The sequence below is a fragment of the Quercus robur genome, chromosome 2 (genome assembly GCF_932294415.1).
Source record: "Quercus robur chromosome 2, dhQueRobu3.1, whole genome shotgun sequence".
Taxonomy (NCBI): domain Eukaryota; kingdom Viridiplantae; phylum Streptophyta; class Magnoliopsida; order Fagales; family Fagaceae; genus Quercus; species Quercus robur.
This window is the reverse complement of record NC_065535.1, coordinates 32,438,112-32,510,200: the sequence shown is the minus strand read 5'-3', so window position 1 is coordinate 32,510,200 and position 72,089 is coordinate 32,438,112. Positions and strand designations below refer to the sequence as shown.

Sequence of the window (72,089 nt, the reverse complement as noted above, 5' to 3'; positions counted from 1 at the left end):
AAAAAAAAATAGTAAAATCAAAAAGTTTGATTGACATTGTTGAGCTTTTGTCTCAAAACCTGTTTTGCCTTGTACCTTTGTGCTAATGGCTTTGTGCATTTTCGAGCATTGCTAGTTTCTTTGCACTCATATCTCTGTGGGAGAAATCTTGAAATCTATGTGATTGTTGTAAATAGATCTTCAAGCTTGTCATGAATGATTAGTGAATGGTTATGTTGATCTTGAGACATGCATAGACTTGTGTCTATATATCTTCCCACTCTTTATTTTTGTTTTTGCTAAAAAGAGCTCACCAAATGTAAATCTCCAAATGAAAAGAGATTTTGAGCTGCAAAAACCTGTCGCACATTCTCGTATTCGACTAGGAAAAAGGGTAAGCGATCTCATATTAAAGAAAATGTTTATTCAAAAAGCCAAAGGCTTGTTCATTAAAGTGAAATATCAAATATCACTCTCACAATGAGTGGTGATTGCCTCAAAAGATCAAAAAGATCAAATGTTATGATTAAAAGTGGAGTCAAATGTAAAGCTCCAAGTTATGTTATCAAGTTTTGTGGGAGGTCATATATACATTTTTCTATAATTGAGATGGGTCACATGATCTAGTGTTAATTGTGTATGCCTTGGTTGAATTGATCATTGAAACTTCACATTAGACTAAGGACTATCTCATTGTTGATATCCACACACAACACACAAGTTTATGTTCAATAAATGCCATATTCATTTGTGTGATTGTACTTGATGAAATGTGTTTTCACATGCTCAATCTTTGTTAATTCAAGCACAAAAAGATTTTTGAGTGTTTTAAGTGTTTTTGGAAAGTATTTTGTTTGAAAAATCTGAAAATTTCAAAAATCCAGTTTTGCCCTGTTTTGGCGGCTCAGTCGCGGGTATGTCAAGTCGCGAGTCTCAGTCGCGTCTTCGCGGGTCATTTTTGGCGACTTGTTTGCGAGTGGAAGGTCCAGTTGCGAGGGTTACTCAGAGATTTTCGCGGCTCAGCTCGCGACTCACTCGCGGGTAGACCTTCTAGTCGCGAAAAACACTTAGAAAAATTTTTCAAACTTTTGTCCTTGAGTGTTTTGGCGGCTTGATCTGGCGACTTTTTGGCGACTCACTCAAGTCGCAAAAACGCGTGTTTGGCAAAAATAGAGGCAGTTTTTAAATCTTTTTTTAGTTTTCCCTCGAACTTTTGTGACTGTTCATCTTCTCTCTAAACTATCTCCTTCCCAAACACTCCGTGCTCCCATTTCCAATCTCCATTGTTGCGTATTTTCTGCTCAAATTCTTCAAGTAATAGGTATGGGTTTTCAGTCTTGAACTCATTTCTACTTGATTTTGTGTTTTTCCCCTTGATTTTTCGCATTTGTTTATGTTTTTGAGATGGGTTTGTGTTTCGGCTATTGCTCTATGTTCATGCTTAGCTTGCGGATGCTGTTGCTAGAGTTTGATATGATCTTAGTTGTTTCTTTTTTGGTCTTCATCCTGTGCTTAGCTAAGTGTTTCTTTTATTTTATCTGATCTTGAGCTGTTGAGTTGTTTCAAAATGTTCCGTTTGAGGATGTGAGTTTTACTGTGTTGAATGTGCATGTTCTATTGTGGAAATCTATTGGGAGCATCTATTAGTTTCACAATGCTGATTATGAGTCATATCATTTTCTTTCCATTATATGTCTCATTGACATATATCTGCCTTTAGGATAATTTCTATATCTGCTGATTTAATTCTCCCCTGCATTCTCCCTGTTGTTCTTGTGTTTCCTATTTTAGGCTTGTTTATCCATGTGGTTGATCTAAGTAGCTTATTGTTTAAGTGTTCAAGTTCATCTGTGTGGCTGAAATTTCTTTGTTAATTACATGGTACTGACTAGTTCTACACATATATTGTTCTATGCTGTTGTGGCCTCTTCTGATTGTTCACAGATGGCTCCCTCACCTCCAAAGAAGAAAACTCCTGCAAAGAAGGCTGACAAAAGATTGAAAATGGATTCTAAACTGTTTAGGTCAGTTTAACACTTTGAGAGATACAATGATATCTTCTTGAAAGCAGGAATTATTCAAGAAAGATTTGTAGATTTGGAGGATTTAAGAAAATCCTTTATCCCCAGCTGTTTTGAAGGAAGAGGATGGGAAAAGCTTCTGAGTGATCTCCCTGTAGTGTGTGAACCCCTGATTAGGGAGTTTTATTCAAATGCTGTGATAAGGGAGAATGAGTTAAGTTGCTGGGTTAGAGGTAAAGAATTCATTTTGGATGCACATGTCATTGATGATGTGCTAGGGCTTGAAGGATTAGAAGATCAGGAATTTATCAATTACAAGGATAGGAGTGTTTCTATTGAAACAGTTCAACAAAGGATATGTGGGCAGAGAGAAGGGAAATGTCTGAATACCACAGCTTTTCCAGTAGACATGAGGTGTCTAACAATAATCATGATGTTTAACCTCTATCCCATAAAGAAGTTGACTACAATCAACTGTGCAAGAGCAATTTTTCTGATGGATCTCAAAGAAAAGAATTTCATTGACATAAGTTCCCACATATATGACACCATTGTGGATGAAACAAGAACAACCTCTAGGCCAAAATTGATCTTTCCTAGTTTGCTAATGAGGATCTTTAGAAAGAAGGGTGTTTCAATCCCTCAAGACATCAGTCCCATGTCCACACCCTCTGCAATTAACAAGCTTACCTGCAAAAGGATAAGTGTTAGGCTTCCAGGAGAAGAAGATGAAGGTGATGAAGGAGAGGGTGTCCCAATGGAGACTGAGGCAGAGGCAGCAGGGCATGCATCAACCTCAACACCCAGGAGGAGTGGCAAAAGGACTAGAGCATCAACTTCTTCAGATACACCTCCAGATGCTTTCCAAATCATTCTGGAAAGACTTGATGGGATCAGAGGAGTCCAGACTGAGCACTCTGAGAGGATGAGAGCCATGTAGGACCAGATTGATATTTTGTCTGCAAAACTTGACAGCTTCACCACCCAGCATGGACAGTGACCCTTTGGCCATTCCAGTCAAAAAGGGGGAGATGCTTCTTTCTGTTGTTGATGACATTGTTGATGAGAAGAAGAAAAGCAGCTCTTAAAGGGGAGTAATGTGTTGAGGGGGAGTTGTCAAAATCAGAGACTTTGTTTTTTATATGTTTATGTTTTGGGTATTTGATGTTTATGTGGTTTTGGTGTATATTTGTTTCTAACTCATAACTTATACTCTTGGTTTAATCTTTTATATATTTTGATGATGTTATTCAGGATATTTGGTTTTTGTACCCATGTGCTTTTGTAAGCTTTTAGGGTTAATGTTTTATGCATAGTTTGTAGGCTTTATGGTATGTACCTTGCTTAATGCAGCCTTTATGCTATGTTGAAATCAGTACTTTAATCTAAATGTCTTGCATTTTGATTTATGTACTGTCACTCTTGTGCCCTTGTAGGATTGTTCCTAGATGCATATACCTTGTGTATTATGCATTGGTTGAGTGTTGAACATACAAGTATCTTGCCTTGTGCTTGTTAACTTGTATGTCCTTGTGTTCATTCCAAGTGTGAATGAGCACTGTGATCACTACCTTGTGGTGTTCACTTGGTTGATCAAGCCATGGTTTGTTTCTTAACTCCATCTTTGCTTGATCACATATTGCCTATGTCATATGCATTTTATGATTTTCTGCTTACAATGATCATGGTGTATTGTTGTGTTTCAGGAGTATTATGTTCATATGATTCAAGTGCTTCACAGCTTCTAGAGTTAGGTGTGAGTGAGTTTTGTTCAACTGTTCCCAACTCACATGTTAAGTCTAGAGTCTGTTTTAGGGTTTTGTCACGGAATAGACAAAGGGGGAGATTGTAAGATTGAATTTATTCAACCATCTAATTGGTTTTATTCCCTGCCAAATTTGCTTGTAATTCAGCATTTAGTAACTCTATATTTAGGTGGGTTTGATGTAAGGGTAGTGAGTGAGATAGAGTGAAGTTTGCTCAAGAGTGTGCAAGAAAACAGAGACTCGCGGCTTGGCCTCGCGGGTGACTCGTGGCTGCAAGCCGCCAAACGCAGCACACGTACCAAGCATGCTAGAAGGTGAACAGTCATGCTAGCTGGAGCACTACAGGACAAAACAGGACAACTGGTCATACGGTTATCTCGCGACTGGATCTCGCGACTTAGTCAAGCCGCGAGGTCAAGCCGCGAGCCACCCCTGTTTTGTAAAACCTGACGTTTCACATTCCTCTCCCACTCCAGTATAAATACTCCTTTTACCCACGATTGTAAGAGAGCTTCCAGAGAGAATTTTGAGAGAGAAACCCTAAAGGAAAACAAGATTGATTCACCCACAATCTATACATTAGAGTCTCTTCAAATTCCTCAACTCTCTTCCTCTCCATTGTCAAATCCTTGAGAGGCATTATACCAAACCTGGTTCTCACCATTATCATTACTATGAGAGAGCTGTTTGGATTTCTGGGAAGCAGTTAGGAAGGAACCAATCTTCATTGGTTGATGCTACGGTCTAGTAGCGGAATCCGGGAAGCTAGAAAAGAAAAAGGTTCGGCGCAATCTCGTTGGAGCAAGAAGCTTGGAGGGCTTAGGTGCACTGGGTAGATTAGGCTTGGAGGGTCTATTGCTGTCCATATATCCCAACTGTATTTTCTAGTGGATTGTTTACCGCTTGGAGGGCGGCGGAGAGGTTTTACGCCGAGGGCTTCGGTTTCCTCTTCGATAACACATCGCGTGTTGTCTTTGTGTTTGCAGCTTCCTTTCTCTCTATCTTTGCCTTTTTATTATCTGCTGTGGATTGTGTTTTAATTTGGCTTAGATAATTTTTTACCAATTTCATATTATAGCTTATGTTAAGTTTCCGCACACTAGTTGTTTGACATAATGCTTGAATTGGTTAAGTTGTAATTTGGAGGTCTAAACGTTCAAGGGTGTTTATACACAAAATTGAACTTTCATCAAGGAACTTTAATCTTGGATGGCCACAATAAGATTATACACAATATAATGTATCAAATTTAACAAAGAGTAACTTGTGTAGTGTGTGCAACTAGCAAAAGCTTGAGATACATGTGAGGTGATATGTGAATAGAAATCAAACACAAAGTCTATAAAATTCATCAAATAGGATTTGAAAGAGACTATCACCTAAAGAGTTACATCATATAACTCCCACATCTCCTAGAAAACAAGTTTGCAATCATGTAAGTTTCTTGATTTGCCTCATATTGTACACACAAATTTTATTTGTTTGATTTAACATTAAGTCAAATAATGTACACACCAATTTTAACATTTAAACCGAGGCTACACCTTATGTTTTATTTTGTGCATGTGCTACACTTTCTCGAGCACAAAATCTTATGATATGCACTAAGGTGTTCATGATTGGCTAGTAAACAGTAGTGAGATGATTATTTATGCCTTTCTCTGAAGGTTCAAGTCCAACAGTCAAAGACATGTGACTTCAAGATCAAGACGAAGTGATTAAAACTATAAACATCTTTCTCACACAACATGCACTACAAAGTTTCAACTAGTAAAGTGCAATAATTAAGCTCATTAAAGCTAAACAAGGTACATAAACTTGTTATGTAAAAATAAAATGGCCAATCCTTGATTATAAATCCAAGATGTGAAACACAAAACACAAAAATCTTTTTGGTTTAAAAAAATTTTTATGATCAAAAACAAAAGGCACACATTATGCTAAATGAACAATGCAAATTCAATGCATGATAGTGCTTAACTAAGCTATAGAGGGTACACAAATAAGAAATATCAATTTCTTAATTAACTCATGAGTATATGTACAAACTAGTACATACTCATACAAAATCAAAAATAGCTTAGCACTTATTTAACACATACTATTCAAGTTTCTTCACAATGTCAAGCATGTTCTAAATTAAGAGAGAGATATCATAACTCATGTAATCCTCAAGAAAAATAAAACTAGACATAAAATAAAATATTTTTGTTTTTTTGAAATTTTTTCAATGTTTTTGTATTTTTTTTTTTAATAAAAAAAAACTAAAAAACAAAACAACAAAAACAAAACATGTCCACAAAGAATTGAAAGAATTAAATCAGTGACAAGTCAGCAACACTCAACTTAGAGAATCTTTTCTCACCTATATAGCACGAGTCTTCGGCTTTGTAGGTGAAAATCCATGAGAAGCAGAGTGTATTTGAGAGATTACACCAATCTTCTGAGAAAGACTGAAATCTTGCAAATTCCTTTCACAAGCCAACAAGCTCAAATTTTTCAAAAGAATATGAAACAATTTATATGAACTTATGGCAGGAGAAATATCATCACATATCCTAGATTGAAACACAAAATGCTTAAATTTCAGTTTATGACAATTAGGACGAATGTGACCACAGGCACCACAAAAGTGGCAAATAGGAACAAATTTAGGAACATCAATATTCCTAACAGCAAATCTAGTCTCAGATTTTGGTTTTTGCCTTAACAAAGAACAATTTGGTCTAATATGACCAACAATACCACAAAGGTGACAGGTAGGCACAAAAACAGATTTATTATGCTCTCTAACAGTAGGTTTAGACTTAGGTTTAGAAACTCTAGCGTCTACATCAGAACTTTTACCTTTGTCTAACCTAGCAAAATAAGCATTTTCTTTATTATTCCTCTTAAAAGGAGGGATATAAACTTTTTCAGTTTTAGGCTTAAGAGAAACAGAAACACTTCTGTTATCAACAACAGGCTTGGTATTAGTCAAATTTTCAATTTTAGTTTTAGATTCATCTAACTCTTGTTCTAAGCTTTTCATCTTCTCATCTTGAGAGGAAATTTGATTTCTCAAAAATTCATTCTTTTTATTAGATTCATCTAATCTAACAATCAATTCCTCTTTTTCAAGATTAGCCATTTTAACTCTTCCTTGAATTTCTTAACAATTTTCATAGATTTCAATAATTCCTTACGAAGAGTTTCACAGGCATCAATAAAATCAATAGAAGCATGAGCAAAAACATGATCAGAAAGACACTTCAAATTATCCATGACAACAGGGGTCAAGGATCAGCCCTTAGATCAAAAGATCTAAAATAAAAGAGAAACCCGCTCTGATACCACTTGTTAGTTTTTAGACCCCTTAAAAAACAATTGGATTAACCTAGTTAATTAGCCATGTTGTTACTTAGTCCAAATTCCAAGTCTAGGTTATCACAATCAAACAATAATATCATGCATAGCAGTGGAAAAATAAATAACACAATGATATGATAACCCAGGAAAATCAAACCGGTAAAAAACCTGGGGAGGATTTAACCTAACTATCTTCAAGGTAAAAAGCAAATCCACTAGAAAGAATCGAAGTTCATACAATAAGACTTACAAGCCCCCACGCTCGACTTCTTATTGCTACCCACCAATAGAACTTACTGACACGACCACGTGCAAGCTCCGAATCCACAGACTCCTTCTTTCTTTGGCCTTTGCAAAACACAAACACCCCCGTTTGTGACTTTGAGATCTCACTTAAAGGTTTAGCAACAAAAAATCTCCTGTTTGTGACTCCAAGACCACCCTTAAAGGTTTAGATCATCAACACCTTTGATGACAAGAGAAGGCAACAACTTCTACAGTACCGGATCTTAAGATTCTTCAAGGAATAGCACCGGTAGAAGACAGAAGAGAGTTTTTTAGGAACAAAACCCTAAATATAAAAGAGGCACACTCTTTTCTCTCTGAAAAGTCACACAAAAACGTGCTTAGGGTTTCCTTTATATACTGGGAGAAGTAGATTAGAAACCCTAATCCTTAATGGGCTTGAACTGCTGTTTGGGTTTAATTAAAATTTTGCAGATACGACTTTCGATCGATCGAGCCTGTCTTTCGATTGATCGAACCAAACAGATTATGAAATCTTCTTCCTGCAGCTTGTATGTTCTTGAATCTTGACTTGAATCACATTGAGCATTGTCTAATAAAACCTATAGACTTTAAGATCTATATCTAGACAAGTTTGTGTTCACGATTTGCCAATTGTTCTAAACATTTAGAACCTAACAAGATCTAAAATTTTTGATTTTGTAAGTCTTGACAGAAACAACTTGTGTCGAGCTTCTGTTGAGCTTTGACTTTAAATCTTGATAGAAGTCTTTCTGTCAAGATTGCTGTCAAGTTTTAATGAATAAGTTTGTGTTCATGATTTGCTAATTATTCTAAACATTTAGAACCTAACAAGATTTAAAATTTTTGATTTTGTAAGTCTTGACAGAAACAACTTGTGTCGAGCTTCTGTTGAGCTTTGACTTTAAATCTCGATAGAAGTCTTTCTGTCAAGATTGTTGTCAAGCTTTAATGAATATCTTTTTTTCACTTGTTTCTTGGTTAGATCTTCATGGCTTTAACACTTGAGTTGAACAACATGTTTCTTGAAATCTTAAACCCATCCTAGATTTACTTAATTACAAGTAAAGTGCATTTTGTCAAAGAATTAGCTAATTACATAAAATATGTTCCTAACAGTTTCTATCTAAATAGATTAATAGAGAAAATGTTTTATATTATTAATGCTCAACTATAATGTATGGGGCTAAGAGCTTTGTACTTAACTTGGTAACATTACTTGTCTTCTTTATGAAGATAACCAATATGTTCGAATCCATCGTGCCCTTTTTATTTTTTATAAACTTCCCACATATTGTAATAATTGATTATTTTTTAAGTGCTAAAATATTACTTTCGTCTCTAAAATTTGCATTAATATCATTTTTTGTCCCTAAAATTTAAAAAGTTTGTTTTTCATCTTTAGACTATTACATATTTCACTTTCTATCTTTAAACTTTAAAATAGATTTTTTTTTTTTCACCCCTAAGTTATTGAAGATTTTTTTTTTTTATTTGGTCCCTATTTTTGTCCTTAAATTATTGAAAATAGATTTTTACAAAGTTTTGGGGAAAAAAAAAAAACTTATTTCAAATTTTAAAAGGGATGAAAACAATATTGTAACCAAAAAAAAAAAAAAAAAAAATCCCTTTTATGTCTTTTTGTTTTGAAGTTAATATTTATATGGGAAAAATTAATGGATGTCACAAGAGTATTGGTTTATAATTTTTTTATATTTTTCATGAAATTGGTATTAAAACTTTTCTAAAATTGTTAAGTAACAAACACCCTAAAAGTATCTATCAATCGGATCCTATTTATATTAATGACATCTATATGATAATTTTGATGGAGATGAAACTGTAGGTTTTTATACATAACAGAACCAAATTATAGAAGGGAAATTTTATAACTTTTCAAATAAAATTTTCAATAAATAATATTATACACTTACCCCACGGTCGCAATTTTAAGACTAATGGTTGTGGTAATTACTGTTGGTATTTGTAGATTAAAAAAAGGATTTGCTTCAAAGAATCAAAGTTAAATCTTAAATACCCAGCTTATGTTTTGCTTAGTTTTATCTCATGCAGATGCTGAATTGACCATAACGAAGTTACAACTATGTAGGGTTTGTTAATACTTAATATGCTAAACAAAATGTCTAGTTATTCCTTGTCCTCATAGTTCCGGTAAAGCTAGAGTAGTATTTACAGATGCTATTCTAAGTGTTTCTTGATATGACTATACTTTCCCACAATCTTTGTTTCAATACTAACTAAAATATCATCCTTGGAATTAATTAGTTACCGGTTGTTTAGAGATGCCCGTGTTGCTTACATTACACAAATACGTTTAACTTTTAGCATAGCGCATCGTTTCAATTCCTCATGTCTGAGCCTGGTAACATAAAAGAATGTCAAAACATAAACAAGTTTATAATGATTCCGGTTGGTTCTTTCTCATTGTTTAAGAATTAAAGGAGACAAGAATTTAGCTTTGTGCTGTTCAATCAATGATAATTATAATTAATATCTGAAAATGAATAAACAAGTTACTATGCTTTAATAAATGAGAGATTCACATAAAAAGTGTTGGCTTTTTTTTTTTTTTATAAGAAAAAGTGTTGGCTATTACCATCATTTAGCAATATCTAAGATTGTTATTGAATAAGAAACTTGTACTTTGTAGGGAAGAAGTATCGCGAACATAGTCTTTTCTTTCTTTTTCTTTCCTTAGATGTCAAATCAGAATCAAGATTTTAATAATTGGATGAATTATTCCCACTGTCTGCTTAGTAATTAGATTGGCTATTTGAGAAGTGAATGTTTCTCCCTAGATGATTTAATAGATTATTTAGAAGGTAAAAAAGAGATGCTTTGGAAAATGATTCTTGAATACGCATGGATCATGTTCCACAAAAAGAGGGCACAAGATTGGGTGTGACCTAAAGTTACCATGTCAAAATGAGGAATAATTATTGGGTATTTTCGGAATACTATAAATGTGTACTTCCTCCTCTCACATAACTATGGGTCCCATTAATTAAATTTATGGTGGGACTCACAAATTATGTGAGAGGGGAGAGTACGTATTTATGGTATTTCTGGAGTATTCAATAATTTTCCCAAAATGAAAATTGATTTGTAGACTGTAGAGTGGAATATGGGAACGACTGTTTTTTTTTTTTTTTTTGTTATATTGCTGTAAAATTTGGCTTATTTTATAATTCTTTCCTTTTAGATTTATCCTACATGTAACAAACAAATGGAAAAAGAGGCTTATTGTAGAATTTAGATTCCCACATGCACCATTTTATTTGTGTGAATAATTTGATAATTGGGTCGAGGGATTTTGAACAATGGATGTCTCTGTTAGAAATACCAAGCAGTGTCAAGTGTCAACTAGTTGAGATACAACGCTCTTGGCCACGTGCACCCAAAATCGACATATTTGATTCTTAAACGTCTCTATAAAGCCAATTTATATAAGTGATAATGAAAGAAAAGGCTATTGTATTTGATTTCGAGAGTCTTGTAGAGATTTATTTTGTGTTATTTTACAAGTGTAAACATTTGTAACTCTCTTTAATATATAGAGAATTCATCTCTTTGTTATCCGTGAACGTAGGGTAAGAAGTTCTTTCACAATTCATTCTAGATTTTGCTATAAATCTTGTATGAGTACACAAGAGAAGTATGGGTCTAGTTATTTGGTTCGAGTTTAACAACCAGGTTCGACTCAAAAATCTGTTGGCCTAAAATACATTGTTATTCTTATGATCCTTACTTGAAGTTTGACCGGTCAACTTAGAATGACCTATAATTTTTTGGGATAATTACACATAACCCACCTGTGGTTTGGGCGAAAATCACTTTACCCACCCGTGGTTTGAAAAGTATCACTTAACCCACCTGAGGTGTGTTTCCGTCACTCTCCGTAACCCACTTCCGTAACCCACCTCAGTCTCTGCCGTTACAAAAACACCTTTTAACCCCAAAACAGAATATAACGCAAATCAAAACCCCCAAAACTCAAACACTTTTCGAGAGAGAGACCCAAGGTGCAATCAAGCTTGTTCTTCGTGGTTTGGAGCGTCTGGAGAGGGAGAAAACACTTGTTTTGCATCATCGAACCTAGGCAAGGTATGTGTGATTGTTTTTCATCTGCATTTGGGTTCTTGATGTCATTTCTTTATCGTGACCCATCCACGTAGTTAGGTTTTGCTGTTCATCTGCATAGTAAAAAATTTTTTGTATGTTAAATGTGCATTTTGCTATTTATGTGTAGAATCGCTTAGGATATGCATTTTGCTATGGTTGTTTCTATAATGCATATACTTGAAAGAATCAAGTTTATTTGTCAATGATTGCACTTGTTTGTGAACTGTGGGTAGTGTGGTCCCTATGAATTTGTTGGGAATCTGGTTTTGCATGTGCTTTATGTGGTCCTTTGTCCGTGTGTTGTTGTCTCTTTTGGCTTCTTGTCATTTTCTGCATGTCAGTGTGTAAACAAACTATTTATTTTAATTGCAGATGGTTGACTTCACATTTGACATTGAAATTCATGTTGGGAGATGTTTTGTGGAGGAGCCAACCATACAATATGTGGGTGGGTCTGTACGTTTACTGACAGAGATTGACCCTTACAAGTTGAGTTATTTTGAAATTCGGGATTTATGCCATCTAGTTGGTGCTCCTAAAGAACACAGTAGATATAAGTATTTACTTCCTGAAGGTGATCTACAACATGATTTAAGAGACATAGAAACAGATACAGATGTCGTAAACATGACTAACCTTCATAGGGCATGGCGTACTGAAAAAATCATAATCTATACTGACATAGATGTGGAGCCATTGGTAGTTGAGTATCTTGATGCAGGGGGAGTGGCAAATGGTGGTGTAGCTGGTGATGGAGGGGGAGTGGCAGATGGTATAGGTGGTCATGCAAGTGGTGATGTAAGTGGTGATGCAACAAGGGTTGAAATAGATTTGGATAGTGATTATGATGAAGATGATGAGAATGATGATGAGAGTGATGATGAAGAAGATGTTGAGGATGTTGAGATTGATGCAAGAGATGAAGAACAGAATGTTGAAGGAGATGATGATGATGATGATGATGATGATTGGCTAAATGAAGGCCTAGAGGGGGATGACTTTGGTGATGATATATTTACTGCTCAAAACTCAGCTCCACAAGGTTCTGCTCCTAATACAAACCCAGAATCAAGCAATGCACCCTACACAGCCCTAGAATCAAGCAATGCATTCCATGCAGACCCTGAGTGGGCTGAGCTAGCCCTTGAGGATGACCTGGTAAGCATGGATGGGTCTGATGATAAGCAGGTACCTGAGCAAGTAGAGTTTAATGCTAAGAGTGACATGAGAAATGTTGTACTGAAGAAGGAGATGAAGTTCCCTAATGCAAAGGTGTTCAGAGCTGCTTTGAGGGAGTATGCAATCAAAAAACCTATTGACATCAAATTCAAACTTAATGAGAGGACCAAGATATCAGTTCACTGCAAGAATGGGTGTGGTTGGAGATATTATGCATCTCAAATAAGTGAAGAGCTAACATTTCAAATTAAGACCTTGACTGATGATTGTACTTGCCCTAAGTCTTTTAAAAACAGCCAAGCAACATCAGCTTATATTGCTAAAAGGTTCATTGAGGATTTTAGCAAAAATCCAAATTGGGAGGTGAGTGGTGTACACAACCATGTGATGCAAAATTTATCTGTTGGCCTAAGTGTAAACCAAGTGTATAGGTCAAAGAGAAAGGCAAAGGATTTGATAAATGGAGATGAGCAACTACAATATGGTGTCCTTAGGGACTATGCACAAATGATAACCACTGTAGACAAGGGGAGTAGGGTTATACTGTAGACAGAAATGGCTGAGGAGACTTCCCAGCCAAAATTTAAGAGGATGTATGTTAGGTTCAATGCTCAGAAGGTAGGATTTTTAGGTGGATGCAGGCCATTTATAGGTTTAGATGGTTGTCACATAAAGCACAGATTTGGTGGGCAAATCTTATCTGCCACTGCCAAGGATACAAATGACAACATTTTTCCAATAGTCATGGCTGTTGTGGAACAAGAAACCAGGGAGTCTTGGATATGGTTTTTGGAAATTTTTGCTGATGATATAGGGAGGCCAGAGGAGCTTCAGTTGGTCTTCATTTCTGATAGGCAAAAGGTATGCAAGTTTTGTTTTGTTTAGTTACACTTGAATAGTTGACTTTGTTTGCTGAACTAATTTGTTTTGTTTTGTTTGTTTGTTTGCTTATTTACAGGGGCTTATACCTGCAATAGAGACACTATTCCCTATCGTGGAGCATAGATATTGTGTGAAACACATTTACAACAATTTCAAAGTTGATCACAAGGGATTGGAGCTGAATGATGCATTGTGGAGGTGTGCTACTGCCACAACAGTAAGGGAGTTTGAGACATGCATGCAGTACATAAGGGATTTGGATGAAAAGGCATATGAGTATCTTGCAAACATTGCACTTGCACAGTGGACAAGGTCACACTTCACTCCTAGGGCCTTAACAAATTGTTTGGTAAATAATTTGAGTGAGTCTTTTAATGCAATGATATTGAAGTCTAGGAACAAGCCTATCTTGGTAATGTTGGAGTGGATTAGGGTTAGACTTATGACTAGGCTTTACACAAAAAGGGAAGGGATACAGAAGTATGCTTGAAAGTTGTGTCCAAGCATATAAGATAGGTTGGAGAAATTGAAAGTTGAAAGTAAGCCATTTAGTGCTACCCCAGCTGGTAGCTTCCTTTATGAGGTAGGCAGTCAGTATGAGAGGCATGTAGTTGATTTGGTGAAGAAGACATGTAGTTGTAGGTCTTGGGATTTAAATGGCATTCCTTGCAAACATGCCATAATAGCCATTTATACAAACATTGAGACACCAGAAGACTATACCCACCCATGCTACTTCAAAGAAACTTACATGGAGATATACAAGGAGGTACTTCCTCCCATGCCTGGCCAGTCAGAATGGGCTGAGACTGGACAGCCTGCTCCCCTGGCACCTCACATATACAAACCACCAGGCAGACCACCCAAGCAAAGAAAGAGGGCTTCTGATGAGTCTAGGAACTCTTACAAAGCAAGTAGACTGAACAGACCTGTAAGATGTGGGAAATGCAAAAAGGAAGAGCATAATTCAAGAGGGTGCAAGGCTGGCAACACTGGGGAGACACCATGGCAGAGGAGATAGAGACTTCAAAGAAAAACTGTAAGTAATTAGGATTTAAATGGCAAAAAAAAAAAAAAACTTGTTTTTAAACTTACAATAAACACTGTATTGAAACTAGGTTTTGTTGCAGGCAAAGGGAGGGGTGCCTGCACCTAGATCTGCACCTCAGCCTACACCTCAGCCACCATCCCAGCAGCCTACCCAGACCTACAACATGATGTCTGCCACTCAGCCTTCATTCTCACAGTAAGGAAATCAACCTAGGCCATCTCACAAGAGAGCAGGATGGTTCTCTTCCTCACAACCAGAGTTTCACACACCTAGGGAGACCTGGGATACCTTACCAAGTTCTTCACAGGTAACTTAGTCCTGGATGGTTGTGTAGACTGGGATATTTTTTAACAAGTGGATCTATTTTTTATTTTGTAGCCTTCACATGCAAATGGGAGCACTGGTGGTGTGAGGACTAGAGGACAGCTTGCTGCACAAAGGCCACCAAAAATGAATCCAGTGGGTGGAAAGAGGAAAGAGTAAAGGCAAGAAATGAATGAAGCTAGTGGGTACGTATGCCAGCATTGGGAGTAAAGCTAGTGGGAACATGTGGGCCTTTTTGTTTTTTTTTTTTTTTTTTTTTTTTTTGTGAAGACCACTGTTGGCCTTTTGTAATTATCAATTAGTGTAAAAAACAATCACCATGTTTTGAGCAATTATATGTATGTGTATAGATGTGTGTATGTATATATATATATGTAGCTGGCCTTGGAATGTGCTTTTTTGTAATTAAGGTACAATACACTCCAGGTTGTTATATGAAAGTTGTGATATTACAGTTTGTATGGAACAATATTTGTCCAAACTAGATTATATGAAAGTTTATTTATTGCTACTACAAATTGTGTCCAAGTATATTTTTCTAATATAGTGTATGGAAGTTTTTATTGTGGAATGGTTGTTATGGTATGCACAGCCAAATTATATGGAAGTTTATTTATTGCTACTACAGATTGTGTCCAAGTATATTTTTCCAATATAGTGTATGGAAGTTTTTATTGTGGAATGGTTGTTATGGTATGCATAGGTCATTGATAATTGACTAATACTTCTTTCATTAAATGCCCACAGACTAGTGGCATGACCAATAATTCTTCCATTGAATGGTTGTTATGATATGCACAAAATACTCAATAATTGACCAATTCTTCATTCATTGACACATCAAAACATTACATCAGTAGGCTAGTGCTATTACAATGCAAATTCATTAACACCATTGCCATAACTATCTCTACTAACCAATTAACTACTTTAGGGGCAACAATCTAGGTCTCTTCACTCCAGAGAACTCAATTGAGCCAAAACACAACAACATAACAATAACAAAAAAGATCTATGACAAAATGCATGCAGACTTCCACATTCTTTGCTTCTCTTCAGCAAACATGGCTTTTTCCTTAGCTTTTGCAGAGACAGCTCGAGCCTTTCTCTCCCTCTCCTTGGCTTTGGCTTCCTCTTCAAGAGCCTAATCTGCCATTTGCTTAGCTTTTTCTGCCGTTTCCAGAGCTGTCATTTCCCTCTCATTTGCAAGTTGGAGAGCACTCTTAAGCCTAGACATCTTCTCTAAAGCCAAAGGTGCAGTTTCATTCCCACGAGGACAGGTTAGGTTATCAATTCAAACAAAGAAAGGACACTTAGGACCAACCTTATAACGGCTACAACCCAAGAACCTCCTCCCAAAATTGTACAAACTCAAACTTGTTCTCAAAACACAAGTCTGCTCATTGCACATATGTCCACATGAACCCGAGAAATTACCACTTGATGAAGACATATCAACATAACACGATTCCTGGGAAGTACAAATTTAGACTTTCACACAGTAAGTTCACACTTGAACAAAATCTGAAGCCCTAAATCAAGAACAGACCCAAATGCAGATGAACAGCAGTCACACATACCTTGCCTAGGTTCGATGATGCAAAACAAGTGTTTTCTCCCTCTCCAGATGCTCCAAACCACGAAGAACAAGCTGATCGCACCTTGGGTCTCTCTCTCGAAAAGTGTTTGAGTTTTGGGGGTTTTGATTCGCGTTATGTTCTGTTTTGGGGTTAAAAGGTGTTTTTGTAACGGTAGAGACCAAGGTGGGTTACAGAGAGTGACGGAAACACACCTCAGGTGGGTTAAGTGATACTTTTCAAACCACGGGTGGACAAAGTGATTTTCGCCCAAACCACAGGTGAATTATGTGTAATTATCCCTAATTTTTTTTTACACATCCCCCCCCCCCCCCCAAAAAAAAATCAAAGATAAAATATGCATAACACAAATCCTTAAGTTTATAATCCAAGAAATTAAATATAATAATCTACTAGTCTAATAAGTAATTACAAAAAAGAAGAAAATAAAACACAGAGACACGTGCATTTGGATTAACCTTTTGTTACAAACTTATTTATCTAGTTGTTAAAAGTTGGCAAAATTATAGTTGTAAGTGTACTTGTACCTTAATAAAATGGAGGCTTTTATAATGTTGTACATGAACAAAGAAACTAAAAAGTTAAAAAGGAAAAAACTAGGCCTAACTCATACAATACAAACAGTTTTAAGAATATCACATGTTAAGTAAAGAAAAAAAAAGTAAACTAGGAATACAATCTATAAAGAACTTACAAAAAATCTACTCAATGTTAATAGTAGATTCGACACTGAAAACATTTATATTTGAGAATTGTCTGTCAAGTTAATAAGTAATATCATCAATATTTTCATCTACAATATAGAAAATTTAATACAAACATTGTACAATTATCAAAAGTTAATCCCGGAAGTCAATTTGGTAGATATGAAAACCTCAAGAAATTATAATGAAGAATTGAAATCCCACAGGTGCTTTTGCACCTGACTCATACACTAGGACTATGAGTGTCTTTGCATTTCGGCTTAAAAAAGAATAGGTTAAAATTTTACGACCAAGGCTTGATGAAAGGGTTGGGTATTGGGTTGACCCAATCGAGTTTGGATCATAGACTCAATGGATTAAGATGAGTTGCTATTCCTATTACTCATAACCTATTTTCTCATGCGAGCTGAGGTCGGTTATTGGGTTTGGGTTATTTTGCTAGATCTGGGTTTCGGCTTTGAGATCAAGATTCTCAGAGCAAATGGAATTGAATAAGATCTTCGCCACAACTGCCTGGATATTGTGGGGCAACATGACTTTATATTGAGCAAAAGACATTGAACCAAGGGTGCTATCATCCAACTGATCTTGAGTGCGAGTCACCTCACAAGTCCTTCGCAGTCTTCGGGGGCACCTAATACAAGAAGCCAAGGCTCGGGCAACGCAGCTCAACTCAACGAGACAATATGCAGTTTTGTATCAAAAGACTTCAACAAAGCTATGCGAGAACTGGCTAAAAGATGCAACAATAGTAGAGAGAGTAGGAACTTGGATACCCTCACTCACTCTATCACCAAATATATACTCATTGATGTACAACCATCTCTTTTACAGTTTTGATACAATTCTGCCATTTTGAAAGGTGATGTTTCATGAGAGAAATGCAAATGAAAAAATGTAATTACATATACATTAACAGCACCTTCCTTTTAAAGGGGCGGGAAACATTACATTCAAGATTATACATTTTTCACCCATCATACTACAAATCCCCACTTTTATCCTTCTACCTCCAAAAAGCAACTGTGGCAGCATCAATAATACAACTATTACACAGCCTCTTAAGAAAAAAAAAATGTAACAAGGCTCCGAGGGGCATATGTTAAACTAGAGAAAGAGTTGCCAGAGGATTGAAAACATACAAAAGCTCCACAAAACAAGACCCAAAAAGAGCTCATTGCCTGATGGTGAGCTCAGCCCTAAGATGGACAACACCATCGATGAAATAGAGGCTGTCATCGGCCATGAATGCCGTCCAGGGTATACTAAAAAGATTTCTATACCCGACAGCCTTCCCTCCTGTGAAAGTATAATTACCTTTATACTTGCTCACATACTCCTCAGTTGGCTTTGACCTTGCTGCAAACTCATAGTCAACAGCAAAAGTGACTGATCCCTTTTCTTGCATCCCTAAAAATAGCCCAAAGCAATGGAATGAGCTTTGTTGGTCCATGTTGCAGTGCGCTGACAAGAAAAAACCCTGCCCACCTAGGTGAAAAGCCTGCGAGTAAACCCGACCAGTTGGAAACAGAAGTGAACACTCCTCCCGCTTCAGGTCCAGGTACACAACACATTGCTGACGGGGTAGTTCAAATTCAACCACCTTGACTGGGCGATACTTGTATGCTCGCTCAACAAAGCGATGATATCTGGTACTGGCCTCATCTGCAGCGAGGGAGCGCTGCCGATACGGAGGCTCAGCCTTGAAAAAGAGAGCCTCAAGCACAACCTTTGATGTCAGCTCAGGATCAAAGTCATTGCAAGTTAAAACCTTCCTTAATTTTCGACAGGTCATGTATGGAAATCGGATGAGGCGACCAAGGCGTAAGCCAAGGACCTCTCTTCGGTCCTCAAGTTTTGGATAATGGGTCCGAGCCCATTTCAGCACAAAGTCATAAACAGCATCTTCTGAAGGCACCTGGAGATCATCACTTGATAATACTGCCTCAACACCAGCCAGGGGCAGGTTCAGCACCTCATCCTGAAACCTGTAGGATGAAACCCCAAAAAAAAAAAAAAAAAAACTCATCTGTGATTTTGAACCTTAAAAGTCACTATTACCACTGAAATTTAAATATTATGATCTGGTTTAATCTTGCATCATCTGAACATAACAAAAATTTGCATCATCTGAACATAACATAAATTTTACGATTTGAACATTTATGTCTACAGAATAATGGGCTCAAACAAAATTTTACAATTTGAACATAAACCGAAGAGAAGAGATCCAAGAATTAAGCATCATTCAGATAGACAAAGGAAATCTGGAAGAGAAAAACTCACTTAGTTATGTCTTTGTAGCGTCCAGCAAGAAACTGTTTTGCCGCATCAGTCAATGGCTGGACTGCATCAGCCATTAACACACTAGAAGGAAGATCTAAATAGAGCAATGCAGACTCACAAGACATTGGCATGCTTCGTAATAACCTGCTACAATATCTCATGCATGATGCAACCTCAAATTTGTCAGCAGCCATCAGCACATCCAACAAAGCTGGCGACGTTGTTGCTGACAAAGTATTACTGTACATAAAATTAAGAAGATCCATGAGGGCTGCTTCCTCTGCTCCAGTGACATAACACAAGGTAAAAGAGTAATTAATTAATATTTGTCTTGTAAAATACACACACACACACACACATGCACACAAAAGGATTAGAACTGGGAATGGGTTCTAGTGGTAAACTAAATCAGAAGACAGTGACAAGCAGAACAAAACCTAGAAAATTCAATCACTTTCTTCTTTTCCTTTTTTGTTTTTTGGAATCTTATGCGTGGAAATTCAGCCATTTTCATTGGAAACTAAAAATTTCACAACTTTGATATGAGAATAGATCAACATTCTGAACCAGTACCACTAACAAACTAATAGAGGTTGTGTAAAGTCCTAGATTCATGACCCACCAAGTGCGTGGGTAACTTACCATTAAAAAAGCAACCAAAACAAACTAATGAAGAGATGCGTAATTACCAGATGCATGGATCCTTAAAGTTACTTGTCGCTGCTCTGACTCTCTCATTCCATTTGAAAACAACTGCAGGAGGCATGAAACAAATTAGCGAAAAAAGGTATCCAAGGACCAAAAACAGCATACAGCACAGTAAGACCATAACCTTATAGAAAAAGGGACTCTTCGCTGCTAAAATTGGAGAACTTATGTGTATGGTTTTGACTCTAAGAACTGCTGAGCAGTCCATGCTCCACAATCCGTCATTGCCAGGTGCAGCTTCATCACCTACAAAAGTTTCAAACAGAGTGAAAGCCATACCACTGTCAATTAATATTTAATAAAATTCCATACTACTGCAACTAATGCTTTATATACCATCATTCATACAGGCAAATATGGGCAAAAATGTAAAGTTGCATGCTAAACATCTGTGCAGCTTACTGGTTGTTTGAAAAAGCACCACTTTATATTCTTCTTACATATGGGGCAAAACATTATTTCTAGATAGAGATAATACCACCCGAAAAAATCAGTATAACTAATACATAATAATCATAATCAGTTTTCCAAATTGAATAGATAGGAGGACTTCAACATCAGATAGAGATGGATCATAACAGAGGAATAATATGTACCATGTTTATTCAAATGATTTCCAACACCTGAAGGTGATTCTTCAATCATCGCTACAGCTTCCTCATCTTGATTAACATAACCCTCACCATCCTCTGTATCTGGCATGCTGCAGGTCAATATCTGCTCCTCACAGTGAACAAGGATATCCACAGCTAAGGGAATAATAGCAATGATATTTCAAATCAGTATAATTGATATTCAATAAAAAAGAAAAAAGAAAAAAAAAAGGGATTAAAACCAACATTATGTCTGTGGCAGTATGAAAAGTAGACAGAAAGACAAGCAAGGCATAAGTAGTCTTTGAAGTCAAAATCTTGAGAGAAATATGATTAAATGTTTTTTTTTTTGGGGTACACCTAGTAGATTTTTGTTATGATCCTAATGTCCCACATGGATTAAGTGTCCATGTGTTTATAAACTCTTGGGCAACCTCTCCTTGTAAGTCAATTTTCAAGGGTGAGTTCTACATATAGGTTTGTAAAATTTGGTATCAGAGCCAACCACCAACCCAACTAATCGGGTGTAGCTCATTGAGTATGGGATCAAATGAGTTGTAGTTTTGTGGTCGGATCCGAAGGGGGCGACCTAGAGGCTAGATAAAAATAACTGATAAGTGAGTGGAGCCGCCAAAAGAGAAAGGGATACCATTGGGTTAGTGTCGCTAGAATGAGTTGTTGTGGACGTCGGCTACAGAGCGTGGTGGAATGTTATGATCCTAATGTCTCACATGGATTAAGTGTAAGCTTAACTATGTGGTTTGTAAGCTCTTTGGCACCCTCCCCTTACAAGCCAATTTTTAAGGGTGAGTTCTATCCATAGGTTTATAACAATTTTTAATTTATGACCTCACCCTCTTCCACCCATACTTTTGAGAGGAGGAAGTGCCATTTGAGCCAAGGGTCATTAGTAGAAATATAATTAATTGTGACAAACAGAAAAACAAATATTCTTCTACTACTTTTGCTACTCAACTAGCGGTCAAGTCTTAGTGTGACGGCAAGCAATAGTTTATGGGTTTGATTTCGGGAATCAGCCTCTTCAAAAAATAACTGGGATAACGCTGCCTACTAAGACCTCTTCCGGACCCACAAAAGTGAGAGTTTTGTTCATTGGGTATAACCTGTTTTTGTTTTTTTTGGCTACCCTGACTCATAAAGTTAGCAATGAGTCTTTTCTTTTTTATGGAAGTTGCCCACCCAGTAGTTTTTGAACCCACAATCTTTCTCCATCCATTTTTGGGTAGGAATATGTACCAATTAAAATCAGAACTCATTGGTATTTTTTTAGTTTTATTATTATTATTATTATTATTATTTTGATAGGTAAGAAAGAAATATTATTAAAAAAGAATGAGAAAAAAGAATACAGAGTGTTCACGATAATGAACAAAAACCAACACAAAAATGAAGAAAAATTGGAATCAAGAAACTTTGCTAAGAGACAAAAGAAATTCGTTAAAAGAAGAAAAATCCAAGAGACCCCAACACCAAGACCAATCTAAGAGAGTCTGCTGGCACAAATCTAACAACTGAACTAGAGATTTCTCAATATCCTCAAAAGTACGCCAATTACGTTCTGTCCATATAATCCACATCAAATAGCCTGGAATCAAATTCCAAATATCGGAATTATGTTTCCCAAGCCATTACTGCCAGCAAAATAATAAGTCAACAACAAAACCTGGCATGACCCAATGAATCCCAAACAACCAAAGCATATGCACCCACAGAGAATGAGCTAATGAGCAAAATACAAGGAGGAGATCCACATATTCCTCATTAAAACAACACATACAACACTGATTTGCCAAGGGGCAACCTCAAAGCATAAGATTATCCAATGTAAGAATTTGGCCGTAAGCTGCTATCCACATAAAAAAAGGCCACCCTTTTAGGAACCTTTACCTTCCAAATGCCCTTCCAAGGGAAAATGGAAGTAGGAGCCTCCTAAATCTTATGGTAGAAGGACCGAGTATCAAACTTCCCACTACCATTAAAGCCCCAACAAAGACGGTTGTTGCTACCAACACTCCTATGAATCCGAGATTGAATCAAGTGAAGAAAGGAGAAAGAAGCCGCTAACTCCCAGTCATTAAAAGCCCTAAAAAATCGTAAGTTCCACACTCTGTCATTTCCACCCACTAGAAGACACAAAACATCAGAAATACAAGCTTCCTTATTGGTTGAACAGTCAAATAACTCAGGGTAAAGAGTTTTGATAGAATTATCCCCAATCCACTTATCATGCCAAAAAAGAATACGAGAACCATCACCCACCACAAAAGACAAGTGCTTAGAATAGGTCACCCACCCTTCAATAATACTTTGCCATAAACCACACCCATGGGCCCTCCTACAAAATTTAGTACTCTACCCCCCTTTCCCCTTCCCATAATTCATGGTAATAACCCTCCGCCAAAGATAAGTAGCTTCATGACCATACCTCCATAGCCATTTCCCTAATAAAGTTTTTATTTTATTAGTAAGTTGTACATATATCCAATGGGTTTTGAATCCATGACCTTACCCTCCACCCACACCGGTTAGAGTGGGAAGTGTAATTTGAGCCAGAGCTCATTGGCACCAGCACTAAACTTTACAATTAAACACTTAAATGCCTCCAGTTTTTTATTTATTATTTATTTTTTAAGTACTTAAATATCTCCGGTTACAGTAACAGGAAGCATCTAATTGAAATTACTAACACAAAAGAGAAGTATGGTCCACCCACTGCCTATGTTCCAACCAAAAAGTGCATCAACCTATTAATGTGCATCAATGCATATGAAACTAAAGCTACCACTAATCAGAAGTTGGAAACAGCTTAACATGTACCTGAGTGTTATTTTAACCACTCTATTGCTAATGGCAGGAACATCAGAAAAGTAGGAAACATGTATACAACAGATCATTAAACTTTTTTGAAAAGAAATAAAAATCCATTAAAGAAAAAGTGTGAAAGGAGCACAAACCTAGCACATGGAAAGTATACAAAGGAAAAGCCCAAGCAAAAATAAAAAATAAAGTACATAAAGATTAATGAACTCATGGTGTCCAGGAACTCTAGAAAGTCCACAGTCGAAATGTATGAGAATAGCCCATTCATCTAATGTCTTGAAAAATAAGAACATCAACTTCATCGTGTGCAGCCCTTTCCCCTAACAGCAATGAGCATTTCTTTCTCTCCAAAGGCAAAATATTAACAACTTTTGAAATCCCCCCATGGCTTCTCTTGCCAAGATGTCCCTCCCAAAATCCAACTTGGAATAAAGCAGTACCCAAGAAACACCAACCAAGCAAAAAAGTGAAGACCACAATTCCTGAGCCTTGATTTTACACATAAAACACCTATTCATGATAATTACCCCTTCTTTATTAGGTACTCCATAGTCAAACTCTTTCCTCATAACACAAACCACGAGAAGGGTGTACTTTTCCAAATGCTCTTCCAATGAAGAGATTCCCTCCCCCTCTCAATGTCTTGTAGTAGTTCTTCACTTGGAAACCTTGATTTTTCAAAAAGAACCATTCTAATTTATCCACCCCCCCCCCCCCCCCCCCCAAACGAAGGAATCATTGTAGTATATATGTCAACCACTAATTGAGTCATAGATTCTAATTCTCTCTCATGCACCTCTCAAATGAATGAAGGATTCCAACAAAAGCAACAATTTCTGCACTTTAGAGAAGCCACCACCTTAGCATCTCTATCCCTAGCAATTAGGAATGGATTAGGATATCTCTCCGTAATAGTAGTCTCACCATTCCACAGATCATGCCTAAACTGAATTTTAGAACCATCACCAACAGCTTATATGTAAAAATGCGAGAAGTTGTCCCATCTTCTAATATTCTTCCACAGACTCGCACTGTTTGGCTTCCAAACCTCGACAGAGCACCAATTCTCCCAAGTGGTGCCATACTTTAAATTTACCACCCTCCTCCACAAAGCATTCTGTTCTTCTCCATAGCACCACAAACCATTAAACTCCAAGAAAAGCATCTTTTGGCATTGGGAAGAAGGGCGATCATAAGTTAAATGGCCAAGCAATACGGCGAAATCCAAGATCATCACAATTTTGCTTTTCAAATTCAAAATCCAATTGAAAAAGATGTTTTTCGACACCTCTCATATGTGGATTTGGAAGAGGGAGGTACTTGTTATTGGAGTTCTACTTTTAGGCATGCTATTTAGAATTGGAAAGTGGAGTATGTTGCCTCTTTCTTTGAATTTGCTGAAAATAATCAAACTGTAATGTTTCAATAGACAACCATGGATTTCAAGGGCCATAAAAACCATCAAATCAAAATGAGGAAATTCAGACCACATTAGGCACTGCTCCTGGTTCAACCGCTTCACCATGATGGTCCAGAATTTTCTACAACATGCTCTTGGGTACCCTTGGAAATGTTGCACATTTACAACGGAAATCAGTTGAGCTAATGAGTTATGGCTCAAAAGGCACCTCCTCCTCCTCCTCCTCCTCTTCTTCATAGAGTCTGTTCGGTTGTTGAGAATTTCAAATCCCGAAAGTTATAAATTCTTGAGACAAGAATTAAAATTCCTGAGAGTGAACATTACAGTTGTTTGGATGTACTTAGAGTTACAATTTATATCATATTATAGGAAAAAATATATTTAAATTTACCACTTAAGCTAACTATAACCCACATAATTCTCAAGAATTTTGTCAAATGAACAATCAAATTTTCATGAATTCTCAGGAATTAACAATTCCCATCCCTAAAATGGAAAACAATATATTTAAATTTACCGGTTGAGCTAATTGCAATAATTCTCAAGAATTTTGTCAAACAAACAATCAAAATTTTCACAAATTCTCAGGAATTAACAATTCCCATCCCTAAAAGAGTAAAAGGTAAAACAATATATTTAAATTTACCAATTGAACTAGTTGGAATAATTCAAAAGATTTTTGTCAAACAGACATTCAATATTTCACAAATTTTCAGGAATTAACAATTCCCGTCCCTAAAAAGGAAAAACAATACCTAATTGGAATAATTATCAACAATTTTCTCAAACAAACAATCAAATTTTCACAAATTCCCATCCCTAAAAAGTAAAACAATATAATTAAATTTTACGAGTGGAGCTAATTGGAATAATTCTCACATCAAAAATTTCACAAAGTCTAAGGCCCCAAATCCCTAAAAAGCAAGAATTCTCTTACCAGAGTCTTTCTTAATGTCCTCCCTCCGTCTCTTCCGATTTCGGGCCCAATCGGCGATGCTGGTGCAACCCTCGCCGTTCGATTTGGTCTCGGGCAAATCGGGAATTATTTCAATTCTAAGAACTCGATCGGAGAAATTGCTGTCGTTGAAGGCGAACGCGAAGTCCGAATCGGAAACGGGCCCGGGTCCGAGACTGCCGGTAGCGCAGTCCGAGTCCATGATCGTTCGGGGATCGAAGAGGTCCGCGTTCGAATCCCTCATGCCCAAAACCCTAGAAATTCCTTCGATCAGATAAAAAACCACTCTTTTTTTGTGTTTTATATTTTGCAAGTCAGAAATAGCGGTTACACGGAGAGAAAATCGCAACGGTAGTCTCCAACGTTTCCAATTATGGAGATTTAAAAAAAAAAAAAAATTAATAGGTACTCTCTTTTTTTTTTTTTTTTTTTTTGAAAAACAATTTAAATGCAAAATTTTGGTCAGTCAACCTTAAAAATCACCGACATTATTCGCGGAGAGTAATATATTTATGGTCTATTTTTCATTTTAGCGTAGCGGTGTAAATTTTCTCGATTACGGTAAAGTAGGGAGTGCACCGTATTTGTGATATGTGAATAGAGAAATAAAATTTTTTTTAAAATTGATATTTTAATTAAATAGATAATTTGATAAAAGGGTTTTTGAAAAGTAGATTAGTAAAATGCATAAAGTAAATTCTAAAATAGACATAAATTTTTGTATGTGAATACTCAATATAAGCAAAACATTTTAACAATAATTTTACAATAAAATTTGGGTGGCAAGTTAAACTGGTATCATTTGGTTCACCATTGATATTATATATATATATATATATATTTACCTATTATTAGTAGCTCTCTATCCAAGCTTTGTTGTGAAATTTTCTATAAAAAAGAAAAAAGAAAAAAAGAAGAAGCTTTGTTGTGAAAGTAATGTAAATTTAGAAAGGACATTATCCATCAATAACTATTACAAGCTTACAATCATTTAAAAAAAAAGGATAACCACTGTGCACCCTTAATCAGATGGTTACTCCGTAAGTATTAAATGCTTATGGGATGTAGGGGGGCGGGGGGGAGGGGAAGGGTCGGAGTTCAAGTCTCTATGAGGGAGCTTCACACACACACACACACACACACACATATATATATATATATATAGTTGTCAAAACGTGAATCATATCGTGAATCGATTTTTAATTTTTCCGTATCGTGTATCGTATTGTATTGTGTATCATAAGATACATAAACACTAAATAAAATTTATAAAAAAATATAAATATACATATATATATATATATATATATATAAAGGGTATATTCATTATAAATTTTGAATATATTCAACTAATAACTAATTTATTCATCACTTATGTGATAATAATATTTAACAAGCTAACTAAATAAATCAAACTAGCATGTGTTAATAACATACACATTCAAATTACTTAAATTCAAAAGTGATAATATATTACAAATGACCCAAAAATAATAATTCATTTTCATCATATTCATTAAATTGCCTAATCAACTCCATCTAAGTCAACGCTATCATCATATTTATAATTTTGCAAATTTATTTCTTCATTAAAATTTTCTTCATCATTATTCGTTATTAACATTCACTATCTCTTCTTGTTCTTTTTATTTTAATAATTTTTTTATAAACTTTTTTTTGGCATTCTAGTTTCTTGGACTTATAACAATAATGATAAAAATAAAAAAAAATTTAAAATAAATTTTAAAATATTAAAGTGAAAGGTAAGTATGTACTGTGTAGTCTAATTGTAGGAGAGAAGGGAAAAAAACTTATGAATATGTTATTTTAGTAGGCTAAATTAAGTAAACTAATAATTTTTTGCTAAAAACATGTCTAACAACTTGTTAAATTCAAATAAAAGTACAAATTTTAACAAAAAATCTCATTTTAAAGTATTTGTCTATGTATCGTACGATACGTATGATTTTATGATACGACACGATTCATACGATACGCACACTGTATCGTACGATTCATGAGCTCGTACGATACGCTGATACAATACGGAACTTTTTCCACACGATACGATATGTATTGTACGATACTGACAACTATGCATAAATACACTTAGATTAGGACCATTAGGTTAGAGTAAAATTTCTATTTTGTAAAAAAAAAAAAAAAAAAAAGAAGCTATTTCAATTTAATGAATAGCTATTCCTTGTAATGAAGATTGTAGGACGCAAACAATTAATTAAGATAATTATAAAATGCTACATCAAAATTTAGTGATATATTCTAAATTTATGGGTCATTAAATTAATTAAATCAAATCATGATATGACATGAGATGTGTTATCCAAGATGATATCACATTGGCAAATTAAAATTTTCCACGTGTCATTTTGATCAACAAAATAAAGATAAATATTCAATTCATAATTGATGGATACTTATCTTTATTAAAATAAATAAATAAAATAGAGATAATTATCTACAAGTAACAAATTATAGTAGGACTCTCTTTGTTGATTATTATCTTTATCAAAATAGACAAATAGAGATAATTATCTATAAGCAAAATTTGGGCCAATTAAAATTTACTACTTATCTCGAAGGAGATCAATTCGAAGTGGGACTTATCCTCTGAAACCACTATAAATAGCGGAAATCCCTCTTACTCCAAGACGTCAAAGTTTTGGAGAAATTCTACCTCAAGACTATCCAAAGAATATTCAAAGAAATCCATTTGAATCATTCTTTCAAGACTTGGAGTTCTATTGGAATCAAGCTCAAAAGCCTCCATAACATTTGTAAAGCCCTAAATCATTGAAGCTTTCAAGACTTGGAGTTCTATTGGAATCAAGCTTAAAAGCCTCCATAACCTTTGTAAAGCCCTAAATCATTGAAGTTCATCGAATCAGGCCTCTAAAGTTCTGAAGAACTTTAAAAATCCTTCAAATTCAAAGAATCTCCAAAGAACTTGAAGAACATTTAAAGGACTTGAAGAACAACAAATCTCTAACAAGCTCAAAGCCAGAGATTCATTGTGAAGATTGTTTAATCCATCTTCCAACCAAAGTGAGGAAGATTTTGTGTTCGAGTCAAGATTACAAAGAAGATAGAATCAGAGGATTACTTTTTTTTTTTTTTGGGTAAAAGGATCAAAAACATAGAATTTTATTCACTATCCAATCAATACAAATTATATTTGTGAAGCACTTTCAATTGTTTGATTTCCAAACTTGAGAAAATTTCCAAACTTGAGAAATTTTGTGTTTACAAAGATACAATCAAATAATTGAATAGTTGATTCTCAAAAAAAAAAAAAAAAAAAAAAAAAATAGAATAGCTATTCCACGTAAATAACTATATCATTACATATTCTATTACAATATACCAAACATACTATGAAGTTTTAAAAACCAAATTAGATAGCCAATGAGACTAGTTTTTTTATCTTTTAATTCAACCAAATAATAGAAGTAATAACATTAAAAATAATTTAATTAATAATATAATTGTATTGTAGGCAATGGATTTTGATTAATCATGTGGTTTTATTGGTTTAAAACTCACATGGTTGAATTTAATTGGGTAAAACTTAGGTATAATACATTAAGTTCTCCAATTAAATTCAAACATCTACTATTGCATGGGTCAATAAAACATTACAATGACAATAAAATTCAATACAATTATGTATTTGAATTTAATTAGAGAGTCTAATACAATGCAAATAAGGTACTTTATCATAGTTTTATTTTCCTAATTTAATTATCCTTAGGGTTCACTTGGTTGGGGTGAAATGGGGAGAGAAAATAAAGGGAGAGAAAATAGGGGTGAAAATGGGAGAGAGTGGGTATTTGGTTAGGGGGGGGGGGGGAATTATTGTATACTCCCGGAGTATCATAAATGCGTACTCCCTCCTCTCACATAAATGGTGGGACCCACTAATTAAATTCATGGTGGGACCCACCATTCATGTGAGATGGGAGAGTACACATTTATGATACTCCGGGAGTACTTAATAATTTTCCTGAAAGGGAGGAGGGAGAGAAAATGGGGGTGGGGGAGTTTTCTCCTTGGGCTAAATTTAAGAGGAATTAGTTTTCTCCCCAAATTGGGGAGAAAACTGGAGATAAAAGTGGGGAGGGAGTGCGTATGATATTATGATGGGAAATTACCCATTTACTCTCCCCTTATTTAATGTTGCTTTTTTTTTTTTTTTTTTTTTTTTATAAATTTTTTTGTTACTTCCTCTATCTTCTTCTTTTTGTTTTGCCTAGTATGTTATTGTGCCACATTGGTTGGCTGGTGTTGTTTTGCTTCCTCTCTCTTTCTCTTCTTTTTTATTATTATTATTTTTTATCATATCAAATGGCAACTTTTTTTAATTTATTATTTTTTCATTTGCTAGATGTTTTATTAGTTGTGTGAGTTTGTGCGTTTGTAGTAATTAAAATTTCTAATTTTATAAACTATTAAAAAAATTTATGTACTAGGGGGCATGCGAGTAAATTTATTCAAACTACATTTTCTTTCCTCTCATTATTTTACTCAACCAAACAAAAGAGTTTTCCATATCTCCACTTTTCTACTCCCTCAACCAAACACATGGAGGGAAAACTATTTTTTTTTCCTATCCACCCACTTTTTCACCCTCTCCCCATTTTCTGTCCTCCAATTTTTTCATCCTCCCAACCAAACAGACCCTTAAGGAAGGATAATAGCCCTTGTGATTTATGGCCAATGCTTGGCAAAAGCATGGTTGAATTTTAATTGGAGAACAATGTGATATTTCAAATTGTGTGTATTCATATGGATAGATTGTTTGAGTGTGTGTTGAATTGCACATCAGCCATTTACATAATTCATTTTATTGTTTAGTCTAGTGTTGGTTGTGACGTAGTGTTGCCTTTGTTTGGTGTCTTCAGCTTATGTGCTGCTTGAATAATTTAATTATAATTCTAACATTTCTCTTTATGTGTGGGCATAATCTTTCCCTTAAAAAGTGTAGTCAAACACTTAAAATTTTTAACATTTTAAATGGGAGGTAGAGTGGAGACTGAGTTGAACTTAGGATCTCTGTTATGGTACCATGTTAAATTATTAATTGTTTCAAAAGCTTAAGAGGTTAAAAAATAGTAAATTGAATCATTTAATCATAATTCTTATGATTATGTTGTTCAGTGTTATTGTTATGTTTGTTTGTGTTATCTTTTAGTTTGAATAAAAATTCTTATTCATAATAAGATAATAAGAAAGAGAGGAAAAAAAAAACCTCACTATCACAATTATCATAGAATTCAACTCTTCTGCTTATCTGCGAGTACCTCTCTCTCTCTCTCTCTCAGTTTTGTTTTTGTTTTTTTGAGACCTTCTTAGTTTCTTTTTCTTTCCGATACATTTTGATATCTACATTTTCTTTTAAAAAACATTAGAAACGATTATTCTTGATTTGTGCCATGTATCTTAGAAACAAAATGATAGTCATAACTACGGATTGCTGTCACTTACTTTTTGTCTTGATAGAATTTACACCTCTCCATAATTTTAATGGCTTTACCAAGATGCCTGATTGCGAGAATGTTGAAAACACCTAAGCAGTGTCGCGAAGAACAAAGGAGTCAATTAAATAATATAATGGTGTCCAATGCAATGATTGTAAGTTAATAAATTGCTGTACAAAAAGTTCTATGGTTCGCCAGTATTATTTGAAGAATTATGTGAAACATCTGGGTTCAAATCCCATCCCCAGTGTTTTGAACTTTGTATTTAGGAAACAAACTTATAGTCAACTCCATAATTTGACTACTTTACAAACAAATCAAGAGAAAAAGTTTATTGTTAGATGTTAAAATAATGGAATTTTCAGTTAATTTAATTAATAAAATTTTTAATAAATATATAAATAACTTTTATTTGAATCTTGCTTATACTCAAAGGAAATTTATTAACGTCTTAACCGGATGACAAAGAGCAATTAAAGTCTAAAGATGCTAAGTAATTTAAAGTTCAAATATGAATGAAATTATTAAAAAAGAAAAAAAGTTTCCTTTTTTCTGAGAAAAAAAAAAAAAAAAAGTAAAAAGAACCCACTGGTGCGAAAAGTAAAAAGTGAAGGGAGTCAAGTCAATTAAATGATATAATAATCTGAAAATATTTCTCTTAAAACCCCAAAAAATTGAGGGCCCAACTCTTTTAAATTTCTGAGAATTTTTAGGCATCATTATGTTCCATCAATTACATGGGACACTTCCTCCATATGCTAAATTTCCTATGACTATGTTGAGCAATCACTGCATGTTATTAGCTCTGCTAACACGTTCGCTGCCCGTAATTCATGGACCAAGATTGTCCCTTTCTTAATTTCTTTCTCATCATGAGCCATCAATTGCTTAACAAGCAAAATTTGAAGGACTTAAAATGGTATCTGGTTGTGACGTTTTGTCTAAATGTCCACAATTCCGAATTGGATCACGCTGTCAAAAGTCAGTGCTACCTTGACAGACCAACTTCTTCAGTCCTCTAATAATGGGACCCATTTCTAAGCATGCTATTTCTTTTTCTCCAAAAGTATCATCAAAGAAGAATAACAAAATATTTTCAATATTAAAGTACCAATCCCTCTTCATCATCCCTTATAATGGAAGACTTAAAAGTTCTAAAGTGTTGAATGTATATGAACCTACTAAAAGAAGGTGGAAAAGTCGATGGAAATTGTTGTAAACTTTTGAGCTAGTCTAATTGGGATCCAACATGGGTTGGAACTTAATCTTGTTGATTCTCACCTTGTATTCCTGCTCATTTGTCAATGGCTCAGACAGCTTTGGTAATGATTCCTTGGATGCTTCTCTTCAAGAATTTGCTTTCAAAACACTGGTTCGACACCGGCCTCTGACGGGTGCTCTATACAAAGCTGTCCTTCCTACTAATCTTTCAAGCACTGAAGTTTCAATTGTCCGGGTCAGAAGCAACACATTGTGGAACAAGGGAGCTAATTTTAGCATCATTCACATTCCATCGAGAACTATGTCCGTGCCTCATGTAAAGAGACTTGCTATAGTCTATCAAAACCTAGGCAATTTGTCTTCTCACTACTATGGCATGCCAGGTTACTCACTGATCACTCCTGTTGTTGGCTTCATGGTTTTTGATGCGTCAAATGTTAGTGATAAAAGCGTCAGAAAGCTCAATCTCAGCACAATGGGCAAGCCGATATTGATTAATTTTTCCAGTTTGACACCCTCCGGCGACATGATCTCTAAGAGAAGATGCATAGCTTTTAACGGTAATGGGACAGTTAATCTTAGTGAAATGAAATTGTCAGGTTTTTGTCACTTTAGAGATCAAGGTCATTTTTCAGTTGGTGTCCCATTAGAGAGTAAGCAGAGTAGGTGGTATCTCTGGGTGGTTGGTTTTGTGCTTGGAATTCCTGGGATTGTATTGATGGGTTATGCCGGGATGGTTTCTGCGAGGATTTTGAAGACGAAGAAGATTCAAGTAATGGAAAGACAAGCTGATGAAGATCTGATTCTTGAAAGCAGATGGGTTGGTAGTAGTAAGATGCCTTCAGCAGCTGTAACTAGAACTCAGCCAGTCCTTGAGAATGAAGGTTTTCTATAGTTGTTTCATATTTCTTTTTCCCTTTTTTATTTTCTGCTTTTGTAGAAATATTTATTTATTTTCCCTTTTGTTCCTTCGTTACCAGTTACTTGTTATAAATTGCGTTAATTTTAGCCCAAAAATTGAATAAGATTTATATGTGAATGCTGCATTTGCAGTTTATGGCAGTAGTCATAGACTCATAATGTCATTGTCATATTTTCAATTTCAAACCGCTGGAAGGGTCTGTCTGCTTAGATGTTATTAACTCATAGTGAAATTCATATTACACTCGATCATATTTTGTGCCTCACACTATATGTGGAAAGCAAACAATGATAATTTTCTTCGCATATGATTGAGAGTAAAAAATACTACAAGCATAAATTGTACACAGAGACTGTGTTGCTGGAAGACTCAGAGCAGGGACAAATTCATATGATGGGGGAGTTCAAAAGCTGGACTTAACAAACTAGTTATTTTACTTACATGGTCACAAACAAAGAGTAACAATCCAAATCTTCTACAGCATTCAACATCAAAAGGAAATAAAATTTGGAAAAAAGCTCTATATAGATTAGTGTCAAGAATTCTAGTGAACTGCATTCAATGTTTATTCATTTAAGGAGTCTACTTTTCTATTAACCTTACCTTTTATATGCAATACATACAATAGGGGCAGGGAAGTGTAGGACAACCGTCTTCATTCTACAAACTCTATAGCCATGAACACCAAGAGTAAGCATTTGAAAAGGCCTGTAAATTCTACAGGAAACAACGTGATAATATACACATTCAAGTCAAAATCTACAGAGTAGAGTAAGAAGTCTGGTTTTCCACTAGCTGTACATTTTGCAACATTAAAAGCTCTCAAATATAATAATGTTATATGCTACCCATACCATGGGCAGGGAATTGTATAGCAATCATCTTTTCTCATTCTACAATCTCTATAGTTGTGAATACCGTCAAGAGTTGTGCATTTGAAAAGGCCTAAAAATTCTATAAGAAACACCTCACATGTCACTAAAATGCAGATCAAGTCCCAACCTAGGCAAAGAGTTGTAAATTCAACATAGGGAAAAAACAACCGACCACCAAAATCACAAACATTCAATCATGATCAGAAAAGATGTGCAAATCCAAAATTGAGCTTTTGCAAGGGCCCAACATTCAATCATGATGAATTCCTTAAGTGTGTGTTTGGCTGGAGTGATTTGTGGGAGAATAAAAAATTGAGACGAGAAAATAAGGGAGGATTTTGAATGGTGGGGTTGTTTGGTTGGGAGGAGGAGTCGGAGGGGGAGGGGGAGGGGGAGGGGGGTGATTTTGGTGGAGCCAAGGTGTTTTTTCCCTAGGCCCACTATTTTGGGGTGTTTTCTTTTCTCCTCGAGAATAAATAATAAATAGGAGTGGAAGTGGAGCTTAGATGGGAATTTACCCATTTGCCCCCGTCCATCATCCACATTAGGTTTTTTTTTTTTTTTTATTAATTTTTTTTTAAATTTTAATTTTTTTTATGTGAGAGTAAATTTATAAAAACATCATTTTCTATCGTCTATTATTTTTTTTCTCAACTAAATAAAAGAGTTTTTTGTTCATCCACTTTTCCACCTCCCAACTAAACAAAGTCTATTTTTTTATATGGTCAAATAAATTCCTTAAATTACAATATATAAATATATGGAGTCAATATTCAAATAAATATATACATGAACAGGATAAATCATTAAAAAAGAGAGTTTAACTTATTAAAGAAATAATCAAAATATTCAATTATGAAAGAAAAAGTAATATTAAGAAGTTCAGAGCAAATGGAAGTAAAAATCATTTATTTAAAGAAAAATATTTCTAAAATGTCAAAAAAATTGAAATGAAAATAGTTTAAAACATTTTCAAATTTTATAGTTTTCTTTGTAATAACTTCATAAAAATTATATTAGTTTGGAAATAATTGTAAATACATCATGTAAGATATTGTATTCATAGATTTCATTATAACATTTTCCTCTTTTTTCAAAAGACTAAAATGCCAAACTATTTAATCGCAGTACACAAAAATTCCCATATGGTTTTGAAGAATCCATTCAGATTGAAAAACCTACTAGGTTTGATTGGATTTGGTTGGATCATATGCTAAAATGGTCTAATTAAAATTTGAATCGGTTTAGATATTAGATCACTTGCTTATTGGTCAGGTTGGCTCATGTTTAATAATTTCAATTATGTATTAGTACATTTAATTGGGTCTCAATTAACTCTGAAAATCAAGGTTGCTCAAGTATTAGTTGGATTAATTTTGTCTATCAACTTTTAAAATTATGTTCCCCCTAAACAAAACAAAAATTAAAATTATGTTAATTAAGTTGGCTTGGTTTTTAAAGCAAATTATAAAATTGACACACTTTATATTTGAAAATTGAGTAATGTTAGAGATATAAACTTTTTTACAAAATTTTTTACAAACAGCTGATATTGTAAGTTGTTATTGGTAAATGAAAAAAAATGATGTTAATAGAATAATAGTAGGGCTAAATGACAACTAGTAAGAAGTTGGCCATATCAATAATTTGTAAAAATTTTATAAAGTGATTTGTGCCTATAGTAGTCCATTTTGAAAATTTTCTTTAAGAAAAAGAAATTTGAAGCATAAAATTAACATAATTAAATGCTTTGAAACAAAATTGAAATGTGATGTGCATAAATTAAAACCATCGAAAAGGGCACCACTCCTTATATAAAAAAAATGAAAGTCTGTTTGTTTGGTGCCAAGCCAAATAGTTCCAACTTCCAAGCACCGACAGTTATGAGAGTGTTTCCTGGGTCTAATGACACACCTTCTCCTTCTGGGTGGTTTTATTTGCATTTACTGCTAAAAATCAACACTCAGCAGGTAACTTCTTGTTAGTTTATCTGCTAATTGGTTTTTCGATTGAAAGATTTGTTTATGCTCAAAGATAACCTTTTTTCGTCTACTAGTTACAATCCATTTTGCTAAGAATCTTGTAGTTCAATTTGCAACTATCAAATTAATTACAAAAAAAATTTCCAACCCGACTTTATATGTATCAATTATTTCCCCATTTTTTTGGGGGGGGGGGGGTCTTGTATTGGTTTATTGAGTACTGACCTGCCTGGAAAAAAAGTACATAGGAACTAGTCACAATATTTACAGAGTTTTTTTTTTTTTTTGAGAAAGAAACTGATGGATTTTATTAATAAAATTCAACTACATCTAATTGTAAAATCGAACCAATATGAGATGAGACATCTTCCATCCATATTTGAAAATCTGGTATGCATAATGCATTTTTAACCAGACTATGAGCAACCCCATTGTCATTTCTCTTAATGTGAGAATACAACAATCCTTCTCTACGAACATGTGAAAACCTAATACAATGAAATAAACTTGCAAAACATTTAACATCATGACTAAGTAAACCAAAGGATTCCAAAGACTGCGAATCTGCATTCAAAGCGTTCATTGCAATCTCTGAAACTCTCGCTGGGGTGACATCTTCCAAACTCAGATCAGCATCAAACTGTAAAGCCTTCGATATAGCCAAAGTTTCAATCTCTATGACAGTTAGGGGGAAAGGGATGATTCCGACCATGTGTGCCAAGCCTTTTCCTTGGCATTCTCGGATGATCACTCCAATCCCTGCCCTATCTTCTTCTTGAAACATTGTATCAATATAATTTGTGCCCGAACCCTCCACAATTACATCAATAGTCGATCTCCAACACAACACTAATCCACCTCCCATATCCAAAACAACATCCACAAAATTTTGTTCCCGAAAAATCGCATCATCAGAGTTCACCTTCAAGATCGGCCATGGAGGAGGTTTCCAAATGGCACAGTGTGGAGGTTGATTGGACTGATCTGGTTCATTACCCTTCATTGTTGTTGTTGCGCTTTTTTCCTTGCCTGGAATATTGACCATATTAAACACTTGCTGTTGGGATTGCTGGGAATTAGAGTTAATAGGGGCAATAATTGGTGAGCTGTCATCATTCCCCGCATTTAACTCCGTATCAATGCCCTTAGGACAACTTAACATCCCATTAATTGTGGGAGATAATGGCAGCGAAAATTCCGGGCTACCATGATTAGTGAGATTCGTATCACTCCAACCGTTACTCATTGAATTACTTCCCAAGTTGGACACGTTATTACTCCCCTTATTGACCACGGCATTAACTTCCATATTGAGCCCACTATTACTTCCATTCGTGAAGTTAGGACCCAAGTTATGGATGTTAATACCTAACCTGGCATTACAATCAGACCTGTGAGTGGCTGTCTTAGCATTAACTTCTTCAGTGCAGCCATTACGTTCACCTTCAACCTTTGTAAGTCCAACAGTCACCATGGGATGGCCTGAGATATCGCCGTCAGGGAGGGTAAGGCCATTGTTATCAGACTTTTTTCTTGCTGCATAGAATCCTGGGCCACAACTTGCGTTACACCTTGATTGTGGAAAAACTCCTTGATTGTATTGTTCACCATTTGCTTCTTTCTTCGGCCCGGTGGACGACTCTGTGTGGTAAGCCGTGATGCAGCATTCTGGCCCTTCTCTTATTGACAAAGAGAGGCGCTTCCATGACTGTGTTGGTCCCTCCATAGAGTTCAATTGAATTTCCTAACACACAACCTGTAAAAACAGTTTCCTAAAACCCTTGAACAAAAACCCCATAAGCCAAGGAATACACGTGGTACTCCTAGGAACCTAATAACACCTTCACAAGAAGGAACGAACCTAACAACACCTTCACAAGAAGGGACAAAACAAATCTACAGTGCTGGAGAAGTTAGAGTTTAGACCTTAGAACTCTCGAGCAGCAGAGACAAACTCTCCTTCAGAAAGAAGGGACAAACAATTCTACTGCCCAAGAATATATTGCATTTCCTAAATAACAATGATAATAAGTCATAAAGTCCTATGTTAACATACAATGGAACACAGTAAGCTAGATATAATTCTAGCTTAACGAAAAACCTGGAATCCACATGAAATTTTGGAAATTCTTAGAGAATTATTTTTATTTCAGTTTGTTGAAACCAATCTTAAAAAATACATTGTGTAGGGGCAAAGGCCCGAGATCACACAATGGCCTTGGGCCCCGTATGAGAAGATTGACCCCGTCCGAGGAGAAGACGTGGGTGCCAAAAGGGCTCCCGGCCTAGCTCTTGTGGGCCTGAGGACGTTTAGGAGGCGGTCCTAGGAGAAATGTCTCCTTGGACGTAACAAATATGTCTTAAACTTGCACTCTACCTGCTAGAAGGGCCCACCCCAACGAGCATTAGTAACAAGGATAAGTCCCACAGGCCCGTAGGAAGGGAGGAAGCGTAGGGCATCCAAGGAAAGGCTGTAGCTGCCACATTAAATGCATTGCAGCTACTTTTTTGGCCGCATTAATGTGGAGAAGACCTGTTAACAGTGTTACCTTGGCTACCACAACTCACAGAAAGATGGGGGGGGATGTCCGATGGGACAAGCACTCAAGTGAAGGTCCAGATGATCAATAAGTGTAAGGCCCTGATGACTTCGAGAAGGCTATATAAGAAAGGGAAGTCCCCATGAAAAGGGGACAGAAAAAAAAGGAAACTAGAACAGAAGAATAGTGCAAGAACCATAATCTTTGAATAGGGGACTGATTTCATACCAGGGACGGAACCAGGATTCATACCTGAGGGGGGCAAAGCTTAAAACCAAAAAAAAATTTATGAAAATAAAAACTAGCATCTATTTTATATTCAACAAAATACTACATACAAAATAAGTATTTCTTAAACATTTCATATTATAAAACACATCAACAAAGTATAACATACAAAATGAGTATTTCTTATTTTGTGTGTGATTTTTGTTTAGTCCATATTTATTTTTTTATTTTGTTTTTGTAGTTAAAGGGGCATGAATTTTTTTTATTTATTTATTTTCTTGTAGGTCAATATCTAAATATTTTAGAGGAGGAGAGACATATATATATATACATATATATAAGGGCAAATCTTTATTTTTTTATACTAGTTTTTTTTTTTTTTTTTTTTTTTTTTTTTTTTAATGTGGGGGGGGCAATGGCCCCCCTCTGCCCCAACGTAGATCCGTCCCTGGTTCATACCATGTGTCTCCTCGGACTAAGAATCTATAGATGTGAAGGGGATTTTCTTACTTTCAATCGTTTTACGGCCCAACTATAGCTAGAATACACTTCGTTTAGACCTAGTTCTATAGCCTACTTTCTACAAATTCATTGTCCCGGGGCTCTTTAGACCAGAACCTCATACTTATTGGGCCTGGGCTCCAAATTGTGACCCTACACATAGTTATTAGGGTTTTTGACAGGCTTCTCTAAAAATAAAAATTACAAAAAATTTTCTTCAATTCCTATAACTTCGCTAAAAGACTAAATTACCCGAATAAAATACGCTAAAATAATATAAAACTAAATTTAGGTATGAAAATAAGCAATAATGGGCAAAAATTATTTAACTACATTGCCCCGCGCCTTGACTTCTGAATGTCCAACTTCTCAAGAAAGTCCAGGGACACTTGTTCTACATCATATGTGGCCTTGGTTGATGCACTTGTGGGACATCCACTTAACTAGTAATGTTTTTTTTTTCAAGGCATAGCCACATAGCCTTTGTATTAAACAACACCCTTCTGATATCTTGTAGGATTAGTTTCCCCACCAGTTGCTACATCTAGCTTCACTACCAATCCCCTGAGTACATGCTGGCATTTGCAGAATGAGACCAGTATTCCTTGACTAGCTGCCCAAACAGTGATTCCTCCTTATTCATCAGCTTCATTGGTTCATCATACTCCACTATTTTACCTGGTTAATGTCAATAATATATCACTTTCACTAGTTGTATCATAGATAAGATGTAATAGTTCCTGGTACAAGAGCTTGGGGGTATATTAACTCACCATCTCTAATAGCAAGCACCTTATTGCAGTCCATCACAGTTGGTATTCTATGAGCCACAATTATTACAGTGCAATATGCAAATTCTTTCCGTATGGTTTTCTGGAGAAGAGAGTCGGTTGCATTGTCAATTGATGCAGTGGCTTCATCTAGAACCAGTATCCGGCTTCTCTTCAGCAGGGCTCGTCCCAAACAAAATAGTTGTCTCTGTCCCATGCTCCAGTTTGATCCATCTTGTGTAACTGCAATGCAATCCAGGTTGTTAGTTGTGATTTTATAAGACCTTTAAACAACTTGTACACACACAATATCTTCTTACCTAAGGAATCCAAGCCCCCTTCTTTTTCTTGAATAGCCTCTCGAAGCTGACATTTCTCAAGAACCTTTTGCACATTCATAAGAAAAACTTTCTTGGTAAGTACTGAATGTTAACACAGTTTTATGTTTTGATAAAATTTTCCAGGAACCCAGTTTGGGACTACTCAACTTACATCCAGTGTGAATTTCACTATCCTAACAATGCTACAACATCTAAAGGCCACTTAATGTGGTAGATTGTGCAATATAACAGCGTCATACAATGATCCATGCTAACGATGTTTACCAAAATAACTTAAACAAGAACTTTACCTCCCACATTTCCTGATCAGTATGCTCTGACAATGGGTCAAGATTGTATCTCACAGACCCGCTAAAAAGTGTGGGCTCTTGTGGTATGATTCCTAACCTTGATCTTAGATCATGAAGCCCAATTGTGGATATGTCAATGTCATCTATAATGATTTTTCCCTCTGTAGGCTCCACCAGACGAAACAAAGCGCTGATAAGAGTCGTTTTTCCACTACCAGTCCGGCCAACAATTCCAATTTTGTGTCCTCCCTCAAATATACAACTAATCCCCTGAAGAACTAGTGGAGCATTGGGCCGATATCTTACCTGTTTCATGCAGTCTTAACATTGTAAACGCAACAACAAGAACAAACAAAAAACCAAAAAAAAAAAACAAAGACTTAGTCCCTAAACTTTGAGGTTGGCTATGGATTCTCAACAAACAAGCAACAAGTGATGAATATTTCAATGTGTTTGATGATATGAGACACCATCCCCAAATATTTATTGTACTATTTCAACTAAAACAATGTCTAAAAGCATAAAAGTATTGTAAATACATTTCCATATTTCTAAGAGTTGTGACTGGAAAAGGCAGTAATTTTTTTGGGGTGTACATATACCTTCAAATCACATATCTTCACCTGACCATTAACAGGCCAACTGTGTGTGGGTCGGTGACCTTCTATATCTTCTGCAGCTTCACTAGGAATATGCATGTACTGTTCTAGCCTTTCTACCGAAACAATTAAATTTTCTAGCAAGCACCAGCTTTGGACAGAAGCGATAACGTGTATATTTAAAGAAAGACCATATGATAATGCCATTCCAATAAATCCTGCATCCAAAGTTTGATAAGCAAAAAATAGGTTATACAATTATGCCATATATGGAAAACTTTTACTAACAATTGCTTAAGTACTAGTTATATCGTATAGCATGATCAACCTTCTATCATTCTCTCAAAAAAAAAAAAAAAAGTTACATTCTGTCAATAAAAAATGAACTTTATCTCAAACTAACAACCCATGATTGCAAAATTCCAAATTTTTCTAGTAACGTGGGGCAGATTTTTCAAGTAAAACCAATCCATTGTCATGCCATGTGACATTGGCTGATGAAGCTTCTGATAGTGGATGTGATATCAGGAGGAGCAAAGTCTGGAATGAAAATTATTTTATGCCAGAAATCCTATGACTTGCTCATATGGAAATACAACAAAGGAGCTTGAGCAAGATGGTTCATATTCAAGAAAGACCAGCAGTAAGAAAAATAGGCTCCATTATAGGCATTAATTACTGCAGGTTTAAGATCTCAAAATGAGGGAGGGAGGACAAACAAGACATGATTTGAAATAATATGAAGATGAATGAATACTTGCACACTAAGTGTCTGTTTGGCACCACTTATTTTTGCCAACTTATTTTACCATTCAGTTTATTTTTGCTACTATTCATGAGTCCCACTGCACTTTTTTGTACTATTCATGACCCTATTGTGTTATTTCAGCTAACTTTTACCTTTATCTATAGTACTTTCAGCAAAAAATCTTTAGTTTCAGTGAAATAAGCGGATCCCAAACAGACCTAAGAGAAAGCTTGGCTGTACTAGACCAAAATGGCAAGGCAAGGGTTATGTGGTTCTTTGGGCTTGCAAGTAAATTTTGTTGAAGAACAATATTGTTCTTATGATGCCTGCTATTATCGTGGACCCTTAGAGTTTTAGTGTTGGTCCGTGCTGAATTTAAATGTTGCTTCTAGAAAACACATGTTCTGTTTGAAGCTCACACATTGATGACTATGAAATGGACAAGCATCAGAAGCATGAAATTGAACTACATAATACCAAGTGAAAATATTTTGATAGTTGAAGAATGATATTACTAACCAGAAGCAGAAGCTCCAATATGAAGCAAACTTATGGCAAGTGCCAAGGATGTAAGAACAATTGCACATAGAATTTCCAGACGTTGGATCAACCACTCGTTGGCTGAGAAACCATGGAAGTAAGGACTTGCATTTGTGTCAATAAGGTCCAAGTTCCTTGAAAAGAACCGCTCTTCCTCCCCAAAAGCTCTGATCGTCATGGCTCCTGCAATTGATTCGGCAAGGTGGCTTGCAAGCAAAGACTTGGTTGTGCCATCTGTTCGCATCAACTCTTTTGCAGAAGCAAGGAAGTATTTCTGTATTTAAACAAAAACAAGTGTAGAAGTTTGTTGAGAAGTCAGAATATATACAAGAAATCAGGATAGGAAGACAGTTCTAAATTTAGCAGGGCATGGCATCAGAACAAATATCACTTGATGAGAGTTGGTGAGTTCCAACTTTGTACCCATTTCATTTTTTGACATCAAAGAATGCGGACAAATTAAGTCCTTTAAGTAGGTCAATTGACAAACTTGTGTATTCTGGGGAAGAAAAAATCTTAAATGAATGTCTACAGGAGAACAATGAAGCCACCTAAATAATTAGCGTTGATAATGTATTGATACCACACCCAATGCTAATACGTGCTGCATTTTGAGAGGATATTTATCAGAGGCAGAAAATGGGTTTGTTTCCTTTCAATCATAAACAAATATATTTTTTAGAAACTATACAATCAGTTCTAGTGTTGGTATCTATAGTACCTGTAAAAGAATAGTCAGATAAACCATGGGTATGATGACAAACAAGACTGGCCAGGATACTATAGCCAGTATTGCATAGGTGGAGTATGCAGTCATGGTGGCAACAAGAGCAATACTTAATTTGTAAGCCACATCAATGTCAATGACACTCATATCAGAAGACACCTACAAGGTAAATACCAATGTAAGTCCCAGTAAGTTTTTCTGAAGCATAGCAACTATTACTTTTGAAACTCTTACCCGGCTGAGTATCCTTCCCAGAGGTGTTGCATCATAAAAAGACATTGGTGCCCTGAAAAGAGAGCTAAGAAGTGCAGAAAAAATTGATAGTGATGCCCCAAAACCTAAACCAACAACAGAAACTGCTCTGAGGAGTATAAATAAAACCAGAATACACCCAATCCCGGAGTAAACTGCAATCAATCTCACTGTGCTTACATTAGAATCCTCAATTTCAGCAGCCAACCAAAAGTTTTGTATCAACTGCCCAGCTAAGAACATGACGTGGCATACAGCTGCCAAGGAGAAGCACAAGAATCCCTTGCTCTGAATCAGATACTGCATATAAGGCTTTATACCAGTGTTTCCCGTTTCTCTTTCTTCTTGCTTAATCAATTGATCTAAAGTTGATCTTAACTCTTCCTCACAACTTTTCAGAATTTCACGTGTAGAGGTTTTAGATTGTTGGAAAGAAGCATACTTGGCATGTTTCTGGGAACCAACAGTGTCATTGTGTGCATTGACAAGGTTTTGAAATTCTTGACTTGAAGCTAGTAGTTGATCATATGTGGATGCTCCAAGAAATTGCCCTTCAGACATAAACTACCAACAATTTGAAGTTTATGTAAACTGCTTGTGTGCAAAGTTATATTTTAAAAGGAAAAAAAACCATACGAAATTTTAATGAGAAAGCAGCAGTAGTGTCACTGATATACCAACCAAAATAGAATCAAATGCAGGAAGGAAGTCAACTTGGTGGGTCACCAGCAGGACTGTCTTCCCTGACAGAGCTTCCATGACATATTCCTGGCGACAAGCCATGTTAGATTTCTCTTAGGAAAGGAAAAATTAGTAGCATAAATTGCATGGTTAAGAAATGTCATTACATTTAATATACTGGTTGCAGTATGTGCATCAACAGCACTGAATGGATCATCCAAGAGATAAACATCTGCATCTTGATAAAGTGCACGGGCAAGTTGAACCCGCTGCTTTTGACCCCCACTTAGAGTAACACCTCTTTCTCCTATTTCTGTTTGATCACCAACTGGAAGCATCTCAAGGTCCTTTATAAGAGAACACTTTCTAAGCACTTCTTGGTATCTATGTGAATCTAAGGGAGACCCAAAAAGAATATTGTCTTGAATAGATCCTGTTTGAATCCAGGATGTTTGAGAAACGTATGCTATCTTTCCATAAACATGAACCTGGAAGTTTAAAGCTTTAGCAAGATTTTATTTTTATTTTTTCATTTAATTTGTCTACCACGTAACTGATGCTTATAAATCAGTGTGTGAAACGAATCTTCTAGAAAGTGCAGTAGGAAAAAAAAAATCCTAAATATCAAATTCTTCACACATTATTTATTTATTTATTATAATTAAGAATATACTATGTGCCAATTGAAATTTTATTTACACCAAGGGCTAGGATAGAAATGATTACTTACTATGCCTTTGATGTTTGGAACTTCTCCCAGAATTGCAGCTAAAAGGGTTGATTTACCAGAGCCAACCTCTCCACAAATAGCTACCTTTTCTCCTGGTTTAACTGCCAAATTTATGTTTCTTAGCATGGCCTTTGCTGGATTAGTCTCCCATGATATTTCAGTGGCCTTGATAAATATGCACTGCTCTAGCTCTTTCTCATTGCACTTTTGCCTTGCATATCTGTTCTGCAACTCTGGTGCTGCAAGGAACTTTAAAATCCGAGTTAAAGATACCTTTGCTTCAATGAACACTCCAGCAACATCAGGGATCATTCTGATAGGCTCCTGAACAATACGCAGACTTGCTAGGAATGTGAAAACGTTACTGGCAGAGAGTGAAATTCCAAAGAAGTAGCATGCCCAGAATGTGGCAACTGATACTAAAATGGGAGATGACCAAAACAAAATCAGATAGTACCCCTTTTGTATTAGAACTGCTAATATCCACTCTAGTTCTTCTTTCCTCAGCATTTGTATAACATTCTTAAAATGTTTCTCCCAAGCATACAACTTCAAGACCTTCATATTTGCAAGAGCTTCTGTAATGGCCTTCAATCTCTTATCTTGTGCCACCATGAGATTTGTCTGATACTTATGCTGCAGTTTGGCCACTGGTGAAGTTGCAAGCACGGTTAAGATGATAACAACTAGAGCTGCAACAGTTGTCAGCCCTACAGAGTAATAGACAATAGCTAATGCAATACACAGCTGAAGACTTGTTGACCACATTTGATGAAACCAATATGGAAATTCACCTATTCTATAGGCATCTACTGTGACATAGTTCATTATTTCACCGGGGGAATGATTCGCCTTAGCAGCATTTGAGAGTTTTAGTTGCTTTTGATAGATAGCTGCGGATAGGAAAGATCTTACTTGGAGCCCAATCAACCTAGTTTGAAAGAACCACTGCCTCTCTGATAATGACTCCAAACACTTTGCTAAGAAGAGCACTCCAGCCAATGCATAGCCCTCATATTTAAAAGCTTCTTTTCCTTCAGCAACCTCAATGAAGGCTTTGAGAAATAGTGGACCACTGGAGACTGTGAGGACCTTGATCAAAGCAAATATCCCAGAAATTAAAATAGCTTTTCTCTGGCAGAAAAAAATTGCTGACACCATAGAGGGGAGATCATATGTTTCTTTCTGTTTTTGTTTGCTCAGTTGCTCTTCAAACATTAAGTAGCATGTTTGCGCCCGATCTTCCAGCCTTAACTGTGGAACATCATTCTCCTTAAGGATTTTATCTTTACCGTGCTTCATCAGTGGATTTAACCACCAAAATGACATTTTACTAAGAAATCCAGCTTTGGCAAAAGGAGTGACATTGTCATTTGAACAATTTTCACCAGTGTCACTAGCTTCCTCACCTTGCAAAGGTGCATACAATACATCATAACTGATATCTGAATCAGTTTCCACATATTTATGTTCCTGAAAAGCGCACAAGAGGCACAAGATTGCTCCAGGAAATGAAAGAATATCTAAAACCATCTTAATAGATGCCCTTTTTTCCAAAATAGCAACCAGAAGAGAAGAAAAGCAGAGGAATCCTGCAAACAAGAAGGTGACAATAGAACAAAGCTTTGCTGTTGTGACATTTGGAAGGCGTAGCTTCTCAATAATTACTACAAAATCAAGCAGCATCCATGTGAAGCCTTGGAATAGCAATACTAGCCAACCCTGCAAAGGTAATATCGCACTCTTTGCATTCAGATTCTCACCAATTATCCAGATCCCCAAACCCAAGTAAGCCAAACCCAGACCACCATTATAAATGGCTGAGCATATCAACGTTGGAGAGAAGTGTTTAGACTTTGAGGGTATTGTGTTCTTCCTTAAGATTGATCTATAAACCATGATATATAAGAATATGATAAGGAGAAGAAGATCAAGAGAAATGACCAAAAGGTGATTGGTGCATGTATATGGTTGGAATATGGATATAATATCATAATTGCATGTGTTTTCATCTATATTCGAGCAATTCCCACAGAAAGCAGTCCAGAGACTCATCACCATGACTTGAAAGAGCTGCAATACTACAACAACCACAACAACAACAACGACTTAGTCCCAAATGAAGGAACTGCGATAACAACTTCAAAAGAAGGAAAGAAAGACTAAATATATGTCAGATTATGTAGAAGTATTATCATTCAAATGAAACTAAAATCAGTGATTCTAGTTTAAGTGAGTGAAAGACACAAAAACACAATAGTTACTATTCCATGTTCTTTCTTATGTAATAAAACTCATGTCTATCTTCTTAGGAAGATAGAAAAACATGAATGATCTGATTGATTCTTCAATCACGTAATTATAAAGTTTGAGTTAGGGACATAAAGAAAGAGAAAATGAATAACAACAAGCTATTAAGTTTGCCTTCCATTCAAACTTCTGGAAATGAATCAGATGTTTAGACTACAAGTTAAGTAATATTACCAAAAGTAGTTCAAGCAAACTGAAGCATTCCCTTCAATAGTAGGACAACCCTTCCAATGCTACAAATGCTGAACAAACTTAAATATTGAAGCTTTACAAAAGCAAACATATGTCTAACGGTTCAGAATGATCTAGCTGAAAAGCTTAGCATCAATGACAAAAAAGGACACCGTAAAGAAATGCAGTATAAACCAATATCTTACGTACTCAAACCGTGTAAGTACGAAAGTTGAAAATATTACAATGCAAAAGAAGTACGTTTCTATGTTCATTGAGTCTTTTAAATATATTCCATAGATGCCCAAACTAAATCCGCATTTTATTTTTGAATGTAAGACAACTGATAAAAGTGTGACACAGAAGCTTGAGCTAACCTTCTATGCCAATTTATTGTCCTGATCCTACTTTTAAGCTAACGGTCATTGCCTTTTTATGCTAAAAAGGCCATTGTGTCATTTTCTTGAGTATGTTACTTCAATAATCATAGATGTCTTGTCAATCTCAAAGAATATTCAAATTTACAGTTAACTCAACCTTAATTTGCAGATCTGGGAAAAGAAGTGTATATGACTTACCGATTACCAATTACCAATTACCATTTACATTTCTTCTTGAAACACACTCAAAAATTGCTCAACCAACCAAAAACTTATCTGAAATTAAAACTCCAATTGTTTCAGAAAAAATATTAATATTTTTACGTATTTTTATGTTTTGTCAAAGTTGGCCCCATCACACCACATTCAATGCCGGCCACCACTGCAACGATCACTACCACCACACCATTGATGCCCCCACCACCACTGTCTGTGTCATATGTTTTGCTACCATTATGTCTACATGAAATATTAATAATTTTTCATGTGAATCAAGAAAGAAAAACTAATATTTTTAGAATCATTTTAAGTCACAACCAAACATTTAAAAAAAAAAAAAAAAAAATTTCCTTGGAAATTTATTCTGTGAAAAATATTTTTCCCAAAAACATAATTTCCGTCCAAACAAACTAATGATTAGCGTGGCAGATGTCATGTGAAAAGTTTTCATAGGTCTATTTGACAAACACACAGATTGTGTAACTCTACGTGACACAACTCCCTAACTTTTCATTAAAAAAATATTTTGACAAATCAACGGTGATAATTACATTGTCATCTTATACTCTCAATACTTACGATTAAAATATGATCAGAGATCAATAATTATTTTATCATAAAAGGTTTAAACTTTAAGTTCTTTTAACTTTAAATTATATTCAAAATATGCAATTTATAAATTGAATAGTAAATAAAATTAGGCTAACTCAAAATTTAATGTGCAAATTAAAATAAACAAAAAAATTGTAATCCAATAATAAAATTTTTAAAATATTAATAATAATACAATTAAAATTGTAATCCAATAATCTTGTAAGCTTGTAACTCAATTGATTGACAGGTTATGATATTTTTAAACAAGACATTCACCAATGAACTCTTCACCCTACTATTAAATTATATATAAAAAGAATTTATGAACCAGTGTAACTAGCTGCCGCGTAGACATTGTATTCAATGAATTGGGCCAAGATGCTCATTACCGCAGCATGACAGCAACTGTATAATTTTCGTGGAGGATTTGTATTGTCTTACAACAAATATCCTCCATATTTTTAGTCATAAGTCATAACCAATGATTACGCTATCCCTTCTTCAACAATCTCTCTTGTTAGGAATAAATATTCACATGCAGTTTTTTTCTCTCATGATTATTACTCTTGATGACATTTTCATATTTCAAGATAACCTTAATTCTTTATTTTATTTTATAATTCCATAATTATAATGATGAAAATTAAAAGGGATTTGAACCATGTTCATCTCTATTAAATTATCAAAATATATTAGTTTATCTTTTAGTATATGTAAACTTTTAAGTTTGTTAGTTTACCTAAATGCTTTCTAACATCTTTTAGGGTGAAACTGTCCAATAAAAACATTTAGTAGAATTCTCTATCATACAAATGTTGTGTGGAAACGCAATCTAATAGCAAGCACACATAAATTATCTTCTATTTGTAGATAATATTATAGATTAATGGACTCACTGATTTTGAATGTGATCATGACTGATGGTGATAGCTCGATGCCGAGGAGTTTATATAATATATATAGCTCATCCAAGTAATATAATATAAAATAAAATTAAAACTGTTATTGTTCAATGATCCAATGTTTACTATAAATTTTTTTATTTTATTTTATTTTTTACAATAAGATAAAGTTTAGTTATAAAATTAGTTGTACCTTGACTACAACCTTACCAATACCATTAACATTACAATATATTTCGAAAATCTGACTGTTGGATTGCATGTTCTTTACGCTTTTAATACACATGTTAAATTTTGTGCCCATCGATTGAATATATTATTTACTATATAATCTATAAGATTATATTTTATGCATAATTTTAAATTACAAAAACTTACAATTTAAACAATTTATTAATAGTATAGTTATTGATATTTAATTTTCTAGAAATTTTATATGCATAGAGGATATAAGGAGAAAATATAATCCAATGGTAGATTTATCAAAATTCATTTCCAATAAAAAGATATTACTCGATATTGAGTAATGTTGTAATCTTAAGTTATAACTAATTTTATAAACTAAACTTTGTTTATAAATATTTAGCTACGTTTAAGTGAGGCAGATGTCATGTGAAAACCTTTCATAGGTAATGATTTGAAATATTACAAAATTAGTGTGACTTTCTCTATGTTATATATGTCACTCCCTTTTAAGGACGCCATGATAGCTGGATTTGGCTCCTTCAATCCAACATCGCGTTGTGCGTTAATTATGGCAGTAGCTGGTGGCAACTAAACGTGCTACCATCTATCAGTACAAATTTTCCCCCCTCCTTTTTTATCATTCGAAATAAAGTGCAATAAGCTAAAAAATTTCTATACTGTATACTTAGGAAAGAACTCTTTTGGGGTCATGAGGAATCCTGATTTGACTTTATCAGACAAAGCATGACAAATAAAAGGTGTAGAATATTGTAACAAATAGTAACTATAGAAGATTACAACATAAGTAGTCCATCTAAAATAGCATGACCCTCATCACAATTTGTCAAACCAATCCCAAAAAACAAACTCATATCATATGGTGCAAAATATGATTTTAGTTATAGTAATCGTGTAAATATACATGTAATTGTCATTAATTAGAATAATAGACATAAATATCACGACCCCACCAGGTAGTGGCTTGGCAGGCACCAGTTCAACATGCTTATAGAGTCAACTTCGATGGCGCGATATTTGCAGAAGACAGACTTACTGGCTTGGGAGTTGCGATCTGTAATGATCATGGACTGATCATGGCTTCTCTTACTTAGCAAATACCATTACCCGGTTCAGTGATAGAGGTGGAAGTCTTGGCTGCACGGAAAGCATTGGAGCTTACAATTGAGCTTGGCTTTGACAACATCACTCTTGAGGGGGACTCTGAAGTTTTGATTAACTCCTTAGCGAAGGGTGGCAATTCTCTGGCTCACTATGGTCATTTACTTGTAGACATTCATGTCCTCATGACTCGATTTTCATCGCTTAGTTTATCTCATGTTAAGAGAAATTGTAATAATCTAGCACATGCCTTAGCACGCCGTGCATCCTCTACCCCTGATTTGTCAATCTGGATGGAAGAAATACCACTAGACCTTAACTCTATATACATGGCTGATTTGAGTGGCCTTAGTTAATAATATTTACTGTCCTGATTCTCAAAAAAAAAAAAAAAAAAAAAAAAAAAAAAAGAATAATAGACATAAATGTAAAAGTCTTTTATTTTTTTTTTTTTTTTGAGAGAAAGGTAAAAGTCATTTAATTACAATAATTATTGGCCTGGACTTTTGATGAAAGCCAAACAAATAGCACATTTATCACATCACAATCACTTTTCATCTAAATAAGGACAAGGCTTTAAATTAGACGCCAATATTATTTATTTTGATTATCATTTTGAATAAATACAAACCCATAACTTGTTGCAGTGAAAGATGGCAAATGGTGGAAAATAAATTAAAGTGATATTAGAAGAAGGTTTATGTGAAAGACTGCAAGTAATTATTCACCATTCACAACTTCACATTTCAATAAGTTGTAAGAAAAAGTTGAGATTTAATTGAACTACGGAGCATTTGGCAAGTTGTCAATGTAGTTAAGTTATTATCAATATATATATATATATATATAAAACCGAAACTTTTGAAGCTCCCACAATTTTCCACGTCATCACTATTTTCTTTTTCTTTTTATTTTAGGTTTTATATCTTATATATTTATTATTTATATTTTTTAATTTGATTTAGGACTTTTAAGATGTATTCAAACGCATACACCTCCTCTCATATAGTTTTCTATTTTGTTTTGGACTCTTCCTTCTCTCCTTCTCTAATTCTGCGGCCAGTAGATCACCATTAGGGTTTATTAATTATAGTTTTACTGTGTCTTCCTACACGTTTCTAATATTTTATTTAAAATAAAAACACCCTACAAAAAATACTTCTCCAGTCCCGTGTAAACAATCCCTTACAAAACAGCAACACAGTCACGATTTCAATATTATAATTGGCCAAAAAAACTGATTACAAAATTCCCACTAACAATCAGTTACTTCATTGGGCAGCCATTTCTATCCTTTATTTTTCTCTTCTTTTTCATGCAATTCAAAACTACATCATGTGAGGCTATAATGTGACTACAAGCAGCAGAGAATGACGTTCATGGATTTTACTAGGAGCAACAATGGACCTAGATACAAGACGAAGAATCACAAAAGGTCACTATTTCAATTAGAAACTCCCCTTTTTACAGTTTGATTATATTAATTTCTGGGTCTTATTGTGTTTCGGCGTGGTTGTTTTGCTATAGGCGTTATTAATGACAGTGATGATACCTGATATTCTTTGACCCAAGAATGAAAACCATCCAAGAGAGTTCAATCCTCTCATTCAATGTAGCCTCAAGATTTCATTGAATTTGACGTTAAGGTATTTTTTATTATGTTGTTTAGATTTTTGTACCTATTATATTGAGATTTGATAATTTCAATTTTGTCAAATGGTTATATTTTAAACTTTTGCACTTTTCAGGGTTAGGAATGAAAGAGTTCTTTACTCTTTCTTTTGGCTTTTTAGAAGTTTTAACATCCAAATTTTGAGTTCATGTTTTGCAATATATGAAAGAACAAAGTTTAGCTACAAAATTGGTTGTAGTTTTAGCTACAACCAATTTTGTAGCTAAACTTTGGTTGTAGTTTTAAGCTATAAACTCACTTAATAAAATAAATATTATTGCATATTTTGAAAATTTAACCGTTAAATTACATGTTCTTTACGCTCTTAATACACATGTCAATTTTTGTGTCAATCAGATATTATTTATTATATAATCTGTAATCTTATATTTTATGTATAATTTTAAATTACAAAAACTTGTAATTTAAAATTTTATTGATGACATAGCTATTGATCTTTAATTTTCTTGAAATTTTGCAAACAAGGAGGATATAAGAAGAATATGTAATCCAATGGTGGATTTGTCAAAATTCAACTCCAATGAAAAGATATTGAGTGAGTTTGTAGTCTAAGGCTACAATTGATTTTGTAGCTAAACTTTGTCCTATACGAAATTGTCTTGACAAATTTCAATTGCTATAGTCATGCATTATTCTTTTGAGGTAATCTATTTTTCTCTTATATTTTTTCTATTATGTAATCATAAATTTTGCTTTACCGTTTGAATTAATGTGATTTAAGAATTATAAATTACTGTTATTTTTTTAAAAATATTTTTCATATATATGACCATTTTTGCATTTTACTCTATTTTTTATACCGTTTTTTACGTTGTTGTGTCTTGAATCTTGACGAACAAGCTTAGGTTATGCGTAAACCTCATAAATTTGTTCTTTAAATTTTTTCTTTCTCTCGCCAAGAATAAAAGTTGGAATCATAAGTGCATTCCAATGCTTCCTAGATTGGTTGTCTTCTATCTCAATTAAAACTCTATGACCTTTCAACTGGTACTTCCTTCTTCTTCTTTTTACATTCATATATTCCAAAATCTGTTTTCTCCAGTGCATTTATTTGTCTTCATTCTCTAATGAAGTCAATTTATTCATATGATATGCCTTTTTGTTGTTCTTCTTCTACATGTTAAAATATTATAACTATTGCCTATAACACTAAATTAGCTTTTCCAATGCTCAAAAAAAAAAAAAAAAAAAAAAAAAATTCCAAAACATAGCTCTAGATTAATGACTCTTCTTCTAAGTGTCATTGTCATTTCTGAGTGTAATTAATTACTGCTTTCTATGTAAAAACTTCTATAGTTTTTATTTTCTTATTTTTGGGTTTTTTGGTTGCATTTTATATGGCAAGAAAAAACCCTTGATTTTGCAAACAAATTGAGTAATGAGAGGGATTATATTATATTAAAAAATGATTGAGATCTTAATTTTCATTAATGAAAGGATGTCATTGATAATAGGCATGGCATGCCTAACATTATTGGTGTTAGTATTTTTTTTCCCTCTTAAATTGTAACTTATTTTTTCAAGTGATCATAACTTTAAACAAAATTAAAATCTAAAATTTTGTTCAACTAATCCGTGCATCGCACGGGTTAGCGACTAGTTAGTCTTAATTAGGGTGCATGGGTGAGAATAAAAGGTAATGACAATATTATACTTCATTACAATTACTAAAACGGTCCTTTTAATCATCCATTTATCCTAAAACGACAAATCTGGTGGTTTTCTAGTAATTAGTCCTTTATTTTTTATTTTTTTGAGAAACAATTAGCCCTTTATTTTGTGGTTAGCACTACGCATTTATGAATAAATAATTGAATATAATAAGTGGTTTTTGCTTCCTTATGAAACTGTTTTGGGAGCATATATTAATATCACCTAACATTATTAAATAGGAAATCGATGCAAAGTGACAAAGCCAACAAAATAGTGATTCTTCCCAACTCTTCAACAATCTCTCATGTCAATCTACCCTCTACCTTCCATTATCACGTTACCAAAATCAAATAACCCAAAACCTCTACGGCTCTACCTTCTCTTATCTCTTTGAATCATAATTTAAAGACTAGGACAACAAAAACCACTGACTCGCTCACTGACTCACACGTCTCACAAGGGATCATGCAATCCTAATATGCTGTTAACTAATCCACCAGTGATGCATTCCTCAACACGTCTCCTTTTTATTTTTATTTTTATTATATAATCGATGGTATCCAAATCTCTTTAAATATATGACTATTACAGGGAGCAATTCCCTTGTAGTGGGTCCAAGATGTTGACAAGAAATTTTGAACTCAAAATGTCATGGATCCTTAAAAACTACTAAACTAATCTCTTGAGGTTTTAACCTATGTCTTCTAATTTTCGGTGTTGCTATCTTTAGGCCACTTATGACACTATTCTCTACCAATATGATAAAGAAATGTAGTTGGGTGTTGCCATGGACATTAAAATTTGTCTCCAACGCTTATTTTCACATCCAATCAAGTTGTGTCTATTTAGGGATGGGTCTATCAATGTTCGGACCAAGGGGAGCCGCCACCCCACCCCCCCCCCCCCCCCCCGACGGGCCATTTTCTTCCAAATTATTTTTTATATTAAATAATTGAAGTTTTTTCCTAAAATTCTATTAGCCCAAAGAGGTTTAAGAAAAAGAAGAATAAAAAGAAATAGTCAGTTAGGCTGCTACTTGTGGCTCTCCTCTAAATTAAAGACTTTTTAACATAAAATCTTTTTTTAAAAATTTGTTGTCTTTGTTTTTAGCATTTAAACATGATGGGACTGACGAAATCAACTGGAGACGAACCTAATAAGACAGACGAGATCATTCCCTAAGACGAGCCTAAACAAGTGCCCATGTCACCGACGAGGATAGTAGGACCATTCAATGCCGCCAATAATGTCTCGGACGGTTACAAAACCAGCTGTACAGACCGTTGAAAGGATATTGAAGCCCAATTACTAAGCACAAGGCGTTACCAAGAAAGGCATTAACACCACAATATTAACCACAACGGTTAGAATCCAAGGCAACATATATAAAGCCCTCACATCGCCAACACAAGGTACATAGACACTCATTGTTATTTTGCTATTCTGTTTCATTTTCCGAAGCATTTTTCTATTCTGACTTGGGCATCAGAGACGTTGTGGCAGACACCACACCGGTGACCACCCTGAAAGGAGCAGTCTTCTCATTTACGCAAGTATCCAGGCAAGAATTTGGATCCATCTGGGCACGTTCAATTCGACTGACGAAGTCACGCTTCATTAGTTTGGCGACGTCTGTGGGAAACAACATTTTCGTATTCAAATTCGAAAACATAGTTTCCGATCAACTGTAACATCCAGATGGAGTCCAAACAAGATTCCGCAGCCTTGGCTCAGCAAGTCTAGGCCCTAGCGGCCACCGTTGAAGAGCTTACTAGACAAAATCAGGAAATGAAGCCACAGCTTCAACAGGAGGAAAATCGATCCAAAGGTAACTTGGAGGATGAAGGAGATAGCCATAGAAGAAGTGACCATCGAAGACCTACAACTCTAGATGAACAGAGTTCGGATCTTCTTCAAGAGATGAGGAAGGAGATGGACGAACTGAGGAATGCAATCAAGGAGAAAACAGACCGGAGTGTGGATAGAATGGTCAGGGCAACGAACTCACCCTTCACTACGGCGGTCCTAAAGTGTCCGATGCCATCGAAATTTCAACTACCCCAACTTGAACCGTTTGACGGGCTTAAAGACCCCCAAGATCACCTCAACACCTTCAAAACAACGCTAGGCCTTCAACAGCCACCTGACGAGATACTGTACTGTTCCTTTTCCACCACCCTCAAAGGAGCGGCAAGAGAATGGTTCACCAAGTTGCCAACATCGTTCGTCGATAGCTTCGAGCAACTGAGTAACGCCTTTTTACACCACTTCATTAGAGGACAACGCCCTAAGAGGCCAGCGAACCATTTACTCACCATTAGACAAGGAGAGAAAGAAACCCTAGGGTCGTATGTACAACGCTTCACTCGGGAGACCTTGGAGGTAGACAAAGCTGACGACAAGGTACAGCTGACGACCTTCAAAGCGGGACTGAGGTCCAGAGAGTTCGTGGCTTCACTCGCAAAGAATCCTCCCAAGACGATGATAGAGACGCTCCTGAAAGCACAAAAGTATATGAATGCTGAAGACGCATTAGTAGCCATAAGGGATGCAGAGAGGCCAAGAGACAAGGGAAAGAAGGAAGAAAATCATAGAGGACAAAAGAGGGAATGCCCAGATCATCGGAGCAATGACGGGGGAAAAAGGAAAGACGATAAAACTCCTCGAACGGTAAAATTTACCTCTTTAGTTATGCCTGTTGACAAAATTCTAATGCAGATTAAGGGTGAGCACTACCTCAAATGGCCGAGGCTATTACATTTGTCCCCCAACATCCGTGATAAGAATAAATACTGCTGATTTCACAAGGATTATGGCCATTACATAGAAGATTGTCGGGACCTAAATGAGTAGATAGAGGAGTTGATACGGAAAGGGAAACTGCAACAGTATGTGAAGAAAGGAGAGTCTAGTAGGTTTAGGGACGGTAACAAAAACTAGTGTGACTCCTCGTCAAGAGACGAAGATAACACGTCCCAGCCCCCACAGAATGTAATTGGGGAGATAAAGACGATTGCAGGAGGACCATTCACAGGCGGGTCATTCAGATCCCTCAGGAAAGCATGTTAGCGGCAGGTGAACAACGTCCACATGATACCCCCGTTCAAGCAGAGACAGACAGACCAAGACATTTCTTTCAACGAAGAAGATGCTAGGGGAGTGAGGCAGCCTCATAACGACCCTTTGGTCATAATTCTCACAATAGAAGGATTCAATACCAAAAGGATCCTTGTAGACAACGGTAGCTCCGCAGACATCATCTCGCCTTCCAGCAACTGAAGCTAGATCTAGGAAGACTAGGCCCATTTAACTCCCCCCTCGTCAGTTTCAGTGGAGACAGGGTATATCCCAAAGGCATAGTGACGTTGACAGTAACAGTAGGGACCTACCCAAGGCAATTGACCCGTCAGCTAGACTTCTTGGTGGTAGACTGCCCCTCATCATATAATGTAATCATTGGGAGGCCCACACTCAACAAATGGAAATCAGACACGTCCACCTATTGCCTAAAGGTGAAGTTTCCAACGGAGAACGATGTAGGTGAAGTAAGAGGAGATCAAGGCCTAGCTAGAGAATGCTACTAGGCTGTGTTGGCTGCGAAGGAGAACCATACGTGGATGATTGAAGAAAAGAAGGAAGATAAGATAGAAGCCCTGGAAGAAGTAGAGTTGGTAGAAGGAAAGTCAACCATGACAACAAAGATAGGGACGGCATTGAGTCCCGAGATGAGGTCAATGCTCGTTCAGTTCCTTAAAGAAAACCTTGACGTCTTCGCATGGAGCCACGAAGACATGCTTGGCATATCCCCGAAAGTTATCGAGCACAAGTTACACGTGAATCTTGAAAAGAAGCCCGTCCAGCAGAAACGACGGGTCTTTGCCCCAGAACAGAACTAGGCTATTACAGACGAGGTTAACAAGTTACTGACAGCAGGCTTCATACGTGAAGTGTATTATCCAGAGTGGCTTGCGAATGTTGTCTTAGTAAAGAAGGCAAACAGGAAATGGAGAATGTGCGTGGACTTCACGGACCTGAATAAAGCTTGCCCAAAGGACAGTTTCCCCTTACCAAGGATAGACCAGCTAGTAGACTCTACAGCCAGACATAAACTGCTGACGTTCATGGATGCATTCTCGGGGTACAACCAAATAAAGATGGCTGAAGAAGACCAAGAGAAAACTGCTTTCATCACAAACCAAGGGCTCTATTGCTATAAGGTCATGCCTTTCGGATTAAAAAATGAAGGGGCAACCTACCAGAGGCTGGTGAATAAAATGTTCAGCAAACAAATTGGGAGAAACATGGAAGTATATGTGGACGACATGCTCGTCAAGAGCAAGGAAGAACTACACATCTGGACGATCTGAAGGAGACGTTCGCCACACTCAAACAATACCAGATGAAGTTGAACCCTAGTAAGTGTGCCTTTGGTGTAGCCTTGGGAAAGTTTTTGGGATTCATGGTGTCCTAGAGAGGAATAGAAGCGAACCCGGAAAAGGTGCAAGCCATCCTTAACATGACGTCACCCAAGACTGTCAAAGAAATCCAGAAATTCACAGGGAGGATCGCGGCACTTAATAGGTTCGTCTCTAAAGTGATAGACAAATGCTTGCCCTTCTTCAAAATGCTGAAACAAGCTTTCGCCTGGATTGACGAATGCGAGGCAGCGTTTTAGGAACTCAAACGTTACCTGAGTAATCTACCCCTCCTAAGTCCGGCCAAGCAAGGAGAAGACTTATATCCGTATCTGGCAGTATCAGTTATGGCAGTGAGTGCATCCCTAATTAGAGAAGAAAACAAAAGCAGCTCCCAGTTTACTACGTTAGTCAAGCTTTCCAAGGGGCTGAGGCCAAGTACTCAAGGATTGAGAAGATCGCCTTTGCGTTAATAGTGGCCTTGCGCAAATTGCGACCGTACTTCTAGGCAAACCCCATCCTGGTAATGACGGATCAGCCTATCAAAAAATCCATGAACAAACCCGAGGCAGTAGGAAGAATGGTCTAATGGGCGATTGAACTCAGCCAGTTTGACATCGAGTACCACCTTAGAACAGCCATCAAAGCACAAGCTCTTGTGGACTTCATTACCGAGTTCACCCTTCTAGAAGAGGACAACCCCACCACTGGGACAGAACAGTGGACGATCTAGACTGATGGTTCGTCAGCTCAAAAGAGGGGGGGAGTAAGGATCATCATAGTCGCCCCCGACGGAGAAATACTCAGGTACGGGGTTCAATTGAAGTTCCCAGCCACCAATAACGAGGTCGAGTACGAAGGAATACTGACGGGGCTGAGACTAGGGAAGGCATTTGGGGTTAAGAACCTGCTTATCCAGAGTGATTCGAAACTAGTGATAGGGCAGATTAAAGAATAGTATGAAGCAAATGAGGAAAGAATGCAGAAATATCTCAAACTGACGAAGCATCTAGCCCAAGAGTTTGATAAATTGGAATTCGTACAGATCCCAAGAAACCTTGGCAGCAAACGAGATCGCAAAAATGGCCTCATCAGAGGAAGAGCCAACGAGCATGGAGTTAAACATGGAGGTTCAGAAGCGCCCTAGCATCGAAGAAGTCCCAACATTTGCAATCCATAGCACAAACAGCTAGATGACACCGATCGTGTCTTTCCTCCTAGACGGGCGCCTCCTTCAAGACATCGAGGAGGCCAAGAAGATCAAAAAGAGAGCAGCCAGATTCACGATCCTAAATGACACCTTATACAAGAGAGACTTCTCCATGCCATACCTGAAGTGTTTTGATGAAGACAAAGCCAAGTACATCCTGGAAGAAATCCACCAAGGAGTTTGTGGGGACCATGCTGGCCCTAGATCCCTAGTAAGCAAGGTCATTCGAACAGGTTATTTCTGGCCTACTATACAAATGGACGTAGTAAAGCTCGTCAAGAAGTGTGACAAGTGCCAAAGGTTCGAGAATGTCCAGCGACTTTCAGCAGAGAAACTGACGACGATAGCATCCCTGTGGTCGTTTGCACAATGGGGAATCGACATTGTCGACCCGCTGCCCCAAGGTAAAGGTCAGGTAAAATTCCTACTTGTTGCTATTGATTACTTCACAAAGTGGGTCGAAGTAGAAGCACTAGCAACCATCATTGAAGCAAGAATCCGAAGCTTCATTGGAAGAATATAGTTTGCAGGTTCGAGATTCCAAGGACGATCATATCAGATAATGGGCGGCAGTACGATAGCCAAGGCTTCCGAGACTTCTATTCAGGCTTAGGCATCAAGAACCAGTTCTCATCCCCAGGGCATCCACAGGCGAATGGACAGACTGAGGTGACGAATCGAACACTGCTTAAGATTATCAAAGCTGTTAAGCTGGACGATGCGAAGGGTGCTTGGCCAAAAGAATTGTCCAATGTCTTGTGGGCTTACAGGACCACAGTAAGAACCCCAACTGGAGAGACTCCCTTCAGGCTCACCTTTGGCACTGAAGCAGTAATACCAGTCGAAGTAGGAGTAGCTAGCATCCAGCGAGAGGTATTGCACGAAGAACACAATGACAATCAACTGCGGATCAACTTGGATTGTCTGGATGAAGTTAGAGACAAAGCCTCCAGCAGAATGACGAAGTACCAGCAGAAGATGGTTGAATACTACAACAAGAGGGTAAAGCTCAGACGACTTGACATAGGCGACCTCGTCTTGCGTAAAGTCACCTTAGCAACTAGAGATTCTGCCCAAGGGAAGCTTGGCCTCACATAGGAAGGACCCTACCAAGTCGTCCACTACTCCATGCAAGGCAACTATCACCTAGAAACTCCAGATGGATAGAGGCTCCCGCGGCCATGGAACATTGAGCACTTGAAGAAGTACCACCAATAGATGTAACGAGTAATTGTATTCATTCCTGAAATTAATAAAAGAATTATTCAGCTAATGTCTTCATGCAAGTAGGTCTAGTCAGCTATAAAACCAAAAACGACTAAGTAACAAGATTCCGCCTTGACGGATGTAAGTTACTAACGAAGCCATAAATATGACAAGATCCCTCCAATGGGTGTAAGTCAAACAATAAAATGGCTAAGTAACAAGATTTTGCCTTGACGGATGTAAGTTACTGATGAAGCCATAAATATGACAAGATCCCTCCAATGGGTGTAAGTCAAACAATAAAACGACTAAGTAACAAGATTTCGTCTTGACGAATGTAAGTTACTGACGAAAACATAAATATGACAAGATTCCTTCAATGGGTGTAAGTCACGATAAAACGGCTAAGTAACAAGATTCCGCCTTGACGGATGTAAGTTACTGACGAAGCCACATGCAATGGCAGAATCCCTAAGAGGATATTAAAAAAAAAAAAAAAAAGGACAGGAACCTTGCAACAAATCAAAACAAAGCTCAGGCTGAACTTGAGCTCCCCTGAAGAGTTGAGAGTTGCAAGGAACCAACTAAGTGGCAGATCGATGACGAAGGAAGAGGAAAAGTTACAACTAAAAATTTTTGCTAAGTAGAAGGCATGGACGAATGTAAGACACCACAAGCATATGACAGACCAGTAAATGAGCAGTCACAAATGCAAGTAAGTGCACAACTATGAATTTAATTAAAAGCCCAAAAATGACGGGCGATTACCATTGTTCTTCACATTTAAAGGCCCATAAACACTGGGCTACAAATATTGTTCTCAAGATAAAAGGAAATTGTTTTGAAATTAGATTTACAAAAAGCCCAAAACATGATGGGCACCCAAAAAAAAGAGAGAGAGAGAAAATTTTCATTAAGTATCAAGTTCGTGCATCAGCAGCAACATTGTCTCCAGAAGGGGCGTCACCAACAGGGGCGTCACTAGCAGGGGTATTTTTGGGGGCACCAGTCTCAGTGGCAAGGGGCTAGACAACCTCGTCAGCAGTCATCTCCTAGTCAACCTCTTCCAAATCCAGTGTCTCCAAGTCCACTCCGAAAGGATGCTTGACAAGGTACCTCCTTAGAAGCTCAAAACCCTTGAAGTACCAGCTGAATAGGACTGTGTTATACTCGTCAGTCGTCTGGAAAGCTTCAACAGACCTAGTAGCAATAGTTTTAAGCTTCTCCTTAGTTGCCAGAAGCTGATCATCCTTCTTCAGAGTTAACTGACGCTCAGCTCGGAGATCGTTAGCCAAGGTCCTGGTACTTTCCTTCAAAGTGTTGGCCTCATGCATGGAGTTGATGAGCTTCTTCTTCAGTGTAGAATTCTCCTCTTCCAAGGCCTCCATCCTGGATGTTAGTGACGCCACCTTGGCCTCTTGAGTAAGATACTTAGAGGTAATATGAAGACTTTCCCCTAACACCTGAAAAGAAATTTGAAGGCGTCAGTAAAAAAAAAAAAGGAAGGGGGTTGCACGAACATTTTACCTGTACAAGCTTATAGACGTGGCGAGACACAACCTCGCTGACGGGCACACCGGAAAAGATCATCAAATCCTCAGCAGTCGTGACCCCGTGAGCCTTGTCCACTGCGAATCTCTCATCGTCCCATATGGTAGACGAGCGAGACTCAACCTTCTCCTTCTCTCTGTCAGACAAGCGTGGCCTCTTTGCAGCGGGAGAAGGGATCTCTTCAACCGAGGTGGTAGGAGAGGCCGTCCTTGTAGTCTCGGTACCAATGGGAATGACGAGGCAGATGGAGTAACGGAGGAACCCTTCCCTGTGATGCGCACTGACTTCTTCCCGATGTTGGATAACGGCTCGTCCTTCTTTGATCTCATCTTCGCATACATATCCTTGTTGAACTTGGTCGTCATTTCTGCAAGAAGGAAACACTTGTAAAAAAAAAAAGAAAAAAAGAAAAAAAAAGGGAGATGTATATGAGAAAGCAAGTACTGACGAATTCAACACTCACTCTTTTTTCCTTCAATTTTGAGCTTGCACAAGACGAAGGCAGAAGGCTCCGGCTCGAGGCAATAAAAGGCGAGAGTACATGGGTCCACAAGATCGTCCCAGCTCTTAATATCCTGCGCGTACTTGATTGCCTTCTGCATACGCTCCTTATACCTACTCTTAAGTTTAGGCCGTCTCTTAATTGCGCAAAACAAGAGGTAAAGGAATCAGTAGCGAGAACGGCAAACGCAACAAAGCTTAAATGACGAGAAAGAAATAATGACACACCTAAGGTTGGGGTTCCCCACTGACAATGCAACGTCGGGAGTTCACCCCAAATCTTGCCAGAGGGAGTCTCAAAATCATCCCCAGACACAAAGAAAAACCTGGACTTCCAATACCTGAAAGACGAAGGTAAACCCTTGACGATCCTAGTTCTCCGTTCCCAAGGTACCAATTCATAGTACCCATGCTCCTTAGACTCTTTTAGGCGGTAAAGGTAGATAAGCTCGTCTACCTTGAGCATATCCCCGTCATTAGCAGCCAGCCATATCCCCATACAACTAACCACTATCCTCCATGAGTTAGGCATAAGCTGCCCCGGAGCAATACCAAAATGATTCAAGAGCTCCATGAGGAAAGGGTGGACAGGAAACCTAAACCCACAGACGAAGGCAGACTCGTAAAAGCATACCTCCCTGGGGAAGAAGTGATAGGCCTGATCCTCCTCACTAGGCAAGCGAACCCTAACTCGCTTTGGGAATTGGAATCTATCCTTAAATCTACCTAACGTATCAACATCCAGCCCACACTCCTCCTTGAAGGTGTAGAAAGCCCTAACTTCACAAGGGATAGAGACGGCAGTATCCCCCTCCACTGGGTCACCACTGGACGATAACCCAATCTCGAGTTTGCTAGACCTAACTTCAGACATCCTCTCCCGCTCTCTCACTAAACCCTTGAACCAATCAATCGATTGATGAAGTAAAGGCAACAGATCGGCCAATGCAACGCCCAAACTGTTACCCTCAAAAACAAAGTTCTCAAGGTGTGGGAAACGCCCAAAGGCCCCCCTAAGCGCGCGAAGAGGAAAGAAATTGAGGGGCAAACTATCCTAACTTCAGAGCTACTAACCATGGAAAGACAGACAAAGCATAAAGGGAAAAGATACATGTTAAACCCCCAATAAATCCAAAACAAACACAAAAGGAAAGGGAGAAACAATCAGAAAATTACCATAGTTTATGCCTACACCGAAATGAAAAAAAAAAAAAAGAAAAAAAAAAGAAAAGAAAAATGTACCTTAGAAAAAAGGAGATGAAAAGCACCACCGCGCAGTACACCGGTCCGGAGAAGAGTTGTAGAGCAAGAGTTGGCAAAGAAAGTGCTTAGAACAATGATTGGAAATTTTTTGAGAAAAGTGAAAGAAATGAGAAGAGGAGAAGTTTCAAATCAAGGCTCAAAACAACTGGAAACCAGCGGGAAACCCAATAGTCCCACAAATTGGAGCATTAACTCCACCAACCGGGACGTGTCACGTGGCCACGACCTATGGAGTGCCGCCACTACACATTTAATGCGGTGCGAAATCCCAAGAGTTGCTTACAGTAAAAAAAAAAAAAAAAAAAAAAAAAAAAAAAAAAAAACCTTTCATCTTCTATGGTCGTCATGACATGTCACGATGACCACAGAATCCGGGAGCAGCTGATGGGACTGACGAAATCAACTGGAGACGAACCTAATAAGACATACTAGGTCATTCCCTAAGACAAGTCCAAACAAGTGCCCACGTAACCGACGAGGATAGCAGGACCATTCAATGCCGCCAATAATGCCTCGGACGGTTACAAAACCAGATGTACAGACCGTTGAGAGGATATTAAAGCCCAATTACTAAGCAAAAGGCGTTACCAAGAAAGGCATTAACATCACAATATTAACCACAACGGCTAGAATCCAAGGCAACATATATAAAGCCCTCACATCTCCAACACAAGGTACATAGACACTCATTGTTATTTTGCTATTCTGTTTCATTTTACGAAGCATTTTCCTGTTCTGACTTGGGCATCGGAGACGTTGTGGCAAGCACCACACCAGTGACCACCCTGAAAGGAGCAGTCTTCTCATTTATGCAGGTATTCAGGCGAGAATTTGAATCCATCTGGGCACGTTCAATTCGACTGATGAAGTCATGCTTCATCAAAACAATTATTAGGTTTTGAGTGTATTTCAATCATTTTAGAGATCTTAGAATTTTCATTTAGACAAAATTTAGCTATAAAATTAGTTATAGCCTAAGGTTACAACCTTATTCAATATCATTAACATTACTATATATTTTGAAAATATAACCGTTAAATTGCACTTTTTTTACGCTCTTAATACATATATCAAATTTTGTAACAATTGGATATTATTTACTATATGATTTATAAGATTATATTTTATTCATAATTTTAAACTACAAAAACTTGCAATTTAAACAATTTATTAATGACATAGCTATTGATCTTTAATTTTTTAGAAATTTTGCAAGCAATGAGGATATAAGAAGAAAATGTAATCCAATGGTAGATTTGTCAAAATTCACATCTAATAAAAAGATATTGAATAAGGTTGTAACCTTAGGTTACAACCAATTTTGTAACTAAAAACTTTGTTCTTTTTATTTACTTATTATTTTAGATGTTTTAATGGGATTTTGTTCATTTTTGAAGTTTTAATGGGATTTTGTTCATTTTTGAAGTTTTCGTGGGTATTTTGTCATTTATGAGGTTTGAGAGTATTTTGGTTATTTAAAAAAATTTTGAAAATTTTTTTACGACTTTAAAAACATTAAAATACTTTTAGTCTTAAAGAGGAAGTGTTTTTCTGATCAACAGAAAATGATAGCGGTTTAACCAAAAGTTTCAACCACCCAAAACATCCCAATATGAGGAAAATTGATGTAGGATAGAATCTACTATATTTTTTTTTAATTTATTAATTTTGGTATTTTTATGTAATTTTTGTAATTTTAGGTTTAGGGTATTTATTTCCTTGTTTTTAGATGTTTTTAATGCTTTTTATGTCAAATTTGGTTCCTATTATGGTTAGATATTAGTTAGGACTTATTTTAGAATATATTTTCTTGTCTGTCAAGTTTAATTTACGTAACTCTTAAATAGGCCCCTGAGTATGTAAACGTTTTCCAAAGGTTATTATTAATAAAATTCAGAGTTTTTCTCAAACTTTTCTATATTGGATTCCAAACCTATCACCTTGGATTTTAGGAACTTCTTGTGGATTCGAGATTTATTACCATAAACTAGCAATTTAGTTTTTGTTCTATCAAAGAGAGTATCATGTGCGATTTTTTCAGGCTTCCAAGACATCAAAAAATGTTATTTTCAGAATATGTTTTATGCTTTCACAAGTTGGACCTAGGCCTATTGTATTGTCCTAGCAGTCAAGGTAGTAATTATCCTTGTGTAAGTTTATTGTATATATTAAGAATCCTAACCCTACTTGTAGTTGTAAATTGTAGCTATTGTAACCTTAGAATTTTTTTTTTTTTTTTTTAATACAAGATAGAATTTCTACTCTAGCCTAATCTAAGTGTATATGTGTGTGAAGCTTTCTACTAGAGACTTGAATCTTAGCCCTTACCCCCCACACCCCACACCCCACAAGCACTTAGACTTAGCTTGGCTAGGATTAGCTCACTACACATTCTCTTTAATATATTCAGTGTAATACGTACATTAATGTAAAGATGTCACAGTGTGAGGTTTTCCCTAGGTCAACAATACATTGATTACATTCTCTCTTTCACACGTATTCTCCTCTTTACGTTTTCTGAGTATTTTTCAAATGTGTTTGGACTTTTCCTTCAAAAACATGTAGTGTCAGCTTGCGTTTCCATTTCCTACACTGATGACTGACTTGTAGCGTATTATTATTATTATTATTATTATTATTATTTTTGCATTATAAAATTGCTAACCCCATTGTTTCACATTTCTGGTTTACATTGCTTCACACTATAATTACATTTTTTTTCTTAAGTATTCACATTTTTTTAATATATAAACTTTGAATGTGTGAAGTAAAATTATTAGATTCAGACAAATTGAAACTGATTACAAACAAATATGCACCTAGAAATCCAAAAGAGAGCTGAAAATGTTAGCATCAATGACAAGACAGAACAGTAATAACTACATTGTAAAACCTACATATGGATTCCAAGATGTTCTATAAGTGAACTGATTGAGGAAGCATGAAAATAAGTCAAAACTATAGTTAAGAACCCCTCTATATTTACTGCTTCATTACAATCCAAGACAGGAAAACACAAAAGGCGAAAAAGTGTATAATTATTTAATTAATTGACTATTTGATTTATATGTACGAAATCTAAGAAGAGAGTGATATATAATATACTTGAGTCACTAAAAAACCAGAAAATCACTCTTACCTTTAGGGAATGAACCTTCTTGAGTGGCTTGCTCTTGAACTAGCAAGCATTCCTGTTTTCCTCAAGCTGATATCTTTAGTTTCCATTGCATAAATATATGTAAAACCACTTATATTGAAGGCAAATGTAGCAGAGACGAGCTGAACCCAACAAAATTTATGCATTTATGGAGTGAAAAATGTATGAACAAGGAGGACAATGAGCATAAGGGCATGTTGTTATATCTTTAGGTAAGCATATAATATGATCAATGCCGAGGATTAATTGTGATCAATGCCTGTTAGCTGGCGGTCTGAAAACGTTGGTGAATCCACGTGACTACCATTCGGTGTTTTCCTAATTTTTTTTCCCCTTAAGAAGTTAAGTCTACGTCATCTTCTTTCTCAAAAAAAAAAAAAAAAAAAAAAAAAAAAATCTACGTTATCTAGCTATATATATTATTTATTTTTACCTTGCTTTAGGAAAAATTATAAATTATTAGACATAGTTGTGAAGTGGGATTCTTTTTTTCTTTTTGGTAAACGACTTTCGGGGATTCATTCCTCGGTAGAACGTTATTGGACTCCTAATTTATCAATCTTTTACACACATTAATGGACAGAAACTACGCTGGGGATTACATTAAAGATGCAGTGTAAAAGGCATTATTTACACTCTCCAATTAAGCATTGATACATCAGATTTTTCACATTAAAATATAGTTCCCGATGCTCACAATAACAACCCAATAAAAACCAATATAATCCAATATTTACTAAAAAGAGAAAATAGATAAAGAAGAAAAAAGCTATTGCCCTACTAAGAGTCTGAGATTGAAATGGTTTATTTTTGTAATTATTATTTATTTTATAAGAAAGCCCAAACGAGAAGTTGGTGGAAAAAAAGAAGAAAAAGACCATCTGTTCATGAACCATCTTTGGAAGTACAACATTACTAATGAAAATCGGATTAGATAAATTGGACAATCTTGTTCAAACAAACAACCAGAAACACAAAAAACAATATCATCCATTTACGGTTTTTGGGCAGTGTAGTCTGGTAGCAGCAAAAGAATTGTTGACCCTATTGATTGATCCTCATCCTTCTCTTTATAGCTTCAGCAGCCTTTGCATTGGTCAACACTCAAAAGCTTCTTAGCCACATCAAGATCAAACACTTGGGCAGGCTCCACAATTACACAATCGTCATCATCAAGAGGAGTGTCATTGAGATCAAAGTACGCCTGGGAAGATTTCACAATACAATCCTCATGATCAAGAGGGACATTGAGATCAGGGATACCAAGTGGAGCCATGCAAGAACTCATCAATTCTTCTGCTTGTTTTCTTTCTTTCAACTTCTCATTATTATAACTCTTCACATTGGCTATCTCCTTCTTAAACGACTCTATACGTTTGGTGAACTGGTTGATAATGTCGAACAACAACTCATCTCTTTTCCTTTTCAAATTCTTTGGCTTCTTGTGGGCTTCAATGGGCAAGCAAGAAACTGGGGTTTCACTTTCACTTTCAGTTCTTGTAGTCTTGTCAATGCCTGCTGGCACTGAAGGTAATGTCGACCTTGGTTTGGTGCAACCCCAAGTGACTCTGAATGTGTAGCGGCTAAACTTAGATTGCAAGATTACCGAAGGAAGTTGAAGCAAAATTTCACAGACCTCAAGCTCTTTGTTGGTAAACAAAGGAAGTAGGGTTGCCATTGTTGCTGCCTTTGTGTTCCATTGTTTTCTCTGCTCTCTGTAACAATGTTATTTGGAAACCAAAGACAATGACCAAGTTCTTTTGTGGATTTGATTCAGATAGATATTATATATAGACCCAATTCATTGATATTATCCCTCAACAATTAGGAGAAGGGAAATTTAAAATTTGAACCTTATTGCTAGTCGGTTTATTATTACTATTCCGCATTCTATTTGGAAAAACACTAGAAAAATAAGACCTTATTATTCTTCTCTCTTTGAATGCTTTCTTTTCCAAATCATCATATGTAGTGCCGGAATGCGATAATTTTAAGTAGAATCTATTTAAATAACATTTATTCATTCCATAAAAATTATTTATTCAACCTTTTATTTTGTAACTTAGAAAAGAAAATGTTCTTCTTGTGTTTAAATGCAAACTTACTAATTAGAGTTTTGTATTTAGGTTTTATTAAACACCTCTTTTACAATTAATAAAAGATAATCCAGTCAATGGGCTTTAACTTTTTTTATTGAACAATTTAAGATTTCAATTGGGTTGAAATCCAATATTTTGGGGATCCGGATCCTCTCCATTTCCCTTTGAAATGGAGAGGCTCCAGTTCACGGACAAGATTTTTTTTTTTAAATCATCAACGGCCAAATACCTACCAGTCATTTAAAATGTGAACACTACACTTAACTGGGGTTAAACTCTTAAACTAGAGGATTTGTTTAACTCAACCAGACAAAAAAAAAACCTTTTTGGAGCGTTCAAACTCTCTCTCTCAAATTTCAAAGTTCAAACTCTCTCTCTCACACCAGCCCATCTGAAATTTCAAAGTTCAAACTCTCATCTCCAAGGATTTTCTCTCTCCCCAGTAAAAGAAGCTCAATGAAGCCAAGCCAACAATGGCGTACTCAAATGTAGTCTCGAGGTTATCATCGCGATTACAACCTTTCGCTCTCATACTCGGCAAAAGATCGCTCTCTCCACTCAAATCGTGCTCTCAATCACAAGCCTCTTCCTCTGCCTCTGCCTCCGCCTCCACGGGACGCTTTTCCCGCATTTCTCGGTGAGATCTCCGAGCTCTCATTTTCTGAAATTTCAAAGTTCAAACTCTCATCTCCAAGGATTTTCTCTCTCCATCCCACGGTCCTCACCGTCATCGGTGCCACCAGCCATCGTGCTATTCTTTTCTCTCACCAACCCATCTGAAAAATTGGGTTTCCTGCCTAATCACCTTCATGCACTCCAACTGTTTGAAAAATTGCCTCTGAAAAATTCGGTACTTGATTGGCTTCTAGGAAAGGATTTTGTTTTAGAAAATATTATTATGAGTTTGATGTGAGTGAGTGAATTTATGGTTTATTCATTGTGCAGGAGTTGGGAAGTCATGTCTTCTTCTTCAGTTCACGGACAAGCGGTTCCAGCCGGTCCATGACCTCACCATCGGTGTCGAGTTTGGGGCTCGGATGATCACCATCAACAACAAACCCATTAAGCTCCAAATCTGGGATACTATAATTTTCTCTTTCTTTCCTTTCTGTATTGCAATTTACACCAAATTCTATTATGAACACAAGCACAATATAAACTATAATTAGTTCGTCATCAGAATATGGCTTGATGATTATTATAAAATGGGTTGCTTATTTATCAAGTGCATTTCCTTAAATTTCTGTGAGCTTGTGGAGGAATTCTATTTTGTACCTTTAGTGACTAAAGTTGTAGATGCTAAAGTTTCCTTGGAAATATTCCAGGCGGGTCAAGAATCCTTCAGATCTATTACGAGGTCCTATTACAGAGGGGCTGCTGGTGCATTGCTTGTCTATCAAAAGAAGACACAAAAATGATACCAAAGCCAATTCGCCCGCTAGCCACCGTAGCCGCTGTCATCACCGGTGGACTAATAACTCTCAACCTCGCTTCCACCGCCACTATCAAAGCAATTCGTTTCGCCAGCGAAGCGAAACGGGTAAAACTCAAAAGCCAAACTATCTCTGGCTCCCAAACTTTTTTTTTTCTCTCTTTTTCTCTTTTGCTAGTCTTTTTGCTTCTAAGTTTGATTTTCTTGGTGGGTTTTTTGTGCAGAGAAAGGTGGCGTTGCCTTGTGGGGTTTGCAAAGGAAAAGGGTTTTATAAATGCAAACTATGCAATGGAAATGCCACCATAGAGTGGTCGCCTATGTATGACCCTGTAGCTATCAATCCTTGCCTTTGCCCCACTTGTGAAGGAAACAGGTTGCTCTCTGATTATTTATTATTATTTATTTATTTGTTGGAGCTCTATTTCAAGTGCTTGGTCTACAATTTTTCTTTTGTGCTTTGTTTGGTTGCTGAGAAAACAATTTCCTTTCTGCTCTTTTATAAGTTGAACTGTAGGAAAAAT

At 36.2% G+C, this 72,089-nt stretch overlaps 5 protein-coding genes across 6 annotated transcripts; 3 read left to right on the top strand and 2 right to left on the bottom strand.

Annotated features, from left to right (window-relative positions):
- Window positions 1-13,823: 13,823 nt before the first annotated feature.
- On the top strand, window positions 13,824-14,606 carry LOC126697688 (uncharacterized). Its single transcript, XM_050394770.1, has 2 exons — window positions 13,824-13,897; window positions 14,102-14,606. The coding sequence occupies exons 1-2, from the start codon at window positions 13,824-13,826 to the stop codon at window positions 14,604-14,606; spliced, it is 579 nt and encodes a 192-aa protein (XP_050250727.1).
- A 3,397-nt stretch (window positions 14,607-18,003) lies between these two features.
- Window positions 18,004-26,473, bottom strand: LOC126713383 (BTB/POZ domain-containing protein POB1-like). 2 transcript variants are annotated; one of them, XM_050413129.1, is made up of 6 exons: window positions 26,048-26,473; window positions 20,853-21,005; window positions 20,381-20,502; window positions 20,238-20,301; window positions 19,549-19,828; window positions 18,004-19,250 (listed from the first exon to the last, which is right to left on the bottom strand). In XM_050413129.1, the coding sequence occupies exons 1-6, from the start codon at window positions 26,307-26,309 to the stop codon at window positions 18,437-18,439; spliced, it is 1,695 nt and encodes a 564-aa protein (XP_050269086.1). In that variant the 5' UTR covers window positions 26,310-26,473; the 3' UTR covers window positions 18,004-18,436. The 2 variants fall into 2 exon arrangements, with proteins under 2 accessions (XP_050269086.1, XP_050269087.1); XM_050413130.1 differs by lacking the exon at window positions 26,048-26,473 and adding an exon at window positions 23,825-24,370.
- A 6,336-nt stretch (window positions 26,474-32,809) lies between these two features.
- LOC126697677 (uncharacterized) lies at window positions 32,810-33,676 on the top strand. Its single transcript, XM_050394759.1, has one exon. The coding sequence runs from the start codon at window positions 32,810-32,812 to the stop codon at window positions 33,674-33,676; it is 867 nt and encodes a 288-aa protein (XP_050250716.1).
- Window positions 33,677-39,816: 6,140 nt separating this feature from the next.
- Window positions 39,817-48,272, bottom strand: LOC126713382 (ABC transporter C family member 10-like). The gene is made up of 12 exons (XM_050413128.1): window positions 47,992-48,272; window positions 45,508-47,588; window positions 44,945-45,265; window positions 44,778-44,864; window positions 44,079-44,660; window positions 43,839-44,003; window positions 43,097-43,391; window positions 41,833-42,047; window positions 41,231-41,536; window positions 40,920-40,983; window positions 40,603-40,842; window positions 39,817-40,507 (listed from the first exon to the last, which is right to left on the bottom strand). The coding sequence occupies exons 2-12, from the start codon at window positions 47,566-47,568 to the stop codon at window positions 40,383-40,385; spliced, it is 4,461 nt and encodes a 1,486-aa protein (XP_050269085.1). The 5' UTR covers window positions 47,569-47,588; window positions 47,992-48,272; the 3' UTR covers window positions 39,817-40,382.
- An 8,250-nt stretch (window positions 48,273-56,522) lies between these two features.
- On the top strand, window positions 56,523-57,533 carry LOC126697666 (uncharacterized). Its single transcript, XM_050394749.1, has one exon. The coding sequence runs from the start codon at window positions 56,523-56,525 to the stop codon at window positions 57,531-57,533; it is 1,011 nt and encodes a 336-aa protein (XP_050250706.1).
- Window positions 57,534-72,089: the final 14,556 nt, after the last annotated feature.

What these genes read in the sequence shown, in the direction of transcription:
- LOC126697688 (XM_050394770.1), top strand. Translation starts at nt 13,824, where the DNA reads ATGCAGTACATAAGGGATTTGGATGAAAAGGCATATGAGTATCTTGCA. An exon ending in GCACTTGCACAGTGGACAAG is followed by an intron (nt 13,898 to 14,101) that starts GTCACACTTCAC and finishes CATATAAGATAG; the next exon opens with GTTGGAGAAATTGAAAGTTG.
- LOC126713383 (XM_050413129.1), bottom strand. Translation starts at nt 26,309, where the DNA reads ATGAGGGATTCGAACGCGGACCTCTTCGATCCCCGAACGATCATGGAC. An exon ending in AGAGTCCCTTTTTCTATAAG is followed by an intron (nt 20,302 to 20,380) that starts GTTATGGTCTTA and finishes TGCCTCCTGCAG; the next exon opens with TTGTTTTCAAATGGAATGAG. An exon ending in CGCTACAAAGACATAACTAA is followed by an intron (nt 19,251 to 19,548) that starts GTGAGTTTTTCT and finishes TTCATCCTACAG; the next exon opens with GTTTCAGGATGAGGTGCTGA.
- LOC126697677 (XM_050394759.1), top strand. Translation starts at nt 32,810, where the DNA reads ATGGGTTGGAACTTAATCTTGTTGATTCTCACCTTGTATTCCTGCTCA.
- LOC126713382 (XM_050413128.1), bottom strand. Translation starts at nt 47,568, where the DNA reads ATGGTGATGAGTCTCTGGACTGCTTTCTGTGGGAATTGCTCGAATATA. An exon ending in CTGCATTTGATTCTATTTTG is followed by an intron (nt 44,661 to 44,777) that starts GTTGGTATATCA and finishes AATTGTTGGTAG; the next exon opens with TTTATGTCTGAAGGGCAATT. An exon ending in TGGGAAGGATACTCAGCCGG is followed by an intron (nt 44,004 to 44,078) that starts GTAAGAGTTTCA and finishes TTTACCTTGTAG; the next exon opens with GTGTCTTCTGATATGAGTGT.
- LOC126697666 (XM_050394749.1), top strand. Translation starts at nt 56,523, where the DNA reads ATGAAGCCACAGCTTCAACAGGAGGAAAATCGATCCAAAGGTAACTTG.